At 44.2% G+C, this 72,089-nt stretch overlaps 2 protein-coding genes and 1 long non-coding RNA gene across 8 annotated transcripts in view; 2 read left to right on the top strand and 1 right to left on the bottom strand.

Moving 5' to 3' along the window:
* Positions 1–23,079: 23,079 nt before the first annotated feature.
* On the top strand, positions 23,080–26,282 carry LOC147967744 (uncharacterized). The gene has a single exon (XM_087522527.1). It carries the CDS (start codon positions 23,306–23,308, stop codon positions 25,220–25,222), a length of 1,917 nt encoding a protein of 638 aa, XP_087378653.1. The 5' UTR covers positions 23,080–23,305; the 3' UTR covers positions 25,223–26,282.
* Positions 26,283–34,489: 8,207 nt separating this feature from the next.
* Positions 34,490–53,064, bottom strand: LOC147967743 (uncharacterized). 6 transcript variants are annotated; one of them, XM_087525373.1, is made up of 14 exons: positions 52,705–53,064; positions 48,385–48,601; positions 48,091–48,258; positions 47,460–47,558; positions 42,672–43,016; positions 42,396–42,587; positions 42,057–42,183; positions 39,878–39,964; positions 39,227–39,798; positions 39,051–39,134; positions 38,278–38,308; positions 38,071–38,166; positions 36,731–36,999; positions 34,490–35,096 (listed from the first exon to the last, which is right to left on the bottom strand). In XM_087525373.1, exons 6-14 carry the CDS (start codon positions 42,540–42,542, stop codon positions 34,743–34,745), a joined length of 1,767 nt encoding a protein of 588 aa, XP_087381499.1. In that variant the 5' UTR covers positions 42,543–42,587; positions 42,672–43,016; positions 47,460–47,558; positions 48,091–48,258; positions 48,385–48,601; positions 52,705–53,064; the 3' UTR covers positions 34,490–34,742. The 6 variants fall into 6 exon arrangements, with proteins under 6 accessions (XP_087381499.1, XP_087381500.1, XP_087381498.1 ...); XM_087525374.1 differs by having other exon boundaries at positions 42,672–43,007; XM_087525372.1 differs by having other exon boundaries at positions 42,396–42,594; positions 48,177–48,258.
* A 17,600-nt stretch (positions 53,065–70,664) lies between these two features.
* Positions 70,665–72,089, top strand: part of LOC147967742 (uncharacterized) — a 2,022-nt gene continuing 597 nt past the window's right edge. Inside the window, exons 1-3 of the long non-coding RNA XR_015603194.1 lie at positions 70,665–71,009; positions 71,091–71,226; positions 71,333–72,089. The exon at positions 71,333–72,089 is cut by the window's right edge and continues 597 nt beyond it. This is a non-coding gene — a long non-coding RNA (uncharacterized LOC147967742). The remainder of the gene's footprint in view (positions 71,010–71,090; positions 71,227–71,332) is intronic.

Here is a 72,089-nt window from a genome sequence, read left to right as displayed (position 1 = left end):
TGGGCGCGCCTGGTGAGGGGGGCGCGCCCTGGTGGGTTGTGCCCACCCAGGTGCCCCTCTCTGGCAGGTCTTGAGTCCAGAAATTCTCTTTTATTGTATAAAAATTCCTCGCAAAGTTTAGTTCCATTCTGAGAACTTTTATTTCTGCACAAAAACAACACCATGGTAGTTCTGCTGAAAACAGCATCAATCCGGGGTTAGTTTCATTCAAATCATGCAAATTAGAGTCCAAAACAAGAGGAAAAACATGAGGAAAAGTAGATACGTTGGAGACGTATCACCCCCTTGCTGCGCGCGCGATCTGAGTCATGCGTTCTGATTGGCCAGAACCCAAACCCCACGGATCGTATGTGTGCACCGTTGGATGCTCCCAGATCGAACGGTAACCCTGAGCCCTTTCGACAGCACATGCAGTACATGGGTAAGCACTGTGTGCATGCGTCATGCTAGCTCACGCTTCCTTCTCCACTAGGTTTTCAAAACAGGCTACCATTTCTCACCACTCCTCTCATCGGTTTCCTGCCTCTTCTGCCATCGTTTTCCCGCTACCAGTGTCGGTGCTCATTGAAGGCTAGCAGCGACACACCGGCCATGTAAAATATCCAACACAGTTTCTAAAAGCACAAATGTGTGTGATAGGAGGGAGTAGGTCCCATAGGGTGACCAGCGTGAAATGCCTTAATGGCAAGGAGGCAATTCTTATCAGCAAGGGTCGGCTTCCCATCCGCTAGCCTAGTCGAATAGAACGCAGAAGTTAAGCATGCTCGGGCTGGAGTAGTCCAAGGATGGGTGACCAGGTGGGAAGTTGCATATCTCAAGCTTCATTTAAATGCCATGACACGGTCATTATAGAGATACATTATATCTCTATACTGACCTATCATGGCAATTATATAAACCTTGGGATCCTTGTTTTGCTAATTTGTAGACTATGTTTTTATGGGTTATTTTTTGCTCTAAAAACTAAAGAATGATTGACTGGACCTGTCATGGCGATTATATAAACCTAATATGTTTTTATGGGTTATTGTTTTCCTCTAAAAAATTAAAGAATGATTAACTTGACTTGTCATGGCGATTATATAAACCTTTTTCAGGTTGCATGCAGGGTATAGGGGGCAGGGTGTTCTTCTTGGGCATGTTTGAGGTTTGTGCATTATGCTTAAGTTCAACCATGGAGTCTTCTAGATTGTACATGTGGCATAATCTGATGGAATGTAGATGATATCCAATGGCCAGTAGTGCTCGGATTTGCCATCTCTGTACCGTCAGATTGGCTTCATCCAACAACCAACTTTCAAAGTTATCCGCACACTATATAGGTGTATAGATGTATAGATATAGATGTATATATATGTGTGTGTGTGTGTCCCATGCTAGAGCAAATAAAGTTTGAGCGCATGCGTGGGACGACCCCCTCCCCCCCCCCCCACCGCCTCGAAGTTGGGAAACTAACATCGTATGTATTGAACCAGGCTTGGAGTCGGGTATGGTGTTCGGTTTTTAATGTAGTTGGTGGCCCATCGAAGTTGTGCATTTGGGATTTAAAAACATCACACACCTACCCATACATATTTTCGGGTCGCGTGCAGTGTATACGGGGTCTTCTGATCGATCGGGTCTCCCTTGTGCGGTTTTTTGTGACGACACTCATATCTATGGGCTCCCCGAGTGTATATATATCATCCCTTTGATCGATAATGAGGGGTATGTGTTGGCATGAATTGATTCCTCCTAGTTCGTGTTAGGGCCGGTCACCGTCACATGTCGCTCAACCAAAGCTCGAGCTCATGCGTTGTCAGGATCCCCTCCCACATGCTCGGATTGCTGGGTTCGGCCTACATCAAACCCTGCGTATCTCGTCCTTAACTACCTTACCTTCATAGTTGTTGTCTGTATCGAGAGGTAGACACGACATCTAAATTGTACATTATTTTATATTGAAAACACACATCACCCCTTCCCAACGTACATCATTTTGGGCCACATGCAAGAGGTGCTGGTTTTGTGATCCCTCTCATGCGATTTTCATGATGGTTCAATCTATTGGCCCAAGCGGTTTATCGACAACAACAACAACTGTCGTTTGACCAAACGATAGATTCATTGGTCCGTCTTATGGTAGGTCATGGCGACATGCATGTATGACCAAAGTATCGATCATTACGTACATCTGCCCCGCCGACACAAAGTGGGAGGTGGTGGGCCAAGCATCATAGCTAGGTACGACATTATGTCATTATATATATATATATCCAAGGGTGCTTTCGGATTTGCGAGGCAGGTGCCACAAAAGTTATGCATTGTGTATTTCAAGTTTTAAACATCCCCAATATTCCTACATATATTTGGCCACTTCCAGGTGGTTCTAGACTTCTAGCCCCTCTCATCGATCTTCGACGACACGCCCAACCGTGGGCCCACGCGGTCAAAGTTGTGCATTGGAAATTTGAACATCACAGACCACCCTTTTCACTCATATATATCTAGTCCACATGCTGGTGTAGTTGTCTTCTGACCCTCTCTAACGTTATTTTTTGCAGCAAAGACTATGATGACGCTCAACAGACACTGGTATAATATCTTAACCGTGTGCAATACAAGTGCGTTGTGAATCACCACGCATGCGCAAGTGCGAGCAAATTAAGATGGAGGTACTGGCTCAACCGTGTGCGATGCAAGTGCGCTGAAATCACCACGACTGCGCAAGCGCGAGCAAAGGGGTGGAGGTACTGGCTCAACCGTGTGCGATGCAAGTGCACTGAAATCACCACGACCACGCAAGTGCGAGCAAAGGGTGGAGGTACTGGCTCAACCGTGTGCGATGCAAGTGCGCTGAAATCACCATGACCGCGCAAGCGCGAGCAAAGGGTGGAGGTACTGGCTTAACCGTGTACGATGCAAGTGTGCTGTAAAACCACCACCTGTGCAAGTTAAAGGCGGGTAAGTTTATTTGGAAATTAGGACGAACCGTGTGTGGTAGACCAGCTAGCTAGAAATATAAAAACATACTACTGCCTTGAGCGTTGCAAAAATCGGCGGTTCCGCGCCACTTTTCCTTATTATCATACATGCATATTGTTATTAGACCGTGCGCGATCTTGGGCACTCCCACCCCGCATCAATTCCTTTACCCAAATTTTAGTAGCCGCCGTACTTCAACCATCGCTCACACTCCTCCAGTACCGACCTTAGAGTAAAATTGCAGTAGCCGAGGCATTTCAACCATCGCCCTCCGTCGTCCACCACCATCTCCACCCACCATTACTAAAATTTTCAGTAGCCGCGACGTATCCTCAAACACCAACCCCCCCCCCGGTCCATAGTCCCCCACCCGCCCCCTCCCCCCTCAAACCCTAGCTCGCGATCGCCACCGGCGCCGCCGCCAACCCCTGCCGATCTGCCCGTTCCTCCTAGCTTAGATAATAAAGTTCAGGTTACCCAACGATTCCCATACCGTCGCCCCATTCCCTTGAGTTTTTAGATGAGGTCTGCGGTGTCCCTCCACACCACCACATCCCCTGCTCCACAATGTCGCAACCTAAGCTCGACCACGTATCCCGGGGAGCTCGACGAGTGTTCGGCCAAGAAGAGGTTTATTATGGCCTCTCCGGATGTTGGTGAGGTGGTCGTCGTTCGCCCCGACCTGTCGATCCCAGAGCAACATGTCGTCGTGGAAGCCGGAGAAGACGTTGACTACGTTGCCATGCCGAAGGCTTCATGTCAGCGGGCTAGCGTATTACTGTATCTCGGGAAAGCTGGCTACGACATCAAGCTCGCCCACAATGGCGGCTTCACGTGGGCCATGTCACAGGTTAAGTGGTCCATCCCCAACACCTTTGGTTCAACCTTCGTCGATCTCTTCGACGGCCCTACCGCTGATCTCCTCCGCTGCTACCTCTTTTAGCACTATGTTGGTTTTCCCCGAAGAGGAAGGGATGATGCAGCAAAGTAGCGTAAGTATTTCCCTCAGTTTTTGAGAACCAAGGTATCAATCCAGTAGGAGGCTACGCGCAAGTCCCTCGTACCTGCACAAACAAATAAATCCTCGCAACCACCGCAAATAGGGGTTGTCAATCCCTATAGGGCCACTTACGAGAGTGAGATCTGATAGATACGATAAGATAATATTTTTGGTATTTTTTATGATAAAGATGCAAAGTAAAATAAAGGCAACATAAATAGCAAAGTAAATAACTAAGTAGTAGGAGATTGATGTCATAAAGATAGACCTGGGCGCCATAGGTTTCACTAGTGGCTTCTCTCGAGAGCATAAGTATTCTATGGTGGGTGAACAAATTACTGTTGAGCAATTGATAGAATTGAGCATAGTTATGAGAATATCTAGGTATGATCATGTATATAGGCATCACATCCGAGACAAGTAGACCGACTCCTGCCTGCATCTACTACTATTACTCCACTCATCGACCGCTATCCAGCATGCATCTAGAGTATTAAGTTAAAACAAAGTAACGCCTTAAGCAAGATGACATGATGTAGAGGGATAGACTCATGCAATATGAAGAAAACCCCATCTTGTTATCCTCAATGGCAACAATACAATACGTGCCTTGCTGCCCTTTATGTCACCGGGAAAGGACACCGCAAGATTGAACCCAAAGCTAAGCACTTCTCCCATTGCAAGAAAGATCAATCTAGTAGGCCAAACCAAACTGATAATTCGAAGAGACTTGCAAAGATAACCAATCATACATAAAAGAATTAAGAGAAGATTCAAATATTATTCATAGATAGACTTGATCATAAACCCACAATTCATCGGTCTCAACAAACACACCGCAAAAAGAAGATTACATCGAATAGATCTCCACAAGAGAGGGGGAGAACATTGTATTGAGATCCAAAAAGAGAGAAAAAGCCATCTAGCTACTAACTATGGACCCGTAGGTCCGAAGTAAACTACTCACACTTCATCGGAGAGGCTATGGTGTTGATGTAGAAGCCCTCTGTGATCGATGCCCCCTCCGGCGGAGCTCCGGAACAGGCCCCAAGATGGGATCTCGTGGATACAGAAATTTACGGTGGTTGAATTAGGGTTTTGGCTCCGTATCTAATCGTTTGGGGGTACGTGGGTATATATAGGAGGAAGAAGTACGTCGGTGGAGCAACAGGGGGCCCACGAGGGTGGAGCGCGCGCCTGGGGGGGCAGGCGCGCCCCCCTACCTCGTGGCCTCCTGTTGATTGGCTTAACGTAGGGTCCAAGTCTCCTGAGTTGTATTCGGTGAGAAAATCACGTTCCCGAAGGTTTCATTCCGTTTGGACTCTATTTGATATTCCTTTTCTTCGAAACCCTAAAACAGGCAAAAAAACAGCAATTCTGGGCTGGGCCTCCGATTAATAGGTTAATCCAAAAAATAATATAAAAGTTGATAATAAAGCCCAATAATGTCCAAAATAGTAGATAATATAGCATGGAGCAATCAAAAATTATAGATACATTGGAGACGTATCAAGCATCCCCAAGCTTAATTCCTGCTCGTCCTCGAGTAGGTAAATGGTAAAAACAGAATTTCTGATGCAGAGTGCTACTTGGCATAATTTTAATGTAATTCTTCTTAATTGTGGTATGAATATTCAGATCCGAAAGATTCAAGACAAAAGTTCATATTGACATAGAAAATATAATACTTCAAGCATACTAACAAAGCAATTATGTCTTCTCAAAATAACATGGCTAAAGAAAGTTATCCCTACAAAATTATATAGTCTGGCTATGCTCTATCTTCACCGCACAAAATATTTAAATCATGCACAACCCTGATGACAAGCCAAGCAATTGTTTCATACTTTTGACATTCTCAAAACTTTTTCAATCTTCATGCGATACATGAGCGTGAGCCATGGATATAGCACTATAGGTGGAATAGAGTGGTGGTTGTGGAGAAGACAAAAAGGGGAAGATAGTCTCACATCAACTAGGCGTATCAACGGGCTATGGAGATGCCCATCAATATATATCAATGTGAGTGAGTAGGGATTGCCATGCAACAGATGCACTAGAGCTATAAGTATATGAAAGCTCAAAAAGAACTAATTGGGTGTGCATCCAACTTGCTTGCTCATGAAGACCTAGGGCAATTTTGAGGAAGCCCATCATTGGAATATACAAGCCAAATTCTATAATGAAAACTTCCCACTAGTATATGAAAGTGACAACATGAGAGACTCTCTACTATGAAGATCATGGTGCTACTTTGAAGCACAAGCGTGGTAAAAGGATAGTAACACTGTCCCTTCTCTCCTTTTCTCTCATTTTTTTATTTGGGCCTTTTCTCTTTTTTTATGGCCTCTTTTCTTTCTTTCTTTTTTTATTTTTCGTCCGGAGTCTCATCCCGACTTGTGGGGGAATCATAGTCTCCATCATCCTTTCCTCACTTGGTACAATGCTCTAATAATGATGATCATCACACTTTTATTTTTCTTACAACTCAATAATTACAACTCGATACTTAGAACAAGATATGACTCTATATGAATGCCTCCGGTGGTGTACCGGGATATGCAATGATGCATGAGTGACAAGTATGAAAGAATTATGAACAGTGGCTTTGCCACAAATACTATGTCAACTACATGATCATGCTAAGCAATATGACAATGATGGAGTGTGTCATAAACGGAACGGTGGAAAGTTGCATGGAAATATATCTCGGAATGGCTATGGAAATGCCATAATAGGTAGGTATGGTGGCTGTTTTGAGGAAGGTATATGGTGGGTGTATGATACCGGCGAAAGGTGCGCGGTATTAGAGAGGCTAGCAAAGGTGGAAGGGTGAGAGTGCGTATAATCCATGGACTCAATATTAGTCATAAAGAACTCATATACTTATTGCAAAAATCTATAAGTTATCGAAGCAAATTATTACGCGCATGCTCCTAGGGGGATAGATTGGTAGGAAAAGACCATCGCTCGTCCCCGACCGCCACTCATAAGGAAGACAAACAATAAATAAATCATGCTCCGACTTCATCACATAACGGTTCATGATCCGTGCATGCTACGGGAATCACAAGCTTCAACACAAGTATTTATCAAATTCACAACTACTCAACTAGAATGACTTTAATATCACCATCTCCATGTCTCAAAACAATTATCAAGTATCAAAACTTATCATAGTATTCAACACACTCATAAGAGAATTTTTATTATTAATCTTGCATACCAAGCATATTAGGATTTTAAGAAAATTACCATGCTATTTAAGACTCTCAAAATAATCTAAGTGAAGCATGAGAGATCAATAGTTTCTATAAAACAAATCCACCACCGTGCTCTAAAAGATATAAGTGAAGCACTAGAGCAAAATTATATAACTCAAAAGATATAAGCGAAGCACATAGAGTATTCTAACAAATTTCAAATCATGTATGGCTCTCTCAAAAGGTGTGTACAGAAAGGATGATCGTGGTAAACTAACAAATAAAGACTCAAATAATACAAGACGCTCCAAGCAAAACACATATCATGTGGTAAATAAAAATATAGCTCCAAGTAAAGTTACCGATAGAAGTAGACGAAAGAGGGGATGCCTTCCGGGGCATCCCCAAGCTTTGGCTTTTAGGTTCCTTAGATTATCTTGGGGGTGCCATGGGCATCCCCAAGCTTAGGCTCTTGCCACTCCTTGTTCCATAATCCATCAAATATTTACCCAAAACTTGAAAACTTCACAACACAAAACTTAAAGTAGAAAATCTCGTGAGCTCCTTTAGCGAAATAAAACAAAAGACCACTTCAAGGTACTGTAATGAACTAATTCTTTATTTATATGGGTGTTATACCTACTGTATTCCAACTTCCCTATGGTTCATAAACTATTTTACTAGCCATAGATTCATCAAAATAAGCAAACAACACACGCAAAACAGAATCTGTCAAAAACAGAACAGTCTGTAGTAATCTGTAGCTAGCGCAAGATCGGAAACCCCAAAAATTCTAAAATAAATTTCTGGACGTGAGGAATTTATCTATTAATCATCTTCAAAAAGAATTAACTAAATATCACTTTCAAAATAAAAATGACAGCAGTTCTCGTGAGCGCTAAAGTTTCTGTTTTTTACAGCAAGTTCAACAAGACTTTCCCCAAGTCTTCCCAACGGTTCTACTTGGCACAAACACTAATTAAACACAAAAAACACAACCAAAACAGAGGCTAAATAATTTATTTATTAAATAACAGCAAAGAAAAATATTGGGTTGTCTCCCAACAAGCGCTGTTCTTCAAAGCCTTATAGCTAGGCATTGATAATTTTAATGATGCTCACACGAAAGACACGAATTGAAGCACAAAGAGAGCATGATAAAACACGTGACAAACACATATAAGTCTAACATACTTCCTATGCATAGGCATCTTATAGGCAAACACATTATCAAGGCAAGCAAAAACTAGCATATGCAAGGAAGCGGAAAGAAACAATAGCAATCTCAACATAACGAGAGGTAATTTAGTAACATGAAAATTTCTACCACCATATTTTCCTCTCTCATAATAATTGCATGTGGGATCATAAGCAAATTCAACAAAATAGCTATCACATAAAATATTTTCAACACGATCCACATGCATGCAAAGTTGACACTCTTCCAAAATAGTGGGATTAACATTAACTAAAGCCATGACCTCTTTAAACCCACTTTCATCAAAAACTTCATAAGATTGAGCATTATCCAAAAATGTGGGATCTAAAGTTGACACTCTTCCAAACCCACTTTCAATATTGCAAACATTATTATCAATCTCATATTCATCATGGGGCTTCAATAAATTTTCAAGATCAAAAGAAGAATCACCCCAATCATGATCATTGCTGCAAGGACACCGCAAGATTGAACCCAAAGCTAAGCACTTCTCCCATTGCAAGAAAGATCAATCTAGTAGGCCAAACCAAACTGATAATTTGAAGAGACTTGCAAAGATAACCAATCATACATAAAAGAATTAAGAGAAGATTCAAATATTATTCATAGATAGACTTGATCATAAACCCACAATTCATCAGTCTCAACAAACACACCGCAAAAAGAAGATTACATTGAATAGATCTCCACAAGAGAGGGGGAGAACATTGTATTGAGATCCAAAAAGAGAGAAAAAGCCATCTAGCTACTAACTATGGACCCGTAGGTCCGAAGTAAACTACTCACACTTCATCGGAGAGGCTATGGTGTTGATGTAGAAGCCCTCCGTGATCGATGCCCCCTCCGGCGGAGCTCCGGAACAGGCCCCAAGATGGGATCTCGTGGATACAGAAAGTTACGGTGGTGGAACTAGGGTTTTTCCTCCGTATCTGATCGTTTGGGGGTACGTGGGTATATATAGGAGGAAGAAGTACGTCGGTGGAGCAACAGGGGGCCCACGAGGGTGGAGGGCGCGCCTGGGAGGGCAGGCGCGCCCCCCTACCTCGTGGCCTCCTGTTGATTGGTTTGACGTAGGGTCCAAGTCTCCTGAGTTGTATTCGGTGAGAAAATCACGTTCTCGAAGGTTTCATTCCGTTTGGACTCCGTTTGATATTCCTTTTCTTCGAAACCCTAAAACAGGCAAAAAACAGCAATTCTGGGTTGGGCCTCTGGTTAATAGGTTAGTCCCAAAAATAATATAAAAGTGGATAATAAAGCCCAATAATGTCCAAAACAGTGGTAATATAGCATGGAGCAATCAAAAATTATAGATACGTTGGAGACGTATCATCCGCCAAGCGGTCAAGGATTTGCGATCTTTATACGCCATCGAGCCCATTTTGTCATTTATGAATTACACGTTCTACGGCGGCGGCTTGGGATCCTCAATTGCCAAGTCAGATCTCATCGACCACAACCATGACCACGAGGAGGGCACCCACAAAGGTTCTTCCAAGGTGAAATAGCCCATCTGTGACATCAAAGAGCGCACCATGGGTATGTGCTCTTCCAACTAGAAGGATCCCGTCCATGAAATGTGAGGCAACATTCTATCAGCAAATCTTACCTTTTCTAGCTTGCCAACCCGTACCCTTTGTTGTAGTAGCATTTGTCGTGCGGTGCTTTAACTGTGCCGTGTTTAATTATTTCAGTTATGCAAAAATGTATTGTTGAATAGGGCTATGTGATGTTTAAGTATGAACTGTCCACTTCAGTTTCACGAATGGCTATATTTGGTTGTTTATAGTGAGTAGATGCCTTGTTTATCTGTATTTGGTTGTTAGGTTGGTTGGAGTGAGCATTTTTCCAGTTATCAAGCAGATGCCTTTTTATATGTATTTGGTTCTTAGTTTGGTTGCAGTGAGCATTTGTCCAGTTAGCAAGCAGATGCCTTGTTTATCTGTATTTTGTTGTGATACGTCTCCAACGTATCTATAATTTTTGATTGCTCCATGCTATTATATTATCTATTTTGGATGTCAATGGGCTTTATTTTACACTTTTATATCATTTTTGGGACTAACCTACTAACGGAGGCCCAGCCCAAATTGTTGTTTTTGCCTATTTTAGGGTTTCGCCGAAAAGGAATATCCAATGGAGTCCAAACGGAATGAAACCTTCGGGAACGTGATTTTCTCAACAGACGTGATCCAGGAGACTTGGAGTGGGCATCAAGAAACAAAGGAGGAAGCCACAAGGCAGGGGGGCGCGCCTACCCCCCCTGGGCGCACCCTCCACCCTCGTGGGCCCTCCGTTGCTCCACCGACGTACTTCTGCCTCCTATATATATCCACGTACCCCCCAAACATCCAAGAGCACCACGAAAACCTAAGGGGGCATTGATCACGGAGGGCCTCTACATCAACTCCATGGCCTCTCCGGTGATGTGTGAGTAGTTTACTTCAGACCTTCGGGTCCATAGTTATTAGCTAGATAGCTTCTTCTCTCTCTTTGCATCTCAATACAAAGTTCTCCTCGATCTTCTTGGAGATCTATTCGATGTAATCTTCTTTTGCGGTGTGTTTTGTCAAGATCCGATGAATTGTGGGTTTATGATCCAGTTTATCTATGGACAATATTTGATTCTCCTATGAATTCTTTTATGTATGATTGGTTTATCTTTGCAAGTCTCTTCGAATTATCAGTTTGGTTTGGCCTACTAGCTTGATCTTTCTTGCAATGGGAGAAGTGCTTATCTTTGGGTTCAATCTTGCGGTGCTCGATCCCAGTGACAGAAACGGAACCGACACGTATTGTATTGTTGCCATCGAGGATAAAAAGATGGGGTTTATATCATATTGCATGAGTTTATCTCTCTACATCATGTCATCTTCCTTAAAGCATTACTCTATTCTTATGAACTTAATACTCTAGATGCATGCTGGATAGCGGTCGATGTGTGGAGTAATAGTAGTAGATGCAGAATCGTTTCGGTCTACTTGTCTCGGACATGATGCCTATATACATGATCATACCTAGATATTCTCATAACTATGGTCAATTCTATCAATTGCTCGACAGTAATTCGTTTACCCACCGTAATACTTATGCTCTTGAGAGAAGCCACTAGTGAAACCTATGGCCCCCGGGTCTATCTTTCAGCATATTAATCTTCCAACACTTAGTTATTTCCTTTGCCTTTTATTTTACTTTGCGTCTTTATTTCTCTTTATCATAAAAATACCAAAAATATTATCTTATCCTATCTATCAGATCTCACTCTCGTAAGTGACCGTGAAGGGCTTGACAACCCCTTTCTCGCATTGGTTGTGAGGTTCTTATTTGTTTGTGTAGGTGCATGGGACTTGAGCGTGATCTCCTACTAGATTGATACATTGGTTCTCAAAAACTGAGGGAAATACTTATACTACTTTGCTGCATCACCCTTTCCTCTTCAAGGGAAAACCAACGTAGTGCTCAAGAGGTAGCAAGAAGGATTTCTGGCGCCGTTGCCGGGGAGATTCGCGCCAAGTCAAGTCAAGATTTGACTCCGAACAACGAGTCATTTCTGGTCCCGTTACCAAATCAAAACATACCAAGTACCCATCACAAACTCTTATCCCTCGCATTACATTATTTTCCATTTGCCTCTCGTTTTCCTCTCCCCCACTTCATCCTTGCCGTTTTATTCGCCCTCTCTTTTCTGTTCGCCTCCCTCTTTCTTTTGCTCCTTGCATTTTCTGTCGTTATGCCTGAAATTGGGGAAATTATTGTCGATATGTACAATAATAATAACATGTAAAATTCTGATGCTCCTGCTGAAGAACCCCCTATCTTACATACAAAAAAATTTCGAATCGGTAGTGGTAATATTATTGGAAAAAGAGTTATCCAAGATTTCTTTACTTGTGTCGGTGCTTTACCTTCTGTGGGTAGTTCTATTCTTCATAAAACTAGTAGTCTTGCGGACGCTATCGCCATGCTTGTAGTTGAACTTGAAAGGCAATTTATGCACATGCATCATTGCATACAAAGGATTTTCCTAGAATTTTCTAATATTGAGCATTCTTCTGTTAAGCGTGCCGCTACTATCTTTTTGGCTCATGAGTTCAGATTTATAATAAAAGAGGCCAAAGAAATCTTTGTGCACTATAGGGTGGACGCTGGTCGTCCTCCCATAGAGGCAATCCTCTTTGATCAAGAGGAAATAATGCGTTTTCAATCTTTAGACTATGTTGCTTTTAATGAAAACCTTAGAAAAAAGGTCCCTACCAATGTTCTAGTTGATAGAATTTCCGAACTTAATAATGATTTTGTTATTCGAAATAAAGAGCTAGGATATTCTCTCGAGTATAGGGTCACGAAGTTTTGTCAAAAGAATGCTTATAATGATGAATTTGTTGTGCAATATGAAGGGCCAAAGGAGGAACCTATACCTCCCAAAATTGATCTTGGGGACTTCTGTCCCATTAAATTTAGCCCTTTTGATTACTTTTGCTTGCCTCAAAGAAAACTTGTTGCTGAACATAGAGAATATGAAATGAGTTTTCGTGATCTATCCTGTTATTATGGCAATACCTAGATCTATCCTTGCTTTTATGCCTAGCTAGGGGCGTTAAAGGATAGCGCTTGTTGGGAGGCAACCCAATTTTAATTTTATTCCTTGCTTTTTGCTCCTGTTTAGTAATAAATAATTTATCTAGACTCTGTTTTGGTTGTGTTTTTTTGTTTAATTAGTGTCTGTTACAAGTAGAACCGTTGGGAAGACTTGGGGAAAGTCTTTTTGATCTTGCTGTAAAAAATAGAAACTTTAGCGCTCACAAGAATCGCTGCCATTTTTATTTCGAAGGTGCTATTTAGTTAATTCTTCTTGCAGTTGATTAATAGATAAATTCCTCACGTCCAGAAATTTATTTTAGAATTTTGGGGTTCCATAAGTTGCGTTAGCTACAGATTACTACAGACTGTTCTGTTTTTGACAGATTCTGTTTTTTTCTTGTGTTGTTTGCTTATTTTGATGAATCTATGGACAGTAAAAGAGTTTATAAACCATAGAGAAGTTGGAATACAGTAGGTTTAACACCAATATAAATAAAGAATGATTTCATTACAGTACCTTGAAGTGGTGTTTTGTTTTCTTTCGCTAACGGAGCTCACGAGATTTTCTATTTTGAGTTTTGTGTTGTGAAGTTTTCAAGTTTTGGGTAAAGATTTGATGGATTATGGAACAAAGAGTGGCAAGAGCCTAAGCTTGGGGATGCCCATGGCACCCCAAGGTAAAATTCAAGGACACCAAAAAGCCTAAGCTTGGGGATGCCCCGGAAGGCATCCCCTCTTTCGTCTTCGTCTATCGGTAACTTTACTTAGGGCTATATTTTTATTCACCACACGATATGTGTTTTGCTTGGAGCGTCTTGTATGATTTGAGTCTTTGCTTTTTAGTTTACCACAATAATCCTTGCTGTGCACACCTTTTGAGAGAGACTCACATGATTTGAAATTTATTAGAATACTCTATGTGCTTCACTTATATCTTTTGAGCTATATAGTTTTTGCTCTAGTGCTTCACTTATATCTTTTAGAGCACGGTGGTGGATTTGTTTTATAGAAACTATTGTTCTCTCATGCTTCACTTATATTGTTTTGAGATTCCTTAGGAACAACATGGAAATTTGCTATAATATAAAAACTTTAATAGAAGTGCATTGAATACTATGAGAAGTTTGATACTTGATAATTGTTTTGAGATATGGAGATGGTGATATTAGAGTCATGCTAATTGAGTAGTTGCGAATTTGAGAAATGCTTGTGTTGAAGTTTGTGATTCCCGTAGCATGCACATATGGTGAACCGTTATGTGATGAAGTCGGAGCATCATTTATCTATTTATTGTCTTCGTTATTAGTGGCGGTCGGGGACGAGTGATGGTCTTTTCCTACCAATCTATCGCCCTAGGAGCATGCGCGTAATACTTTGTTTTGATAACTAATAGATTTTTGCAACAAGTATGTGAGTTATTTATGACTAATGTTGAGTCCATGGATTATACGCACTCTCACCCTTCCACCTTTTCTAGCCTCTCTAGTATCGCGCAACTTTCGCCGGTACCATAAACCCACCATATACCTTCCTCAAAACAGCCACCATACATACCTATTATGGCATTTCCATAGCCATTCCGAGATATATTGCCATGCAATTTTCCACCGTTCCGTTATTATGACACGCTTCATCATTGTCATATTGCTTGCATGATCATGTAGTTGACATCGTATTCGTGGCAAAGCCACCGTTCATAATTCTTCATACATGTCACTCATGCATCATTGCACATCCTGGTACACCGCCGGAGGCATTCACATAGAGTCATATTTTGTTATAAGTATTGAGTTGTAATTTTTGAGTTGTAAGTAAAAGAAGTGTGATGATCATCATCATTAGAGCATTGTCCCAGGTGAGGAAAGGATGATGGAGACTATGATTCCCCCACAAGTCGGGATGAGACTCCGGACGAAAAATAAAAAAAGAGAAAAGAGGCCAAAAAGAAAAAAAAAGTACAAATAAAAAAATGATAGAAAAAGAGAGAAGGGACAATGCTACTATCCTTTTTCCACGCTTGTGTTTCAAAGTAGCACCATGTTCCTCATATAGAGAGTCTCTCATGATATCACTTTCATATACTAGTGGGAATTTTTCATTATGGAACTTGGCTTGTATATTCCAATGATGGGCTTCCTCAAAATGCCCTAGGTCTTTGTGAGCAAGCAAGTTGGATGCACACCCACTTAGTTTCTTTTGTTGAGCTTTCATATACTTATAGCTCTAGTGCATCCGTTGCATGGCAATCCCTACTCACTCACATTGATATCTATTGATGGGCATCTCCATAGCCCGTTCATATGCCTAGTTGATGTGAGACTATCTTCTCCTTTTTGTCTTCTCCACAACCACCATTCTATTCCACCATAGTGCTATATCCATGGCTCACGCTCATATATTGCGTGAAGATTGAAAAGGTTTGAGAACATCAAAAGTATGAAACAATTGCTTGGCTTGTCATCGGGGTTGTGCATGATTTAAATATTTTGTGTGGTGAAGATAGAGCATAGCCAGACTATGATTTTGTAGGGATAACTTTCTTTGGCCATGTTATTTTGAGAAGACATAATTGCTTAGTCAGTATGCTTGAAGTATTATTATTTTTATGTCAATATTAAACTTTTATCTTGAATCTTTCGGATCTGAACATTCATGCCACAATAAAGAAAAATTACATTGAGAAATATGTTAGAAAGCATTCCACATCAAAATTTCTTCTTTTATCATTTAACTACTCGAGGACGAGCAGGAATTAAGCTTGGGGATGCTTGATACGTCTCCAACGTATCTATAATTTTTTATTGCTACATGCTATTATATTATATATTTTGGATGTCAATGGGCTTTATTTTACACTTTTATATCATTTTTGGGACAAACCTACTAACCGAAGGCCCAGCCCAAATTGCTGTTTTTTGCCTATTTTAGGGTTTCGACGAAAAGGAATATCAAACGGAGTCCAAACGGAATGAAACCTTCGGGAACGTGATTTTCTCAACAAACGTGATCCAGGAGACTTGGAGTGGGCGTCAAGAAACGACGGAGGAAGGCACGAGGCAGGGGGCGCGCCTACCCCCCTGGGCACGCCCTCCATCCTTGTGGGCCCTCCGTTGCTCCACCGATGTACTTCTTCCTCCTATATATATCCACGTACCCCCTAAACATCCAAGAGCACCACGAAAACCTAATTCCACCGCCGCAACCTTCTGTACCCGAGAGATCCCATCTTGGGGCCTTTTCCGGAGCTCCATCGGAGGGGCATTGATCACGGAGGGCCTGTACATCAACTCCATGGCCTCTCCGGTGATGTGTGAGTAGTTTACTTCAGACCTTCGGGTCCATGGTTATTAGCTAGATGGCTTCTTCTCTCTCTTTGGATCTCAATACAAAGTTCTCCTCGATCTTCTTGGAGATCTATTCCATGTAATCTTCTTTTGCGGTGTGTTTGTCGAGATCTGATGAATTGTGGGTTTATGATCCAGTTTATCTATGAACAATATTTGATTCTCCTCTAAATTCTTTTATGTATGATTGGTTTATCTTTGCAAGTCTCTTCGAGTTATCAGTTTGGTTTGGCCTACTAGATTGATCTTTCTTGCAATGGGAGAAGTGCTTAGCTTTGGGTTCAATCTTGCGGTGCTCGATCCCAGTGGCAGAAAGGGAACCAACACGTATTGTATTGTTGCCATCGAGGATAAAAAGATGGGGTTTATATCATATTGCATGAGTTTATCCCTCTACATCATGTCATCTTCCTTAAAGCATTACTCTGTTCTTATGAACTTAATACTCTAGATGCATGCTGGATAGAGGTCGATGTGTGGAGTAATAGTAGTAGATGCAGAATCGTTTCGGTCTACTTGTCTCGGACGTGATGCCTATATACATGATCATACCTAGATATTCTCATAACTATTCTCAATTCTATCAATTGCTCGAAATTAATTCGTTTACCCACTGTAATACTTATGCTCTTGAGGGAAGCCACTAGTGAAACCTATGGCCCCCGGGTCTATCTTTCATCATATTAATCTTCCAACACTTAGTTATTTCCTTTGTCATTTATTTTACTTTGCATCTTTATTTCTCTTTATCATAAAAATACCAAAAATATTATCATATTATATCTATCAGATCTCACTCTCGTAAGTGACCGTGAAGGTCTTGACAACCCCTTTATCGCGTTGGTTGTGAGGTTCTTATTTGTTTGTGTAGGTGCGTGTGTGGGACTTGAGTGTGATCTCCTACTGGATTGATACCTTGGTTCTCAAAAACTGAGGGAAATACATACGCTACTTTACTGCATCACCCTTTCCTCTTCAAGGGAAAACCAATGCAGTGCTCGAGAGGTAGCAGGTTGTTAGGTTGTTTTTTTAGCATTTGTCCAGTTATCAAGCAGATGCCTTGTTTATATGTATTTTGTTGTTAGGTTGCTTTTTTAGTATTTGTCTAGTTATCAAGCAGAAGCCTTGTTTATCTTTATCTGCTTGTTAGGTTGGTTGAAGTGAGCATTTGTCTAGTTTTCAAGCATATGCCTTGTTTACCTGTATTTGCTTGTTAGGTTGGTTGCAGTGAGACTCTGTCCAGTTTTCAATGGCTGTATTTGGTTGTTATACTGGTCATTTATGCCTTGTTTATTTCAGTCATTCACAATGTGTTGTTCACTATGTGCAAGTCGAAACTGTGCCACTCGACTACATCAATACCAGTTTGAACGGCTATATTTAGTTCCAGTTATTCCTGGTGTAGTTAACATGTGCCCTTTATTTCAGTTTTACACATTTATCTAGTGTGATGTTTAAGCATTACCTACGTTCTATTCATTTTCAACAATACCAGTTTGAATTGCAATATTTGATGGTTGTTAAGCCTACTGTCGGTAACATTGTCTTTAATTTTATATCTACTTTAACAGCATGCTGAAACCAACACATTCAAGCTATCATTTGGAGATGATGTTGTTTACCTTTTCTATATTTGTTTGATGTTAAGGTTGTTGTACTTATCATGCCTTTTCACTACTTATGCAGGACAACAACGGGAGTGGCCACCATTTTCCGCCAAGGTTAGCTTCATCCCTCGGCTTGTACTCCCACCGTCGTTCCATAATGTAGTGCATATAGATCCAGGCCTGGACACTTGTTAGCTTCTAATATTGACTTGTTGCTTGTAGGTACATATGCCCTTGGCAAGGATCCACGCGTCCACCCTTTTTGCGTATGGGGCAATGAGATATTCATGAACAAGCATCAAGTGAGAAAACTGATAAGGATTATTAGCAAAAAAGATACGAATGGTGGCAAGCAAATTATTTGTTTATACTCTATCCAACACAACAGTGAGCTGTAGGATGGTAACTACAAACTCTGCAGCCTTCTATTTTTACTGCCCATAATGAGTTGTTAGACAACAATGTCTGAATCTTTTTCATTCCTAGTGGTTCCCGAAGCAGTTCACTCAAGATTACCTCGCAAAGTACATGATTGGTGGACACGCAATGAAGGGTAAAGTATTTCATCCAGACAACAATGAGCATCGAGAAGTTGTAATGAAGACAGTGAAGGATGGACGGGCAGCCATCACAAGGGGTTGGCCTAAAGTCGTGCGTGCATTACGCATGGAGGAGGGCACAATATGGGCATTCCGCTTCACCTTCTCCAGCAACCAGAATGTCTTTCACCTCTCTCCTTACAGTCTTTAGTACAACTGTGGTTCATCATTCTTTACTTGGTGCTTCTGTAGTTCTTCAGTATGTGTATCTGTGCATCGAATTATGCATTCGTGGTTGAACCTATATTTGTAATAAACATGGTTGAATATGAAATAAGTGATTGGCTACTTTCAAATTCAAAACATGTGACTTTTAAATTAGGGATTACACTGCACATGGTTTGCGAAAGCAAAACGTCTGCGATAGACATGGGGATCAGAAATGTTTCTAGGATCCACTGCGTGTGCGATCAATCTCCACTGCACACACGACATCCTCTTGAAAATTGTTTGTGTTAGGCCACCTTGCGCAAACGTTTACCACTAAAAACTATGTGTGATGGACAACCTTTGCCACACAGTTTCTTCTACGCATCGTGTGTGATGCATTCAATAACGCAAACGATAAAATTGTTAATATCGTGTGCAATGGGAACGCTATCACAAATGATTTAACAGGAAAAATTGTGTGTGATGTATCTGTGAATGGAAATGTTTTCCTTGGAGCGACTGTGTGGGATGTACATACGAATAGAAACGTTTAGCGGGGACTGACTGTGTGGGATGTACTTGCGACCGGAAACAATTTCGCATGTATAATTGTGTTTTTAGCTCTACTGTATGTATTTCTGTATTTGAGCGCTCGCCGGTCACACACGACCTCATTTTACCAACTATGTGTGCCAGGAGGGCATATCCCCAATGGTTTCTGTGTCATGTGGGAAGGACCCCCCTATCGCCGTCACTCACTAGGCGACGGTTCCAAATGCCGTCGCGGAAAGGGGTTTAAAACTGTTTGTATAGCACCGACGCGTACTAGTGTGTATGTTGTGATTCCCTTAGTGGTGTCATATGAACATCGACTACATGGCAGTTCACCATATTTGGGCCTAAGGGAATGCATTGTGGAGTAGTTATTAGATGATTGGTTGCTAGAGTGACAGAAGTTTAAACCCTAGTTTATGTGCTACTTCGTAAGGGACCGATTTAGATCCAAAAGTTTAATGTTATGGTTAGTTTTTATCTTAATACTTTTCTCGTAGTTGCGGATGCTTGCGAGGGGGTTAATCATAAGTAGGAGGTTTGTTCAAGTAAGAGCAACACCTAAGCACCGGTCCACCCACATATCAAATTATGAAAGTAGCGAACACGAATCGTTCCAACATGATGAAAGTGATATGGTGAAATTCCCCTGTACCTTCAAGAACACTTTGCTTATCATAAAAGACCGTTTTGGCGTGTCCTTTGTCATAGAAGGATTGGACTACCTTGCTGCACTTTATTTACCGTTCCCATTACTTGATCCTTACAAATTATCTAGCTATCAAACTACCTGTTACCGACTATTTCAGTGCTTGCAGAAATTACCTTGCTGGAAACCTATTGTCTTTTCCTTTTGCTCGTTGGGTTTGACACTCTTACTTATCGAAAGGACTGCGATTGATCCCCTATACTTGTGGGTCATCAATGAACGACATCCAGTACAAATATCCATCACTGATCCAATGCCTATGCTTTGCTCATATTGATCTTTGCTAAGTTACTATTATTGTTGTTGTTGTTACAATCACTATAAAATTGCTACTGTTATCACTGGTGTCAAACTATCATACTACTGTGCTACTAAACACTTTGCTGCAGATATTTAGTTCTTCAGGTGTGGTTGAATTGACAACTCAACTGTTAAATCTCATAAATTTTCTTTGGCTCCCCTTGTGTCGAATCAATAAACTTGGGTGAAATACTACCCTCAAAGACTGTCGCGATTCCCCATACTTGTGGTTCATCAAGATATTTTTCTGGTGCCGTTGCTGGGGAGCATGGATCTACTTATTGAGTCACTTGGGAATTAAATCTGTTGATCACTATGAAGAATCTGAAAGACGCTATGACTAAGATTGTACCCTCTAAGACGAGGGGAGGTAAGGAACTGCCATCTAGGTCCGTACTTGATTCACCTTATGTTTTAAGTAGGTTTGCGACACCACCACCTACTATTCATTCTGATATGTCGCAAGTAATCAATGATACTACTTCTGTTATAAATGAAACTTGTGATGATGCTAGTACTTTGCTTGATGAACCTGTGTCACTAGGTGAATTTCATGATGAACAAATTGCTAAAGCTAAAGAATTTGAGAATGTTGAAACTATTGAAAGTTATGATTCACCTATTATGCCTAGCTCTCATACTAGACTTGAAATTCCTAAGATACCCGAGGGTTATCTTATGGATGGGGAGATAGCTAGATAATTTCTTGCTTGTAATGATAGAGATGATCTTAAGAAATTACTAAGTAAGCTGAAAGAAAAAGCTATGATAGAGAGAATGAAATATGATCCTAAGTTTGCTAATTCTCTTATCTTTGTTACTGATAAGGATTATGAACTCTCGATTGATCCTGAAATTATTACTTTGGTAGAATCTGATCATTTTCGCGGTTAAGAATCTGAAACTGTCATGGCAAATCTTACTAAATTGAATGATATTGCCACCCTATTTGCTCATGAGGGAAAAAAAATTCTATTACTATATTCTTAAGTTATTTCCTTTCTTATTAAAGCGTGATGCTAAAGAATGGTTTAATACTCTTTCTCCTGATTGTGTGCATAGTCCCCAGGATAGGATTTATTATTTCTCTGAAAAATATTTTCCTGCTCATAAGAAACAAGCTGCTTTATAGGAAATATATAACTTTGTGCAATTTGACGAAGAGAATCTCCCTCAAGCTTGGGGGGGCTTCTCTAATTACTTAATGCTTTGCCTGATCATCCTCTTAAGAAAAATAAAATACTTGATATTTTTTATAATGGACTAATTGATGCTTCTAGGGACTACCTAGATAGTTGTGATGGTTGTGTTTTCAGGAAACAAACTATTGAACAAGCACATGAAGTATTAAATAATATACTGAGGAATGCCAATGATTGGGAACTTCCTGAACCACCACCTAGACCAACTCCAAAGAAGAGAGGCATTCTATTCCTCAGTCCGGAATATATGAAAGAGGCAAACAAATCTATGAAAGTGAAAAGGGCATTAAATCTAAAGATGTTAAGAATTTACCACCTATCAAAGAAATACCTGGACTTGACATCCGGACACAGGTAGTGGAGGTAAATTCTCTTTGTAGATTGGATGAAGGTTCCATATAATAAATCTCCTAGTCAATGCTTGAACGACTTTGATAGCTTTGTTGTGAAGCAAGAAAAATGTAATAGATATGTAAGCAATCAACTGAAACATACTCCTATCATGATTGAACGCTTGGGTGGTTTGATATTTAGAATTGCTAATGATGTAAAATTCCTATGTAAACATGCATCCATGGTTCACACTCAATTAGGAAAAGTTTCTAAATCACAAAATGATTTTCTTAATGAGATGAATAATAAATGAATGATCATGCTATTAGAGTAGTTACTAGAGGTGGTAAGATGACTCAGGAGGTGTGATTGTTCTTGTTGCTAGATTAACTTTGAGGGGGGTGTGAGGGAGGAGGCTTAATTAAAACAAAATCTCTAGCCCCACACTAAACTTCGCCAATACGCGTGATGATCAAACACCTTCATGCACTCTCGTGTTTGTGACGATTCACTATTATTGACTATGATGTAGTCCAAAGAATTGTTAGTAGATTGTTGACAACCAGAGTCAATCGATTGTCAGCACTTTGTAAACGCATCAAAGGAATTTGTCCTGGCTTGTTAGAACTGACCGGGCGACATATGGAGACGCATCGAAGGAATCCGTCCTGCCGAGAGGTTGGCTGCATGGGGAATATTTCTTCTCTGCAGGACGGCTGCCTCCTTCAACATTGTCTAAGACCGAGGTGGTTGATGTCACCCCAGAGGCAGACCGCCAACTGGAGCCCGGCTTTGCCAAGCCATCATGGGGGAAGCTTTCGTTGTACCTGTTTCGAGTCCAGCGGTGGAAGACGACGTGTAGCTCAGAGGAGCCGAGGTGCAGGAAATATTTCTTCTCTGCAGGTCCGCTGCCTTCTTCAACATTATCTAAGACCGACGTGGTTGATGTCACCTTGGAGGCAGACCGCCAACTGGAGCCTGGCTGTGCAAGATATCATGGGGAAAGCTTCTGTTGAACCTATTTTGAGTCCAGCAACAAAAGACGACGTGCAGCTCGGAGGAGCCGAGGTGCAGCGAAGCTTAAAGACCAGTTCAGGGGCTACTAATAGTGTACCCGGCCGAGGGGTCTCTCACTTGTCAGTTCCCGACCTGGTGGGCCGGGCCGAGGCCCCCTAGGTCGGTTTCATCCTGGGCCACTTTAGGCGGCCCAGTGGAGAATTACACAAAAACTCTGGAGGATTTGGCGTACAAGACAAGAAATGAGCCGTGAAAGACTCTACCCCGAGTATGCTATACAAGGCGAGGAGCGGGCTCGCAGATAGCACATTACAATCACCATGGTGTCAAGCTGTGAATTTAGCTCCGACGTAGGAGCATCTGGCAAAGGTTCCATTCAAATTATTGAGCTCGGCTCCCCCGCTCCCCTTGCTCCCTCCCCCCGCCGGCGGCCACTCCGGCCCCGGCGTCCTCTCTCTCTCTCGCCAGCGGCCGCTCGGGCCCTGGTGCTACCTGCTTCTGTTCGTGTCGTCCGCGCGGGTTTTCGCCATGGCTTCCAGCTCTGTCAGCCCGGCTTTTGTTTCCTCTAGGCTGCAGCCCATAGTCTCCGGCCTAGGGTTGTCCGGTTTGTTGGGATCTGAGGGGTTCTCGACAGGAGCTGGAGGTGCGCCGGCCGGGGCCGACCAGGGGGCGGCCGCGGGTTCTGCTGCGCCGTGGCGCAGGTTGGGGCCGTCGCGCAAGGCGCTGTGGCGCAAAAGGAGGGCGCTTCGGCAGCAGGCGGCGTTGGGTGGTGCTCGGTCGCGCTCCTCGCGGTCACCGGCGTCGTCGCCGGAAAGGAGGGAGATCCTGGCGGACCTTTTCGGCCTCTGCTTCAACTGCTTCCGCGAGGGCCACCGTCGGGAAGACTGCTGGTTTCCTCTGCTCTGCATCAGGTGTGGCTTGGAGGGTCACATCTCGACGGCGTGCAAGCGGCCTAGGAGCCCTAGGTCAGAGGAGGATCTCCGGCGGGAGGCGGTGGTCAAGGTAGTGCGTGCTATGCAACCGTCGACGCAGGCCGGACCAGCGAGTAGGCTGACACCGGCGACTAGGCAGATCGCTCCCTTGGAGAGGTCCTCGCCAGTCCCGGTTGTCACTGCACCTGTGGGGTCTGGGCAGGCGTCGGCTGCAGCGGCTGCTACTGGCAATATCTGCGTTCTCCACCGTACACCGGAGATGGAGGACCTCGAGCAGCGCCTGAGGCTGGCAGTGGTGGCCTATGTGGGCGGCACCAGGCCAGCGGTGTCTTGCCAGGAAGCTGCTGAAGCTTTGTCAGAGGAGCTGCGCATCCCACGCCACCGTTTTTCGGTTCACAAGTTCCACCCCGAGGATTTTCTGGTGGTGTTCGCGGCGCCGGAGTTGCGCAACAGGGCGTTGGCAGCGGGCACTATCAAGCACGGTTTCTTCAAGCTTTTTGTTAAAACATGGCTCAAACAAGCTCAAGCTGTTTCGAGGGTGATGCACTCGCAAGTTGATCTCATGATCGAGGGGATCCCATCTCACGCATGGACGTCCGAGACGGCGGCGGAACTCCTGGGTTCGTCGTGCCTGGTGGAGAGCTTGGCGCCGGAGACCGAGAACAGGGAGGATTTGTCTCTCTTCAAGCTTCGTGCCTGGTGCGTTGATCCGGACGAGGTGCCAGTGGACAGGCGGCTTTGGGTGCCAGAGCCGGAGGTGAACGGAGGACCGGCGGCGAGGACGCCCACGTCTCGGGCGCTGCTGGAGTACAAGACGCTTATTCACATCGGAAGGATTCGTGACCATGAGGGTCCGGAGCGCTGGTTGAGGCCGCCAAGTTCTGATGGAAGTGGCCAGAGCGGGATGCCGAAGGACTCCGGGGACTTCCCTGGACGGGGCGAGTGGCGTGTCTTGCCGTGGACGAGAGGTGTTCTTGATCAACACGGAGGTGTGCCGGGCAGCGAGGCGTCGGGCGGTCCCTACATGCATGCCTTGATGGTGCGTATCGGGCCGTCGGACTGGAGGATTCCACCTATGGATCAGGGCACGGTGGCGAAGACGTGCACGCCGGTGGTCACCGCGGTGGCAACCGGGGCTGGAGAGAGCAGACAGATGGCTGTCGAGGCCGTGTTGGTGCCTCCTGTGGCGCATGCTGCCACAGAAGATACGGACAGGGACGGTGGGTCCACTCCCCCGACCGCTGCGGTGATGTTGAGGATTGCGCAGGTGGCGCCAAGCGGACTGTCGGTGGTGGCTTTTGACCATGGAAGGACCGCGGATCACGGGCCAGCCAATATCGAGCCGCAGTTGCTGATCCAGACAGAGGCGGCTGACAAAGTGGATAAAGTAGGGGAGGAGGCGAGCCAGCCACGGGTTGGCAGCGAGGCCCCGGGGGATCCCAAGGCAGCAGCGATTGCGCTGGAGTCCGTTAGCCTGGTTGATGCATTGGGGGTTGCGATTTCGGCCAATTAGGGCACGCCTGAGGGATTGGCGGTGGACCGGCCTGTTGGGGCTGCGCCGGACCAGGACGGCGCAAGGGCCGAGGATTCCCCTGCGGTGCCCGACAAAGTTGCAGATGGATGGGCCCCGGTGGATGATTTGCTGCAGCTAACGACAGAGACGGGAGAGGTGGGTCTGCATGCAGATGCGCCTGTGGTGGGTCCCGAGCTACAGGAGTTGCAACCCGCCATTTCATGCACGAATGTGACTACATACAGTGCATGCAGGAAGGAGATTTTGGCGCGGTGGACTATGTGGATGTGTCGCAGCGCCATGCTGGGCATCTCTCGGCCAAGGAGATTGCCGTGCTTGGAAACATCAAAACTTTTTGCGCCGGGCTTCTTAAGAAACTTGTGCCGCCACTCCTTATTGCTTGTTCCGTTAATCCCTCCCACAAGGGGATTGGAGAGGATTGGAGGGAATTGAGGTGGATTTTGACTTGTGGGGGATTTAATCCCTCTCAATCCCCTCCAAACCCCTTCAAATCTGAAGGAACCGAACAAGGCCTTAAGGAGTTTGAAGGACTAAGAGGGGTAAGGACTGGACAAGACCCGTTCACACCGCGACGCACGACTCGGTTTGTTTGCTCCGGTGGATCCAGGAAGACTAAGGCTTCGGCTGCCGAAGCGGTGCTGCTCAAGACGTTGGGTTTCGACTGTGATGATTTGGCCATTTCATAGGAAGCGCTAAGTCAGCTGCGTATGGTTTTCGACTCGCCGCTCCAGGAGCCACAGTTGAGGGCCATCACGGCCATCTTTGGGAATGCAATACCGCTCAATCTAGCAGGGGAGGCAGGGATGGACGAGCCTATTATGGCGCAGTAGGTGCGAGGGCTTCGGTGGTGTTGGAGCCATCCTTGCCCGATGTCTTTCAACGCCTTGGAGTTGGCGTGTTGGAATGTCAGAGGCCTTAACAACCCGGCCAAGAGGAAGGCACTAAGAGGCTTTGTGGACTCTGTTCGTGCGGCGGTTGTATGTATATTAGAAACTAAGCTAGAGGAAGTGAACATTTATGTAATATTGCAATGCATGGGACCGAACTATGATGGTTTTACTTACTTACCGGCGTCAGAGACGAGAGGTGGCATTTTTGTGGCTTGGGACACCACAAGGGTGTTTGTGACGAACTTTGTCAACGACTCACATTGCATCACGGGTTTTATCTCGCCTAAGGAGGGGACACCTTGGTGGTTAACCGTAGTATATGGGCCGCAGGAGGATGAGCAAAAAATAAATTTCTTGAATGAGCTTTCGGAGAGAAGATCACTATGCCCGGGTCCATGGCTAGTGATTGGTGACTTCAATCTTATCCTTTAGGCGGCAGACAAAAACAACTCGAACTTAGATCGGAGAATGATGGGGAAGTTCAAGCATTTTGTGGACAACAATGCGCTCAAGGAGCTCTTTTTGCATGGGCGCAAGTTCACCTGGAGTAACGAAAGGGAGACGCCCATGCTAACTAAGATTGATCGTGCATTCGTTTCTGTTGACTGGGAACTTGATCACCCGGAATGTTTGCTGCAAGCTTTGTCCACCAAGTACTCAGACCACTGCGCTTTGCATCTCACACTCCATGAGCCTATGCATTATAAAAGGAGGTTCCGTTTTGAGAAGTTTTGGGTCAAAATGGACATATTTTTGGACGTCGTGAAGGAGGCTTGGACTTGTGACCCTGGCATCACGGACCCTTTCATGCGGCTAGATATCATGCTGCGCAACACGGCTAGAGCTCTTGCCGCATGGGGTCAAAGGGAGATTGGAAATATCAAGTTGCAGATTGCCATAGCGAATATCGTTATCATGCGGTTCGACTGCTCTCAGGAAAACCGTAGGCTTGCGGAGGAGGAAAGATGGCTTAGAAGAACGCTGAAGCAACTTGTGCTAGGGCTGGCATCCCTAGAGAGGACCATCGCTAGACAAAGGTCGAGAATAACATGGCTTCAAGAAGGGGATGCTAACACGCAATTGTTTCATTTGGTGGCTAATGGGAGGCGAATGAAGAACTACATACCTTCTTTGAGCATGGAGGGGCGCACTATCACTAATCAGAAAGGCAAGGAGGAAGCCTTTTACAATGCTTACAAGAATTTGTTGGGCAAGGACATAGCTCGAGAGTCCACGCTCGATTTGGAGGGTCTTGGAGTTTCTCATGTTGACCTCTTGGAGCAGGACCGTATGTTTACAGAGGAGGAGGTTTGAGCAGTCATCAAGGACTTACCCTCGGACAAGGCACCGGGACCGGACGGGTTCATTGGCTTGTTCTTTCAAAAAGCTTGGGAGGTTATCAAGGCAGATCTCATTGCTGCAATTCATAAGCTTTTCCTTGGGAATGGTAGGGGTTTTGGGCGGCTAAACCAAGCTTTGATCACTCTCCTGCCGAAGTCTCCAGATGCGTGTTCGGTCTCTGATTTCCGGCCGATTAGCCTTGTGCACAGCATGCCCAAGATTGCATCTAAGCTTCTTACCGCGAGACTTAGACCGCGCATGGGGAACTTGTCCAGGTGAACCAGTCAGCATTCATCAAGGGGAGATGTTTGCATGATAATTTCCTTATAGTGAGGCAAATGGCACGTTCTATGCATAGAAGGAAAGCAAAAGGAGTGTTGCTCAAGCTCGACATCACTAAAGCCTTTGACTCCTTGGCGTGGCCGTTCTTGTTTGAAGTGTTAAGAGCCAAAGGTTTTTCGGAGCGGTGGATTTCTTGGGTCGCAACTCTCCTTACTATTGTAACACCCTCGATGCGACTATAGCTCCCACGTGTCGAGGCATGACTTAGAGACATAATCGCATTGAAGGCATATGTCGCAAGTTAGGCAATCTTCACAAACATCCCATGTAATATAAATAATAAAGGGGATATAACATAGTTGGCTTATACTCGCCACGTCAGTCAAGTACATTAATAACATTACATCATCCAAACACTCATGGCCCGACTACGGCGCCAAAATAAAAGAGAACCCAACATGCGACACGGTCCCAATCACCCCCAACTGGGCACCACTACTGATCATCGGGAAAGGAAACATAGTATCGTTGAGAGTCTTCGTCGAACTCCCACTTGAGCTCATACGCGTCTCCTGGAGCGGAATCATCAGGCCCTGCATCTGGTGTAATAGTAATCTGTGAGCCACAGGGACAGCAATCTCGCACCCTCGCGATCAAGACTATTTAAGCTAATAGGTAAGGCAAGGGTAAAATATGAGTGGAGCTGCAGCAAGCGACTAGCAAGTATGGTGGCTAACTTATTCGCAAAAGAGAGCGAGAAGAGGAGGCAAAGCACGAGCGAAAAACTAGAGAGCAACCTGCGCAAACATTACTCCAACACCGTGTCCACTTCCCGGACTCCGCCGAGAAGAGGCCATCACGGTAACACACTCAGTTGATTCATTTTAATTAAGTTAAGGTTCAAGTTATCTACAACCGGACATTAACAAATTCCCATCTGCCCATAACTGCGGGCACGGCTTTCGAAAGTTCAATCCCTACAGGGGAGTCCCAACTTAGCCCATGACAAGCTCTCACGGTCAACGAAGGAATAGACCTCCTCCCAAGACGTTCCGATCAGACTCGGTATCTCGGTAATTCAAGACAACTCCGACAATGGTAAAACAAGTCCAGCAACACCGCCCGCTGTGCCGACAAATCCCGATAGGAGCTGCACATATCTCGTTCTCAGGGCACACCGGATAAGCTAAGCGAACGGGAGCCAACGTAACCCAAGTTGCCAAGGGACGGCCCCGCACGGTGCTCTAGGTTGGACCAACACTCAGAGGAGCACTGGCCCGGGGGGGGTTAAAATAGGATGACCCTTGAGTCCGCGAAACCCAAGGGAAAAGGCTAGGTGGCAAATGGTAAAACCAAGGTTGGGCATTGCTGGAGGAGTTTTATTCAAGGCGGACTGTCAAGGGGTTCCCATTATAACCCAACCGCGTAAGGAACGCAAAATCCGGGAACATAACACCGATATGATGGAAACTAGGGCGGCAAGAGTGGAACAAAACACTAGGCGAGAGGCCGAGCCTTCCACCCTTTACCAAGTAAATAGATGCATTAAGATAACAAAGTAATATAATGATATCCCAACAAGTAAATAAATGATCCAACAAGGAACGGCCTCCAATCTTCACCTGCAACTAGCAACGCTATAAGAGGGGCTGAGCAAAGCGGTAACATAGCCAATCAACGGTTTGCTAGGACATGGTGGGTTAGAGGTTTGACATGGCAATTTGGGAGGCTTGCAAGCAAGTGGTAGGCATCGTAGCAATGGCATAGCAAAAGAGCGAGCAAACTAGCATAGCAAAGATAGTAGTGATTTCGAGGGTATGATCATCTTGCCTGCACAGTTGTCAGAGTTGACTGGATCCTCAAAAGCAGACTCAACGGGCTCCTCGTTAGCGAACTCGTCTCCTGGCTCTACCCAAACAAGACAAACAAGCAACAAGGATACAATCAACCACGTGCAAGACCAAGCAACACGATGCAAAGATGATATGCTATGCGGGATGCGATGCGGGATGCAAAATGCAAGATATGACAGGAAATGCATGAACCTGGCCTCAACTTGGAATTCCAAGGGTGCCACTGGAAAGATGAGATGAAATCGCTTGAAAACGATATAAAGAATGCCGGAATCGGAGTTACGGTTTGGAAATGGCAAGCGATTCAAATATGACACCGGTCTGCGATTTACAGCAAGTAGGCATCTAAATGCAACGAAATGAACATGCTACAGCACCCAAACATGACATCAAAATACATGGCAGGGAAGCATCTTTCATGGCAGGGAAGCATTCAAGATGCTTAACAAAAGTCTAGCACTGAGTTATGGCCAATTCATCCATTAACAGATTCAAACAAGCATGGCAAAAACGCAAATGGTAAAACAGATCTCAGACTTAGTGAAATTAACACTTGTCTGGAATTTCAGATCATATAGCCCTCTTCGGAGCAATAAAACAACATGCTACAGGACCTGAACATGACAAAGAAAGACATGGCATGGAGCTACTCAACAAGCTTAACAAAAGTCCCTTAGTGACCTTGAGCCAAAATGGATCACAAAATATACTAACAAGCACACGAACATAGCAAAAACATAATCAGTTTTCAGACTTAGTGAAAACTGGGACATGCTGAAACATAACTCACGAAGGCCTGTTTACGACCTCGATGCACTCACTACGGTGCAAGTCATGGCAAGGCAAGCATACACCCATCAAGAAGGCATAAAATGCAAGTTAGACATGGCAAGAACAATGGCATAGCATGCACGGATCAACTACAATAACATCGGCAAAATCGCAAACAAGTTGGCGATCTGCCCAGATTCGCAACGAAGCAAAAGTAGAGCTCGATTGACTCAAGCTAGGGTGCTCCATAATTGCAAACAAAGACATGGATGGATAGAGCACTACAAGATTAACAAAACTCCCTTACTGATCATCCTCAAAAGAGGCATGGATCACTAGGAAACAACAAGAACATATGGCATCATGAGATAAACAATCCCAGGACTTAGTGAAAACACTAAGTCCCTGAAAACAGAATTAGCAAGTACACCACTTTGCAAGCTTGCACAAGTCACTACACACATCCTAAAAATACATGGGTTGCACCTCTGGAAAGATGACAAAACCCTTAACAAAACATATGTAGAACTCACAGGCATATCATGCACACAAATATCATGGCAAAAATGACAAATGTCTAAGATGAACTAGCAGATCTGACAATTAACTCACGAAGCCCTCTTCTAACAGCATTTCGGGCATCAAGATGAACTCAAATGAAAATAATGCAATGGAATGAAATGATGTACTCTCTGAGACGAACATTTTGATATGCTATATGCCCAAAACGGAGCTATGGATGCGGAGATATAGCATGATGAACATTGCACAAAAATTAGGGTTCGGAGAGAAAAGTCAACCCTCATGGATTTTGGATCCAGAACTGCACGCTTCCCGAGGCGGTCGCCGGAGAACACTGTTCACCGCCGGAGTTCGTCGGGGAAGAGGCGGAGGTCGCCGGAGAGGGGCCGGGTCGCCGGATCCGGGGCCGGCGAGGTGGAGGCGCGCCGGGGCGCGGTCGCCGGCGTGGTTGGCGCGGGCGGCGCCGGCGAGGAGTGCGGCGGGGCGGTGACGGCAGGCGGCGGCCGGAGCGGAGGGGCTGCCGGAGCGGGGCGGCTCGGGCGCGGGCAGCGGATGAGGGAGCCGGGCGGCGGGGTCGGGCGAGTGGTGCGCGGGGGCCGCGGTCGGGCCGCGCGGGCCTCGGCGGCGGCGGGCGACGGGCAAATGGCGCGGCGACACGTGGCGGCGGCGGGGTAAGTCGGACACGTCCGGCCCGAATCGGACGTGTCCGGCGGCGAGAGGAGGAAGATGACTAGGGTTTTGGGGAGGGGATCCGAGATTTTCGAGGAGGACCTATTTATAGGCATAGAGGGAGCTAGGAGAGTCCAAATGAGGTGCGGTTTTCGGCCACGCGATCATGATCGAACGCTCTAGATGATGGAGCAGAGTTAGGTGGGTTTTGGGCCAAACTGGAGGGGTGTTGGGCTGCAACACACATGAGGCCTTTTCGGTCCCTCGGTTAACCGTTGGAGTATCAAACGAAGTCCAAATGGTACGAAACTTGACAGGCGGTCTACCGATAGTAAACCAAGGCCGCTTGGCAAGTCTCGGTCCAATCCGGAAATGTTTAATCCCCACACACGAAAGAAAGCTAGAAATGACCACCGGAGGAGAAAGAAGCGTCGGAATGCAAAACGGACAACGGGGAAAATGCTCGAACGCATGAGACAAACACGTATGCAGATGCAATGCACATGAAGACATGATATGAGATGCATGACAACGACAACAACACACGGAGACAAAACCCGAACCCGAGGAAATAAATATAACTTAGCGCCGGAAACGGCAAGAGTTGGAGTACAAATAGGGAAAGTTACATCCGGGGTGTTACAACTATAGCTAGCTCCAGAGTGCTCGTTAATGGTTGTGCAGGCGACAAGTTTATGCATGCTAAAGGACTGAGGCAAGGGGACTCGATCTCACCTTTACTCTTTGTTATTGCCATTATCAAGGCACATGAGGCTGGAGTGATGAGTGCCATCGATGGATGTAGCCCAGTGCAGCGACTGTCCCTGTATGCTGACGATGTGGTTCTTTTCATCAAACCCACACGGCCGGATCTCCTATTTGTCAAAGAAACACTTACCGTCTTCGGAATAGCATCTGGGCTTAAAGTGAATTTTGCCAAATCTGCGGCTATCATGATTAGGGCGGAGCCTGAGGACGAGGAGATTGTGAAGTCGGCGTTGCCCTGGAAGATTGCCACCTTCCCATGCAAATATCTAGGATTGCAGCTAAGCATTTGGCAGCTGAAAAGATCGGAGTGGCAGCCGATGGTGGACGCTGCCCTTCACATCTTGCCGGGATGGCAAAGGGGTTTGGTGACTAGACCCGGCAGGCTGGTTCTTGTCAACCAAGTCATGAGAGCGCGGGCTACTCACCACCTCATGATTGTGGAGGCACCAAAATGGGCTCTTGAAAGAGTGGACAAAGGCTGTCGGGCTTTCTTTTGGGTCGGGACTGAGGAAGTTAAGGGAGGCAAATGTGTAGTATCGTGGGCAAGAGTGTGTAGGCCAAAGCACATGGGAGGACTTGGCGTCATTGATCTACACAAGCATGGCATTGCCCTCTGATTGAGATGGGAATGGCTTAGACGCACGGATGCCTCCAGGCCGTGGCAAGGGCTCAGCTTGACCGCGGACAAACCGGTTGTTCGAGCTTTTGAAAGCTTGGTAAAATGGAAGGTTGGAGCGGGAGACAAAATTTTGTTTTGGAAAGATAGGTGGCTTCATGGCGCAACCATCGCGGAAATCGCTCCTCTGGTCGCGATGTCAGTTCGTACGCAAGTTGCTAACAGGAGACTTGTTCGCGATGCTTTGTGTATGCACTCTTGGATGAATGATGGGGTGGGTAACTTGTGCACGGAAGGCTTAACCCACTTTATAGGCCTTTGGGAGATCTTAGAGGAGGTGCAACTGGATGCTCGGACCGAGGACAACCCCATTTGGGCTTGGAATGCGCCAGGAACGTACTCTGCATCATCTGCCTATAAGATGCTTTGTGAGGGAGGAGTTAGATTTCACTCCTTTGGAGCCATTTGGAAGTGTTGGGCACCTCTGGCGTGCAAAATTTTCATGTGGCTGGCTATGCAATATCGTTTATGGACATCGGACAGAAGGGCTAGACACGGTCTGCAAGATCAAACATCAAAATGCTTCCTATGTGACCAAAAGGAGAACACTGTAGATCACATTCTGCAGCAATGTGTATTCTCGAGGCAAGTGTGGTTCAGTTGCATTGCTAGGATGAGGTTGACGATGGAGATTTGCCCAACCAATGACTCAAGGTTGGTGCAATGATGGTCGGATGTCAGAAAGCGAATTCATAAGCAATCTCGGAAAGGTTTTAACACTTTGTAATGCTTATCTGCTCGACGTTATGGAAGCATAGGAACACGAAGGTGTTTGGATCGGGCCAGATCAAGAACGAGCATGACACGGTGGACATGATCTTCGACGATCTGAGGACTTGGGCCACTTGGGCCACGGCAAGAGCGTTTGGAGATCAACGTATGTCAGAGTAGTAGAGTAGCGTGTGAGTGGAGTGGAGGCTCGGTAAGGTCGTACCCTCAGAAACAAAAATTAGCTCCGACACAAGGCGGGCGATCCTTCGTGATCACCATGGCATGTTATTCGCTGGAGCTTGTCATTTTTTCCCGTTGGTGGCTGATTCGGAGCATGTGCGGTGAACCTCAAGGATTATACTGGAGACTGATAATTAATGGGTTGTAAGGAGCTTAAACGACTCATGTGCCGCCAATTGAAGAGATTAAGGGACCGACGCGTCATTTAGCAACTGTGGGACACAGTAATAAACTTTGCAAAACTTAGTTGCAAATTCCTCCACGGTGCAACTCAGACATTCTACTATGAACAAGATGCTCTAGAAAATTAAAAAATAAATAAGAAAACCTTTATATACATGCAAGGACACAAGACAAATTTCTTTATCTATTTATTTAGAGAATAATAATTTTCTTTATCTTAGATAAGTTTATTACCCATAAAAAAAGCCACCAAGATGCCAGGCACAAACATTTAGAACTAACAAAGTACTATAAATACCCGGAACAATGTTTTCACCTCAAAAAAATAAGGGGCACAAACTATAAAAGGTAGCTCTCGTGTTGATATGTAGTGCAGAATTAAAGTCTGTTACAAGAACGTAAAGATGAATGTGATCACAAATGTTAAGAGATTGAGAATATTACATAACATGGCAACTGTTTTAACAACATTTGAATGTGTCAGTTTCGCCCCAACTCCAGTGTAACGTGTCTCTAGCAGAATGATAACGCTCGACCACCACTAAATAGTTGGTGTCAGCCTACATCACAGTACACGCATCAGCTCTCAGAATCTATACATTGGCCGAGTAGAGATACTTCAGGCTATTGCAAGCTATTCTGCCATATCCTTCCGATCCCCAGTTTAGGCCATAGGAGTTTTGGAAAATATAGTATGGAAGGCCATCTTCTGTGGCACCGTAGCCTAGGATTACGACACAGTGTGAACAGGCTTGTCCTGCTGGATTTGTCTCATAGGCAGCACCCTTTTGAATCTCATAGACATCATCTTTTCCAAGTCTGTGATAATCTGTTGTAATTTTGAAGTTTCCAATAAGAGCTATTCCATTGTTCAGCTTGTTACGAGCAGCATCAACATTAGCAACGTTCAGCGCCTCAAACTCTTTGATACGGTATCTATGATAATGCTGTAAAATAGAATTACCATTAAAATAAAATAAAGCTATGCATCAAAGACTATTATAAGACCATCTACAGCGCTTGCGCGCGCGCAGGGGGGGGGGGGGTGGGGATGTATAATTTGATGATGGCCAATGTTTCTTTTTCTTTTTACATCAATCCATCAGTTATGAATGCTAAGTAGGTAAAAAAGGAACTTCTATAATCAATACAGATGGCCAAGACTAAGATGATCAATTGACATACCAAAACCAAATTTTGGTATTTATTATAGCATTTCATCAGCTACTTTTAGATATTTGCAGGCCTGTATGGAAAACTGAGCATGCATGTAGGCCTACATGTCTGGATATATGCAAAACCGCTTTCACTAACCTAAGTAAAAAAATAACAAAAAGATGTAAATTCACATATTTATCCAAGGAAAATGATACTAGTACCCGATCACCCCCTTATTTCCCCCGCTATATTCTCGGCAATAAAGATCATAAAACCCTCACGCTTTGGATGTTGACAAAGGGAACATCAGAATTCACAGGACGCTACAGCTGGAATCAGAAACACATGTCCTGATATGCATGTCAAAGCAATTCAGATTGCTAACTAAGCAACCACACAGGCAAGGTGCCATCAAATACCTAGTGTGTAGGTGTGAACTGACAAAAACCATGCAGGCAAATGCATTCCAGGTGTCCTATGTTCAGGCTGATATCTAGTTCTTTGAAAAGAAAAAAGAAAAAGCTTTTGTGAAAGAATGCCAATTGAAACTTGGATGTGATTGAGCCGAAAAGAAATGCAGAAATCTTGAGAGATAAGCTCTCAGGCATAAAACCAAATACATGAGGATTAACATAGATGAAAGCAAGGATACATGAGGATTATAAAACCAAATATCTATGGCATTCACTCACACAAACATTCAACTTTCAGCCTAAATTAGCATAACACGTGCCGAACTACAAATTGCAGTTGACAAACATTCAACTTTCAGCTAAAAAAATACCAACTTTGATAACATCCAAGTTCCAATTCCACCAACCACAATTCTCAATCCAATTTAATTTGATGTTTCAACACCTAACAAATAAACAGACTTTTCCACTTGATTAATCACAGAACGGATCAAAAGTCAGATCTGGAAGCCCAAGACAGTAACTCCCACAGCCGGCTACCGGGAACCGTCGAGGTCCACCAGGCACGAGGAAAAAGGCTGAGGATCTGCGGGGCATCGGACATGTCAGGAGGTACAAAGGACGAGCGCGGTGGACTGCTGATCTGTGTCCAACCTCCTACCGGTTTTGGGTGGGTAGCTGAGCCTGGAAGAGCCCCGGGGAAGCTCAGGAAGAGGACAGTGGCCGTATGGGAGGAAGCGGGACATGTGAAGACACAGCCGCCGCCGCCGCACGGGAGCATGGAGGTTAAGTTTCTACACATAGTGGCTGGAGTGGGTTTTTTCGGTGCCTTTTTTTCTTCTTTTAGCCTAAAACCTGTATATGGTCTTGTTTAGGGGTCTTGCTGAGGATGCTCCTACTAATCGCTTTGACTTATCATAGTAGCTTTCAAATTTTGTTCCTAAATACCAAGTCACGAGATGTTTAAAAGAATACTGAGTGCACAAAGTAACATAACTGACAAATCATACCTCAAATGATTGATTTGCATTTTTGTATGCTTCTTCAGTTAATACACCGTCTGCTTTCATTCTCTCTAAAATTACATCCAACATCTTAGAACCTTTTCCTGGATACTTTTCAAGAAATGCGACGACTACATCTTCAAGATGGTCTGGTGAGAGTTTAAGAATGAACTCGTCTGGCTGATAACTTTTTCCTCCAACATTACTGACAAAACTGTGCATTCTCTTGTAAAGAGATTCGGTGCAAGACACACTTGACACATATCCACATTTCCCTGTAAATTATTCTCAAAGTTTAGCTCTGATAATCAAAGAATCATTCTCAAATAGCTCTGATAATCAAAGAATCATTCTCAAATTTCGATTCTAATAATCAAATAATGAAAGACTGCAATACGTGTGGGACGTGTCCCACGCTGCCATGTGAGGGGGGCAGGGCCCCACTAACACATGCATGCAGCAAAATGAAACAAATTAGATGGGTTTGTTTTGTCGGTAATTGCAGTTTAATGTCACTTATCAGATTATAGTGACTTAGTTTCGATGGGTTTTTTCGTCGATAAATAAGCAGTAGGGGAAAAGAGGTCTGAAATAAAAAGAGAATACGATTGCCAGTTTAATGTCACTTACTAGATTATAGTCACTTAGTACCAGGTTCATGAATGTCATTATCTACTCATGTAAAACTTGCATTATACTACTTATGTGATATAATATCATCTTTTACTTAGTAACATCTGGAAATTCCCTTCACTGTAGCACATGCTGATATATTTCGACAACTTTTTTTCATCGGAAATTGCCAGATTAATGTCACTTACTAGGTACTGGATGTCATTATCCACTCATGTAAAACTTGCATTATACAACTTTTGTGGCATAATATCATCTTTTACTCGTTGTTAACATTTGAAAACTCAGTTCCCTAGCTCTGCATAACATTGAATGCTTAAAACACTTGTAATATATTTCTTGGTAACTACATACTATTAATGTGGCAACCACGTCATATAAATCTAACAACCGGTGCTGACGGAAAAAAATAGTCAAAACAAGACAACATGGGATCTTGTTTTGAGTCCCACGTCCACGTCGAGACGAACTTGCCGGTGAAGCTCGAATTCTCTAGTGAAGACAGATAGCTTAACCGGATTATGGTTTGTGAGATAAAATCATTTCACAAATTCATATTTAGCAATTAATGTGGTGATGTCATCATGAGGTGGGAGATCTTTGCATGCATGCATGCATGTGCTCTCTGTAAGGAAGAAATCGCATTAGAAACAGCGGCTGTGTAAGGATAAGATTTTCCCAAGAATAGAAGTAAAAGAACAGTCTACACAGACCTCTCCCCTGCTTCCTGAGGGCTGGCGCAATGTTCCTGCCATTCCATTTTCTCCACCTCCAGCTCAAATCAGAGTGACCTTTTGCTTTCTTGAAGACTGTCATAAGGAACAGATTTCATTAATATTCAAGATAAGCTCACACATGGTCATTTCCTAAAGGATATTCATGCAATTTAAAGGCAATGTAGTTCAAATGAGGATACTTACTGTATTCAGTTGCTTCATGTCCTTGCACATCCTGAAAATAGGTCCAATTTAAATGATTAGTTTAGCACGTAATTCATATATCCATGTAAATCAGAAATATACTACATATAGAAGTTTATCTTTACTCATTTAAGATACTATAATTAAAAATAAATAAAATTTCTTTTGCCCTTACAGAGACTGCATTAGTTAATGCATTGAATAAACTATACCGTATAGTTAGCTAGTCAAGAGATAGCAGAAAAGTTCGAGGCATGGAGCCTAGTTCAGAAACAACCACAGAGCCATTCTTCGTCTTATAGAATCTAGCACAAGGGCATGGTCGTTAATTTGGACTTCTAGTGCAAAAAGTTGTTGGTTTGGACATGCTACCCTTGGAATGCCTCTATACAAAATTTAGCAGCTGTGGACCGCCATCCACAGCGTCCAAGAGTAAGGGGAACTAGAATGCGAGTACTACCTCAAATAATTTAGCCAATACATGAAAAGTTTCTAGTGGCTGACCACAACTCAAGCTAACTCAGTCATTGGGAAAGTGGGTGTGACAAAAGAAAGTATATTAGCATGATTATCTACATAAGTGTATCACACTAGCCATTAATTCCCACACCAAATAAAGTTGGGCTTTTTTTTGTCCAGATAGCTCGACTAATCAAATTTAAGGTACTCCCTCCAATCCAAATTAATTGACGCTCACTTAGTACAACTTCATATTAAGGTACTGTGCTGTAGTGAAATAAAAAAGCAGCAGATAATTAAAACTTACAAAGTACCTCTGAAAGTCGGCTCATCGTCTCATTATATAATGTCCTTATGTTACTCACTTCTTTTTCAAGACTATCAACCGATTGCCTCGTCTGAAAAGGATGTTAGTTGTCAGATACATTTCTGTCAACTATTGTAATATTCACATAACCAACCAGCAACATATAACTAGATAGCAGCATACCTCTGGGCTTTCATTCATAATGTTTTGCTCAATACGGAGAAATCTTGAAGCATTAATTCTCCTCCGAAGCAAAAGTCTCCTCACATTCTTGCATAGAGAGCAAACACCAACAACTCCTTCGTCGACCCAAGAGGAAATTTTTGAGTAAAGACCGATGGTCTCCACTAGAATGCCTAGTGTACGCAGAGAACTAATCTGGATATTGAAATCTTTAGGATTCTCCTTTGCATACACAAGGAGGTCATTGAATATTTCACTTAACTCTATAACCTTACTTTGCAAATCTGTAATTTTTGCTATAGCCATTGCAAACAGCTCACTGTTTCCCTCTAACCGTTTTGCCATCACAGATATCCATGCTACTTCAATTTCAAATCGAGAGCGATAATCATAAAAGTCTTTTACAATTCGAGCTACCACCTTTGATGTTAACTTGTGTCTCAGAAGTAGATCAGATACATCAAGTAACAGTGGATGATCCTTGTTGCAGTGGAGCAACAAACCTTTTTCAAAACAAGTTAAGGACTTATGATTCCTCTTACATGTTTCCTCTAACGATTTAATCAGAGGATCTGCAAAAACAAAGACATTGTGTTAAATATAATTTCCATTTGTAATTTATCACTTAAGTGTAGAGCTTGTAGATTTTACCATATTCCTTAATGAATGAAACAGTTTCGCATCTGCAATGAGCATTTCCTTTCTGGTCCTCCTCTAGTCCAACTACAGCTTCTTTTTCTACATTAAATGAATGAAATGCATGTTACAACAAATAGCACTGGCAACAATCATAACTGATTAAAACAAGCCATTCAACGAGTAATTTGCTAGGAGCAAGTCTTCCAGAAACCAAACGTAGGAGATGGTAAAATATGTTCCACACAGAGCAATATCATCAAATGCACAAGATCACAACTGGAACCAATAGAGTGATACCAACCCACAAATTACAATCAACAACAAATTTGGTTGGGAGACCCTTTCTCGCTTGGCACCAAACCGAATGGATTAGATATGTGGCAAACCAAGCGAAAATACGCTAATTATCTCCTGAGAGCAACAAAATTATCACAAACAATAAAGAACTAGGAGAACAAAATACGCTAATTATACTGCATTTTACATTCTTACATGGAAAGTAAAGCACCAGAATGGAAATCTTTACAAACAATATCAAGCAAAACCAAATAGTGACAAAAAAATTACTTGGAAATCTTGCAGAACATCAAGCAATAGCAATACAAACAATAGCATTTACATTATGAACAGAAAAAGGAAAAAACATTGTTTGGCACACAGAAACCGTAATAATTTGTGGTCACCAATAGCTTGCAAAATTATGTGACAACAGAGGACATTGGGCTATGCAATCCTCCTGATGCCAACTGACCTCCATCTAACTTCCAAGTAGAAGAAAGGAAAGATGTACTTTAGAATCAAGATGAAATTGCACACATATTATGGCAGTTGAAAGAAAGAAACTGCAAGCGGACACAAACTATTACAAAGGCTTCTCAGGCTTGCACAGCAGGACCGCATTTATGAAGAGACACAATGGTAGACCGGTATACAAACTCTCATGAGAAATCCAATAGAACTAAAAAAACTCTGTACAAAGAATTCTTTCGATATTGAAGAAGTTTACTTAACATTATCATTTTGTTAAGGAACACTAACACATATATGGCGAAAGAACATTGCATCATACATAACCTATCGAGGGCTCACATGTAGTGCTGAGCTAGTGTCACTAGTTACCAAAATTACTGACCAAGCACAGCACATATTATTCTCACCATCTAATGCTCATATGCACTCTCAGTTGCATCCATAAAGTATATGACAAGCATGTTGCACTGGTTACCAGATTGACCATACAAATTACAGCACCACCAACACTAGCTTATGACTAGAAGATGCTTCTGTGGAGAAGGGCGGTGATATAAAAGTTTGCTCCAAGGCATGCTTATTAAAGTACAAGATAGAGCACCATCAGACCTGACCAGATTTTGAGTATTTTACTATGCATGTGTGAAACCACAAAGTATACTGTGCTGGGGGCCCTGACGATCCATTTAAGTTGCACAGTGGGAACAAAACTAATTGAGTACATAGCATCAAAAAAAATTACTGATACTTCATGTACTATAGTGCAGACAGATGCAACACCGAAACAAAAGAAGAGCAAGAACAACTTATGCAATAAAAGGTATGAAATTGAAGAAATATTTACACAGAACAGCTATAAACACAGGAGCATAAATAAGCAACACCTTCAAGTACAAATAAAAAAAAGAGGAACAGCGTAGCACACTATGCTCAAGGAGCAGTAGAATTGCATTTGAAGGGGGCTCAGATTCGCCTTTACTCAGTCATATAACCTACCCCCATCATCTCTTATCAGCAAATCAACCCGTTTATGTTGTGGAGCTGCCCTGGTTATCACTCATAAAAATGACCGCCCAAGGACAGAGCCACCAAAAATATGGTGAATCTGCTGGAGTTGCTCTTAGTACAGGACCGAAACGGCCCCAAGAGACGAGGGAGGGTCCAACTTAATACGCACAGCTTACTCGATTGCTAGAGAGCGTGCTTATATCAGCAATGGTCAATCATCGTCGCCGCGAATCAGAATTCTATTTCAAAAGACGTAGCAAACAAAATGCCTTCCTAGATCATGTTTTGTCAACAGACAAACTTGTGGTAGTAACCAAATGGTAGCAAATTCAGATAATTCAGGTCGTCGCTGTTATAAGCTTGATAATTCAGATAGTGCAAGACAATATGTTGACAAATTTTAACAGAGGACTAATCATTGATGTTAATGTACCTTGCAAGATAAGATCACAGCAGTTTCCAAAGGTCAGCACAATCGAATCAAGTTGTCCTTGTATTGTTTGCACAGAATTCAACCCAAGCAACTCCTTGAATGTTTTGTCCACTTGTGTTCTTAGTTCCTAATAAAGTCAAAAGTCACAAAAGCATAAGCCTCGGAGCAGCACAAAGAACTAGCCACCATGTAACCTACAAAACTAATATGTACAAAGAACATGACCAGCCTCTTTCAACTTTGTACACTTGCAAAGCATCACCATCTAGAACAGAGTCTTGACAATAAGCAAAATCTGAAATATACAAGTACTAAGAGATGAGCAAAATGGTGGCTTACATCAGGTATTATTCTTTTCCTGTTAACATTTGAGATACGGAATTGCCTTGGCTCTAAGATGACACGAACATTCGACAACCAATACACCCGTGGCTGCAAGGCAGCTGGCCTGCGTCCAAGGCGCCCAGCAAATCCGAACTGGCTCATGATGATTCTGTGCCTCGTCCCCCTCTGAACAACTCAGCGTGATATCTACAACCTTACAGGAAATCAGGGGAACGGCAGAGGGAAGGGGAACAGATCTGAAGAAGTTTGTGCTTGAGAAAGAAAGCATACCGGCTGACGGGGAAGGCAAGGAGTGTGGAAGCTCTGTGGAGCTCGCCGGCCGCCGAGGGAAGCAGCGGCACGAGCAGCTCGCCGAGGGGGCAGCGGGACGAGCGGCTCGCCTGGGGAGGCAGCGGGGCGAGCGGCTCGCCTAGGGAGGCAGCGGGACGAGCAGCCTGCCGAGGGGGGCAGGACGGGGCGGCTCGTCGGTCGGCCCCGGCGAGGCCGCGCGCTGCGTCGGCTGCCCCCGCCGCGCGCCGCGTTAGGGTTTAGCCGCCTCTCCTCCCGACCCGCGGCCCGGCAGTCACGGATTGGTTCGCGTGGACAGGGGAAGTGGTTCCAGTTTCTCTAGCAAAACTACTTTGCATTATTCAATTTATATTTATTAGTAAAGGAATGGATTCTACGAGTCCATCCTCCTTGTGATTTTTTTCCCCGTCTCAATAACAACGGTGGCATAAACCAAAATCTTTCGTCAAAATTCACCTATGCTGCTGTTTCTTGTGTAGGAGAACTTAACAAATGGGGTTTTCAGTTTGCAGGATTCAATAAATAAATGTTGTTATAAAGGGAAACGGTAGCAAGACACTATGATTTTGTAAATTTGGGCGTCTGGTTGTAAGCACGGTCAAATTAAAATCAAATTTCAAATTGCATAAAAGGCTTTATTGTGATGCTAGTGCGCCACTAAGGACATTGGTCTCGTGCTTCACACATGGCAACCTTTTTTTCAAGAGTACGCCAATGGCATACCGTAGTTTTATAGAAGGCAGAAGTTTATGTACAAGATCCCGGACGAGATGCGAACAAGTCGTCCGGGGGGGGGGGGGGGGGGGGGGGGGGGACACACCACTCCTACACCCAAGAACACTTAGACTACTCTCTCGTAAAAGGATCTAGAGCTCCGACACCGCCGAGACCGGCCTTCTTCCAATCTTCAATCTCCTCTTGAATGTCATCTCTGAGTTGCAATGGAGATATCCGTCTTGATCTATTGTTGAAGACTCGCGCATTGCGTTGCTTCCATAGCGCCCACGCAATGAGAATAACGATTGAGTCCACGCTTCTCTTGCTCCTCCCAGTGAATCGTCTCCTTTGGTCCAGCCACCAATTTAGGAACGTGGCGTTTGTGTCTGATGTGTGTATGGTGATGTTCCATGCGCTGAAACAGGAGTGCCACCCCTCACGAGCGTAGACACACTGTGCGAGAATATGATCTGCATTATCCTCCTCTTGAAGGCAAGTGTAGCAAGGGGATGGGGCATCTTGAAGGCCATGCCGGGCGCGGCGGTCGGATGTCCACAACCGGTACTGACAAGCCAACCACATGAAGATCTTGCACTTGAGTGGTGCCCAGCTGCGCCAGATGCAGCCGGCCGTCGGGGAACGGATGTAGCCAATGCAAAGTCTCTTGTACGTGGAGCTGGCTGTGTATTTGCGTGATGCATCGCAGGGCCATTCGAAGCGATCTGGCACGTCACACATGGCAACTCGAATGACTCCTTTGGTTCAAAGGGAAAGTGGAGGAAAATCGTAGGAATAGGGATTTTTCCTGTGGTGATATTATTTATGTTTTTGGTTCCAAGGAATGAGGCAAGGAAAAATGAAGGAAATAAGGAAATTTTCCTTTGAACCCAGTTTCAGGCTTCATTAGGTTTGGAGGATTTTCGTAGTAAAAAATATAGGAATGAGGATTCCAGAGGAAAGTTTCCTATAGACGCATTCAGTTTATAGGAAACGAGTACATGAATTCCTTAGGAATGCTATTCATTTTTTGTATTTTTTGAGGAAACTATACATCCACCCAAAAGCTCATGTTTTGCATTGGAACGAGGCAATGCAATTTGTTACAAATGGCAAGTGCCATCCTATCACATTCCTATACTACTTCTAATTCCGACATTTTGGTTTTCTCCAAACTAAATGAGCCCTCAAAAGAAAATATAGTAATCCTGACATCCACTCAAACCTCCTTTTCAAATTCATATGCACAAAGACTTTAATTTGACCATTTTAATTTGAATTCATGTGCTTTTACAATTCCTGTGAACCAAACAACCAAGTTGAAGTGTGTTTATCACCCTCTGTTTTGCATGTGCATTCCTATCATATTTTTGTGTTTTTTTATTCTTGAGTTCTTAGAATCCTACAAACCAACAAAGCCCTAAAAAGGAAGACCCAGTGGATTATAAACTTTCTGCATTCTTCATTTGAAATTGGTGTTCGAATTATATACGATTGAATCAATCTTATAGACTCTTTCCTATGATTGAATCCTACATAAAGTTCTCCATCCGCCCAAAACTCATGAAAACATATAAACAATATCATTTTTATGTGATGCAAACAAACAACCATAAATTTATGCAGTGTTTGAATAGGTGTGATGACCCCATTTTCTCTATTCCTACACTTTTAGAATCCTACAAACCAATGAGGCACAATTCCTACGTTTTCCCCTTCCCCACGTTTTTAGGGTGTGCTTGATTGGGCATACTAAGCTTGCCACACTTTGCCACGCCACAACTTAGGCAATTTTGACTGAGTTAGCCCTTGTTTGGTTTGTAGCCACACTTGTGGCAAGATTCTTTTCATACAAAAAATTAGACCCTCATTTGTCATTGACTCAAAAAAGTGTGGCAAGATTATACCACTACGATTCAGCTTTGCTACTGAAGCAAATCCACAGGTGATTCGAATCCAATTAAAGTTGAACAAATGGGACCAAAATGTGACACCAATTTTCATCATCTAACATTAGGCATGTATGGCAAAAAAGTTGTGTGGTAAATAATAACAAACTTAGCATATGAACCAAACGTGCCCTTAAATCCAACAAACAAACCAGCGCCTGCCCAGAATTCATCCACCCGCATTTGGGACATCCGTTTTTAACACTACTGGTAGCTGTTTTTTTACTTAATATATGTTAACCGGATGGACTTGGAATTTCATGTCATGCTAGATGCATGATGTGTGAATGTTGAAAGAAAGTCAGGTTTGCCATGGCCTTATGAATTACTATAAATTAAGCATATAGTATTGTCTAGGGGTGTGCCTAAATCAGTGGGTGCACCCCAAGTTAGAGCATCTACAGCCGGACTTGCCAAATTTGGCACCCTATACGCTCGCGGGCGCGCCCTAGCGTGTCCACGAACAGTGACCAGTTAGTCCCCAAATCGACGCGTCCACAGACGCGTATCTCATATCCGGGCCCCTATACCCACACAAGATCATGCAACATACTACGTAGATCACCAAACGGCCAAAATCGGCACGAACTGGACATATAATCGATTGCAAACGGGCATAATTAGCATTAAACATCACCAAAAGATGATCAAACGGGCATAATTCACACAGTTCAACCATCCGGCAAATTCTAACTAGATAGTAGGAGCTAGATTATATAAACGGAGAGAGGATCGAGCTTCACCACTTACTCGCCGACCCTTTGCCATTTCGGTCGCCGGCGCTGTTGTAGGCGTCCGCGGCAGGAGGTGGGTCATCGTCGGAGCCGTCATTGTCGTTGCCGTCGTCAGAGGAGGAAGAGAAGATGACGATGTAGTCCTTCAAGCGCCGGACAATGCGGTCATGCTTCCGCTTTAGCTTCGCCACCCTCGTCGCCTCCACCGCTGCCCTCGCCGCCTCCCGCTCGGACTGCTCAATGCTGAGTCGGAGCACCTTGGCGTTAATCCTCCAAAGCCGCCAGGCGTCCGTCTCCATCGTTGTAAGTAACCGACGGCACACCTACTGGAGGAGAGCTCATCCTCATCGGGCACCGCCGACATCATGCGACAGTAGCGGGAGGACCGACAGCCGCGTCCGACGCGGCCCCATCTCCCTTGCCCTTTGCCTCTTGCGGCGGGCGGCGCATGCCTCCGATTTTGGAGTGTGCATCCGCGGCGTCGGCGGAGCGGGTACTAGAACCCGCCGCTCGTGAGGAGCAGCAGCCGGAGGTGGAGAAGGCCGGCGAACGGGGCGACACCGAGTGAGATGTCATCGCGGATCCGTGCATGGGGCAGGAAGGACCGGCACTGGCGCTGCAGCCATGGGCGACAGGCGGCATCGCACCTGAATCGGAGTTGCGCCGTGTCCACCTGCGAGTGCTCCAGCGCAATGCGGAGGGCCGGCTCATCCTCGTCTCTGGCACCACTGCGAAGGAAGGCATCCCAGTTGTCGTCGCCGGAGCCGCCGGAGTGGCTGCCGGTGCTGGACATGGCCGCCGGCACTCAGGAGTTGACGGATTGGACCAAAGTGGAGCGAAGTGAAGTGAGGCTAGGGTTTGGTTCTAGATGAGGATTTTGTGGGATCGGGGTGGGCCGAGCGGACGTGGCGGATGCGCCCGGGCGCGCCCGGGCCGCCTCATATCTGCCCTACATTTGGGCTAGATATGAGGGATGCCGGTCAGCCCGGGCGTTTTGAGGGCGATCTGAGGCATCCGGTTAGGTTGTTTTTTTTATGACCGGTCAGTGATCGGTCCGCGCCCGAGCGTTTGAGATGGGTTTGAGGCGTCCGGGTGTAGATGCTCTTATACCTAGAGTCGGGTGGCATACGTAGTGGCACTTTCAGGTTATTTCCATTAAACCCAAGGGTAGACAAAAACCAAGGCATGGATGCGGGGCATCTACTACTAGCGAATGCACTGAGTGGAGACCGGTCAAAGGTTTGCCAGCTCCAACAAAATGAACCAAGGCATTCTCAAATAATAATAAAATATAGGGTTCAAGTGTTTGGGAGAACTCTATTAGTGAATCTTCTAATTAATGTTTGCTTATTTCCAGCAGATAGAGTACGAACCTGGTAGAATAATTAATGGCTGATCAAACGACTTGAGAAGAGTAGAAATATCATATGCCCAGGATCGTCATCTCGTTTGTTTCCTCCACAATTTGATACCTGCAAAGCATGCATCATGGGAATGAGGCGCTATGAGCTACGATTATATAGTAAAAAAAAGCAAGATTACATGATTTAGTGGAATCATTATGAGTCTGGATGACAGGCACGCCAGGATATTGCGGTTTTCTTTTCGTATACAGAAGATAAAGCCTCGATTGAATAAACTAATTGCCATGTGGTTAAAATCTTGTACCATGTTTATGGAACTTTTTTAGAGAATGCAAATCACATGTAGCATAAGAAGAAGAGAGTGGTATGGCAAAAAATCTGGAGCAAACAAATATATATTTTTATTGAAAAGTTGAGTCTGGTCGGGAAAAAAATATGTATATATATGTTTGTGGATCAGAATTTGATCTCAATGATGCATGTTCCTCTAAATCCCACCTAAACTGTAAGGTATGTCGTCGGTGCAAAATATTTTCTACTACTAATCAAAACTAGATAGGCTTGGCGAGCCAACGTAAAAACTCAGCCATTCTTATGGAGATGAAACCCAAAAGATTTATGGGTTTCACCTCTAGCCTACCTCAATTTGTTTGGGATTGAAGGCTTTGTTGTTGTTGTTGTTGTTGTTGTTGTTGTTAATTAAAGCTAGTTAGATATCCCGCACACCTGATGAAGCACATTAGAAGCACGCATCACGCATGTTCACCTTCTGCCCTCCAAGACAAACCTAGAGCTAGCTGCTTAGGACCTGTTGTAAGAAAAAGAAAATAGACAGATTGATCTGGTCAGTAGGGTCATATTGGATTGGTGGAGACGGGTACACAAGAAGAGATCGACAGAGTAATAAAAAGATGAATAAGTCCAGGAGGCTTACAGGTGACGGCATTGATGCATCCACCGATGCATTGGATGCACGTACGCAATTAAACTTCACATCGTGCATGCAGATCAACCCACGATCCAAGCCCTCGTCTCTTCTTGCGCTTGGCCCCTCCGGCGAGATGTGATATACGGGCGATCGAGCGAGTGCACGTACGTGTGATGATTCGACGATGTATTGTATCGCAAGCGGCGGGCGGGCGGTCGCCCATCTGCGAACGGAGAACATGGTTAGGGTTGCAAGGATACGCGAAAGAGGAACCGAAAAATTTGATAATAATAACAATACTACTAAAGGAGAGAGAATAAATTGATTTGGCTCGTTGTTTTCCTCAAAGCCCAAGGCAAATAAAAAATAAAAAAATAGCGGGACCCGCCCGTAATTACGATGGACTCCTTGTCGTAATTACAACGAATTCCTGTATTTGCTTTTCCGTCTACCTACCTTTTTATTGTCTCTTTGATTCACAGAAATATGAAAAGCACACAAAAAAATTGTATCGAAATTGGGAGCTTTGTTATAATAACGAGCATCCGGTTACAATCTGCCCGAAGGCTACTAACAAGAAAACTTGGGCTCGTCTCAAGCTAGCAATCAGTTACATCAAGAGTGCAAGCATGACTCGCACACCAATTATGAAAACTACGGGAGTTTAGAAGGAACAGTGTTTATAGCACAAGAAAAACAAAGGAATTCTACCAAGACTTCTGAATGGATGGAATTTTCCTCCAAATCCAAAACAAAGGATCTCTACCCAAGAATTCCTATGAACAAAAATCATTAGGACTCCAATCATGTGAACCAAACAACCGTCATAGGAACAATTTCGGAGGATCCAAATCCTGTGAAATTCCTTTGAATCGAAGGGGCCCTTCAAATGCTACGAGCTAAGAGCATCTCCAGTCGCGTCCCCCAACAGGCCCTCCAGGGCGACTTTTTTTATGCCGGCGCCGAAAAAACACCCCAGTCGCGCCCCCCAAGACGCTGAAATCCGTCGGCTCGGCCCGTTTTTTGGCCTGACGATCCCAGGCTGAACCCAGCACACTGGGAAGCGCTCAGGGGCTCCGGCGGAAGGGAAAAACACGACTGGGCCACATTGTCAGGAGAAAAGTCAAGACAATCATCCAGATTCACCCTCCACCCCCGCGCGCTCGGCCGCCACCCTGCCGATCTTGGCGCGCTCACCGCCCACCATCGCTAGATAGGCCATTCCCCGTCGGAGAAGGTTTCGCCGCGGCAACCTCTCCACCACCTTCCTGGGCGAGTTTTCCGGCGCTCCGGCAGCGCAGGGCGGGATACCGGCGGCTCCGCACCCACCATACCCGCCAGGTGTTCGGCGATTTGCCTGCTCGGCGATGGACTCGGATGACGAGGAGGCACTCGCGGTGCTGCTGGAGGAGGAAGCCGACGTCCAGGACGAGGATCATCTCATGGTCCTCGTTGCCCTGGCCGGCCTGCTCGCGAGCAATGAAAAGCCGCGGCGAGGTGGCTCGGCGCCGGGGCGGCTGAAAGCAAAGAACCGGCATCGTCTGGAAGGCTATTGCATACTATACTCCGACTACTTCGCCGACGCTCCACTTCACGGCGACAAAGTATTTCGGCGCTGTTATCGGATGAGCTGAAAGCTTTTCCTCAGGATTGTGAATTCCATCCGGGAGTTTGACAGCTACTTCAAGTGCAAGAAGGATTGCACTGGCAACCTTGGATTCACCTCAATCCAGAAGTGCACGATAGCTATGAGGATGCTTGCATACGGAGCTCCCGGTGATTCACTCGACGACTATGGACGCATGGCCGAGTCCACGACCATTGAGTGTTTGTATAAGTTCGGCAATGGTAGCAGTGTTTGGACCGCAATACTTGCGATCACCCAATGCTGAAGACATTGCTCGGATCCTAGCATAGAATGCATCAAGAGGATTTCCCTGGGATGCTTGGAAGCATCGACTGCATACATTGGAAATGAAAGAACTGTCCATTTGCTTGGCAGGGAATGTACAAAGCCGCCAAAGGCGGTTGCAGTGTGCTACTTGAGGCAGTGGCCACACATGACCTCTAGATTTGGCACTCCTTATTTGGTATGCCAGAAACTCACAACGACGTCAACGTACTGCAGTGCTCCGCTGTCTTTGTCAAGTTTGTTGAAGGTCATTCCTCCGACGAACTTCGAGGTCAATGGGCGACACTACAACAACGGATACTACCTAGCGGATGGCATCTATCCGAGATGGTCCACATTTGTGAAGACTATCTCAAACTCTATGGCAGGAGACAAGTACTCTCACTTTGCGATGGTTCAAGAGGTTTGCAAGAAGGATGTCGAGCGGGCATTTGATGTGCTCCAATCTTGATTTGCTGTTGTTCGATACTCCGCTCAAACCTGGTCAAAAGATCAAATGTGGAAGATCATGACTTGTTGTGTCATCTTGCACAACATGATCATTGAGAGCGAGCAGGAAGAGCCAGTGTTTGACACTGAACCATATTATAGGCATGGTCCTCTCGCGCAAGTTGATCACCAGCTACCGACAACCTGGACTACCTTTCTCAATATGCGTCAGGAGATCCGAGACCCACAGGTGCATCAACAACTGCAGTAGGATCTGGTGGAGCACCTATGGAGGCTCAAGGGCAACGCCTAGCTCGACGCGTGATGAAATATGAGTTTTTATTTGTTGAACTATATAATTTGTATTAAACTATTTGTTGAACTATTTTGATTTCTATTGAATTTCTGTGATGAACTATGTGATAAAAAAATAACTTCTGATGAATTAGGCCGAACCACGGCGAATATGAGTCGATTTGCGCCGATAATGGGCCGATTTTTCGTCGAAAGTGGGCTGAAAAGCAGGCACAATAGCGCCAAAAATGAGTCGATATTGGCGCATGGGAACCGAGTCGCCCCAGAGCCAATTTTCACGCGGCGATTTTTAAGCCCCCTGGGAGGCCATCGGCTAGAGATGCTCTAAGGAGGCACTATAAGTTTTTCAGGGATCGAGGCAACCCATGTTTCAGAACTACGTCAAGCAAAACTTGTACCGAAAACCTGGTACATCCCTTAAAGCCAACTCTAGCTTCTATATAAAAAAAATTAGAAGAGCACTTTAAAAAAGACTAGTCTCTTTATATCTAGAGCTTGGGGAGGGAGTGTAGAGTGCACTCTATCACCGTCTTTTTCCCTGAGTGCGAGCCATCCCTCCCAACGCCGGCCCCATGTGAACCTCTTGCGCATGTTTTTACGCCCTCCCGCGGCTATATAAGCCGTCGCCCACTTCCCCTGCCATGCTGCTGAGTCCCGTGGGGAGGGAAGCAATGTATCCCGTTGATTTTAACCTTGCGACGAAGAAGGCGTTGGTGTCACGCTCCATCCCCCCACCCACCCTGTCAACAAGCGGGAGACCGCCGTTGCAATTGCCAACACAGAGGAGGAGGAGGAGGAGGAGGAGGAGTCCCACTTTGAGATGGAGAACGCCTCCTCGGAAGATGACGCCGTCACCAAGGCAGACGAGGAGCGCCCACTCTAGGCGTGCTCGAGGCATCCGCCGCTGACACCTGAGATGACTTTGCGTTTCCTGGCTACTCTATATAGCCATTAAATAAAAATTTGTAAAGAGACTAAAACTGTTTGCAAGGCTCGATCTCTCTTTTTAGAGAACCCGTTAGAATTGCTCTCAAATATACACATGCATACAAGTATTTGTGGTGGAGGGAGCTGGGAAATTGCTTGCATCTGCACTGCCGGCCTGCCCCTTGGTTCTGAAAATTAAGAAAAACTCACACACACATACACCTCAGTCTCTGTGTGTCTCAACCTCTAAATTCGATCGATTCCTATGGCTGTAAGAAAAGAAAAAAAGCTATCCGGACAGGAACAAGCATGGTACGGTAAGACATAGCCACTGGTCACTCATTCACTCTACATTTCTTTAGAGAGGGAGTAGCTGATGTATCCGCGCGCCGGTCTCTCTCTCTCTCTCTCTCTCTCTCTCTTGTGCTGGAGGACGTTGTGTACATAGTACTAGAGATGGCGCTGGTAGCAATCGATCGAATCGAGGATAGATCGATGTGTTGTTGTGGATCGGCTAATTAACACTGGCAGCAGGGGTAGAATTAGGATCCGCTGACTAATTCCCAGTCGGCCGACGGAGCTGAGCTAGCTAGGGCTAGGCTCGCGAGCGGGATCTGGACTCTCGATCTGCAGCTCGCAAGTCTACTCTACAAACCAAGGAACCATGGGATGGATCCACGGGCGCGCGAGCGCACTCAGCCAGAAATTAAAGGTCTGATGGAGGGAGAAGCATGTATACGTACCAGTTCGGGCGGCCGGCCGTGCCTCGTCCTGATCTATCCGTCTGGCCGACGGCATACCGGTCGGTTGATTATCTGAGCTGAACAAGGGGCCGGAGATCCACCCAGAGAGGCTCTGTCTCGCGCCAAGTCCTTCATCCTCTGTCTGTCCAGATCTCCCCCTCATCCCTATGGGCCACGGCCTCCCTCAAACTGACCAGGGGAGTGGGAGACCGGCCGGCCGGGGGAGGAAGAAGAAGCCTCCCTCGAACTGACCAGGGGAGTGGGAGGCCGGCCGGGGGAGGAAGAAGAAGATGTGGTAGAGTACTAACCAGAGGAGAGAGGCTGAGAGGGGGACGACTGAGGGCTTGTTTGGCTGGATAGCATCTGGCCCACATGGAGAGGGAGGCAGGGCACGCAATAATTTCTGTGTTGGACGTGACAGGTTTCCCCTTCTCGCTTAATTTGGCAGGTGGATGCATGAATGCGTCATAAAAGGCTCTACGTATTTACTACCCCTGCACTGCTCTGCTCTGCTCTGTCCAGGTAGGGAGTATGGTACAGGTAATTCTACGTACTGCACCGCACGCATGTGATGTGATGTTCTTTTCTAGAGTATTTCGGTAAGATAAGAAATTGGTTGCGTCCAGTCTCGGAGACTCTACCCGATCCGATGCAAGGCAGTTCTAGCACCAACCCTTGTTCACGTTTTTCCCTTTTCAGACTTTCAACCCGTGCATGGAGTTGAATTTGAATTATTCTGGTTCATCATCAACCTGACCTGCAAACCGGACAATGTATTCATCCGCGGGTAGGGAGAGACCAGTCCACGGATACGAATGTGAAAGCCGGCCATCCAATGTTATTCATTATATGCCTGTCAGTGAAGGGCAATTACAAATTCAAATATATCTGATCCATAACGTGTGCCAGATCACATCATCCATCGACCATACCAAAAAAAACACAAATATACTTAGTTTCTACATATACGATCACAAAAGAATATCAGTCCAACAGTCCGTGATTTTTTGTCCTGCCGGACTGTCAATCCGAGCCTTCATGCTCAATCTACCGTCGCCGACGTGTAGGACGCCTCCGCCTCCATATCCACCGCCTCGATTCGGCCCTGCTTTCTTGCCATCAATATTGTTGCCACTATCGCTCATCCCACGTCGCCCGCGTCCAAACTGACCCAATCGATGGCCACTGCTTTTTTTGCGAAGAATCATAGGGCTTTATTCCTATGTGATAGAGTTATAATCCTCAGCAACTAAAGCAGTGATACATGGCGGTGGATGCCCTAGCCAACATGCTGTGCTATCCCCACGCCGTCCAAAATTTGCTAAATAGTCCGCAACCCTATTCTGTTCTCGAGTAATCTTTACAGGAATACAAACCCTATCATTTAGATAAAACTTAATCTCCTGAATCAAGTGGCCATAAGCTGATCTATCCAAAGAAGCATCAGAGAGTGCTTTGAGAGCAGTAGCACAATCTGACTGCACCATAATCGTGGTGCTCGAATGCTCAATCGCCAATGTTAGTCCTTCCCGAAATGCCTGTACTTCAGCTTCTAGGGCTTCATTGTAGTGGAATAACTTGCGGTAGGCAGCAAATATCACACCTTCCTTATAGTATTATAAGATCCATCCACTGACAAAACCCAAGGTTAATCACGACAGCGTAGCAGCAACAATCCCCGATCAAGGATCGCAAAAACTCACAATATTGGCGTCGCCCGACCTAGGACTTTTCTCTGGTAACTCTGCATAAGAAATCAATCTCCAAAACTAATCTGCTTACAAGACTCAGGAGTCAGAACGATGCCTTTTATATCCATATCAACCAGCCGTAAGGGCCTAAACTACTAACCAATTCAAAGTCTCAAACTAACACGGCGATCCTGTCCTTTTACATCTCGGAGAGAGAATAAAAAACAAGCTAACTAGCACAACTTGTACGTGGACCCTTGTATTCTACTATTTCTTAATTAGGAACCCAATTAATCATCTGGTCACGCTGATCACACGGGACTAATTTAAAACAAAGGAACGACTTATTTGCTTGCACGTTTGAAACTACTTCACCGGACATGAAATCTTTCCCTATTTTTTTTATTTTTTATTTTTATTTTTATTTTTAATAATATAATATAATAATAATATAATCTCTTCCTAATAATAAAGCACAGATTGACTCCGTGGGTTCACCGTCACAATACGCTTTCTTCTTGTGAATTTACGCTTCCAGTTTAAATTTAAAACATATACGCGAGGTGGTACTAATTCGTCATCGTTTGTTACCGGTTCACGCGGAGTTCATGTACTATTCTATCGCTAATAAAAGTCCCGATCCGATACACCATCCCCCGTACCCGGCTTTGTATTGGGCCTTGACCCACGTTGCCTCCTCAGCATCGCATCACTTACCAATTCCAAAACTCCAATACATAGTCTCGCCTCGCTGAATTCCATGTATTTTCACTGGTTCATATGTAAGGAAGGAACAGATCGAAGGAAAAGGAACGGAACGAAGTGCTGCTGGAGGCGGTGGTGACCAGGGCGCTGGTGGCCGGAGAAGGAGGCACAAAGGAGAGGAGGGGGGCGCAAGGGCGAGAGAGGCCATGCAATGAAAGGAAGGGCCGGTCGGCGGGTGAGGCGGCGTGAGATCGGGTGAGGTGGGGGTGCCCTGGCGGCGGCGGGGTGCCTGAGTCGCGTGGGGATGGAGCAGGGAGAGAGCGAGTGGGGATCGAGCAGACTACTGTGTCGCTAGGATTAGAGGGTGCTGGGCTTGTTCGGCCAGTTTGGCCTTGGAACCCGCTGGCACTTTTTAGCCTGCTGGGAGGCTGGCTCCGCTGCGCCCATTGGGGCTAGCCCACTGTGCATTCCCATTCTTCAAAAAAAAGAAAAATAGGGACGGTGAGAAAAAATCAAATATTTTCTTTTTAAGGTGATTTTTTTGCATGTGGCTATTCTGACATATATCAAAGCTCCACAACTTGAATTGGAGTAATGGAGAATAGAGCATAGATTTAAAAATATTTAGAAACAAAAGGTATTTAAATTGCAAGTATTTTTATGTGTAATTTGCAAATAATGGAATACCTTACTTTAGCTCCCAAATAATATTAGGAGGCTATGTTCATAGGTTATAAAGAGAACCACCATGTGAAATCTCTCGATTTAAATAGATCAAAGATCCATGCAATTTATTAATTCACATCTTATTTGGGTTAGCAATTTTTAATTCAAGTTTAGGGTTTGAACAACCTGATTACAAATTAAAGCATCATGACATGATGCAATGCAAAATAAAACAAAATAAATATTGTCATAATTATTATGGAAAGAAATTAGAGAATTGGTCTTGGGGGGTTACACCAAGCGTAAATATGTGAAGATGTTGCACGACGCTCGGAGTGGGGGTATAAGATATGTGTGTACCTTATACACGAAATGCTTGTGTCTGGACCAAGTCCAAATAATGCAAAAGAAATTGCATTATAAATGTATATAAAAAATCTCACTCCATCTGATAAATAGCGTGAAGCTAGAGGCGTCGTCGGAGGACTTGAATGCGGTAATTGCAGATGCTAGACATTAATAGTGGCATCATAAATGAGTCACTAGAAACATGCGACGATTTTTTCCTTTCGGTGCAACGCACAAACACATTATTGATGCATGCAAAGATTAAAGAAACCTTTTTTATAAAGACTGTACAAAACATAGACGCTCACAAGTCACAAGCACATACATACACTCATTCTATGAGTGCACACACGCATATCATGCCCTTGTGACACCTCCGAGAGACTGAGTTGATGAGTCCTGAGATTGATTAAGTTACCCTATACGATGATTTCATACTAAACCGTGGATACGAGCTTTATGTAACCGGTGGCTTAACCTTGGTTTCCATATTGTTTCAAATTGTGCCCATAAATATTTTTTAAGAATATTGTTTGCTGATGTTGTCGGGTATGTTTATGAGGGATGATTTTTTTTCTCCCGTTGCAACGCACGGGCAAGTTTTGCTAGTAATAATAAAGCACGGATTGATTCCGTGGGTTCACCGTCACAATACACTTTCTTCTCATGTCATAATGCGCTTTTACGATTTGTATAGACAAAATCGTAATATAAATGAGGTGGTACTAATTTGGGGTCTGCACGTCCTTATAGGATTTTCGTATGTAGTGAAAAAACAGTTCATCCTTTTTTCTCTCCGTCTCACAAACCCGATTGGGCCTCTGATTGACTCCGTCATCTATTTTTTTTCGAGTTGGCTTTGCCTAAGAAAATATGTTTCTGTCCAGGACTAACAAAGAAACGTTTTCTCCTGCCGTCCATACGATGCATGTCTCCAAAGTCCAAACACAACTCCTCCTTCCCCCCATCGTATTTTATGCCAACGAATCCTACCCTCCTCTTGAAACAGGCCCGCACAAATCCTTCCTCCCTCGTATGTCCGTCGTCGCCGCCACTGCCGCTAGCACCGACCACCTCACCCCAGGCGTGGGATAGATCTAGGAATCGGGAGGGGATGGACGGAGTATAGCGAACAGGCCGACGGGGATGTGTTCTCTCCTCCCGCTACCAAATCCCGTGGGCGGGGCACCCGACCTCTAGACGACATCGGCGATAATCAAGGACGGATGTGCATCCTAACATCTCAACTGAAGATGCGGCCGATTCGTCTCTCCGTGAAGAGGATTTGCTCCACGACGCCCTCACCGAGCAGCCGATCAGGAAACCAGCCCCGCCTCCCTGCTTCTTCCTCCTGAGATGGCCCGGCTGGGTGCCGACCCGAAGATAGCTCCCCCGCCCAGTCCCTCCATCGGCTCAAGATCCGGTGAAAGTGCGTTATATCGACTAGAGGGGGGTGAATAGGCGATTTTTATGAAATTCTTCATTAAGGAATTTGCCGATGAGGAAATTCCTTAGCGAAGAACTACTAGCAGCGGAATAAGTACTCAAAAGTAAACATAACATAATACAAGCATAGTCATCATGATGCAATGAAGACAGGCACAGAGTACAGGAAGCGTAAGCACAAGATAACACAGGATGAAGACAAACAGATTGAAGAAATTGAACTGAGGAAATTGAGAAAGTCTTCAGTCATAGTCTTCAAGCACAGATATGAACAAGCACACAACACAGTTATGAGGAAATGAAAGAGTTGAGGAAATAGAACCAGTAAGCTTGGTGAAGAAAATGATTTGGTAGACCAGTTCCAACTGTTGTCTCAGTTGTACATCTGATTGGAGCGGCTGAGTATTTAAACTCGAGGACACACAGTCCCGGACACCCAGTCCTGAACACACAGCTCAGGACACCCGGTCCTCACCGTATTCTCCTTGAGCTAAGGTCACACAGACCTCGCCCAATCACTCATGGTAAGTCTTCAGGCGACTTCCAAACCTTCACAAACTTGGTCACTCGGCAATCCACAATTCCTCTTGGATGCTCTAGACCATGACGCCTAACCGTCTGGAAGAAGCACAGTCTTCAAAGGTAACAAGTGTCGGATCCACGCAGGATCAATCTATTCAGTGATGCTCAATCACTTGGGGTTTGTAGGTGTTTGGGTTTGGATTCTTGGTTTTTCCCCACTTGATGATTTTCGCTCAAAGTCCTCGGAGGATGGGTTGCTCTCAAATGACAAGTGACAGTTTCTCTCGGAGCAGCCAACCAACTAGTTTGTAGGGGGCGGCTATTTATAGCCTAGGGAACAGCCCGACATGATAAGACATAAATGCCCTTCAATGATATGACCGTTAGGTGGATATATATTTTGGGACAGCTGGCGCATAGCACAACAACGGTCGGAATTTTGAGTAGCAAAATCCTCAGGGCTATCATGTTCCTCACTGTGTAGGCAATCCGCATTGGCGAATTCCTAACTCCTCAGTCAGAACAAATTCCTCAGAGACCAGAAGAACTTCGTCTCTGTCACTGAAGAAATTCACTGAATTGTATGAGATTTCCAATGGCTTCACTCGAAGGGATTGGTAGGTGTAGGATTTCGAGTTGAGCATCACATGGAAATTTTTCCTTAGTATTTCATCGACCCCCTTTAACAGTACGGTGTTTCCTATGACTCAAGAAAGGGAAAATGAAACTACGAAAACAAAAGTCTTCACGCTTCATGTTCCTCGAATGAATACCAAGTCTTCAAGGTCACACCAATTGCTTCACTTTCAAAGTCTTCAGAAAGTCTTCAGAGATTTAAAGTCTTTAGTCAAAGAACTTCATTTTAGGGGTCGACTTTCTCTGTAAATATCAAACTCCTCATAGACTTATAGACCTGTGTACACTCACAAACGCATTAGTCCCTTAACCTATAAGTCTTCAATACATCAAAATCACTAAGGGGCACTAGATGCACTCACATCTGAGGCCCTCTTCTCCTCGACGCCCCACATAGAGCGCTAAATCCAGCAAAACAGCCCCCCCCCCCCCCGCGTTGCCGCTCCCATCTTCCTCATCTTCCCGAGATTGTCCGGCTGGGCACTGCCCCATCGACCAAGTGTGTGATGTCCACAGAAGTCGGCTCCTCCACCCAAGCCTTCCTCTGCAAGATCGGTGAGGACACCCTTCGTCTAAACCGATCATGATAATCATGCGTAGGTACACACATACATGTTTTCCCCACTGATTTAATTCGAATTCAGTTGTCCGTCTACATCTCCAAATGGAGCAGAGCCGTCCAGCACACAACGTGATTTGCAGATCCAAGGAGGAGGGTGAGGAAGCCGCCGGTGGATAGGATGAACATCGCAGGGTACGAGCATGCTAGCCGCCCGTCTCGACGTTATAGGATCTGATAATCTTCTTTTGGTCTTCTTATGTCCGTAGCGGCACTATGGTGGATTGGAATCATGCCATGAAGCAGAAGAAGAGGAGGTCCGTTTGCCATCAAGCCAACCTTGCACTGCTGCACCACGTCTCGCAACAGTTCCCGGCCCCCGCTGCCTCTTCCGCACACGTCTATCCCCTTGAATCAGCGTACCTGTTTTGTTTTCTTAAGAAAAAGAGTGATTCATATACAACTTGGATCAGAGAAAATTATTTGTCTATGAACTGGAGAAGAGGATCCAGCGATGGATGCTTTCAGATTTGGCTTCGATCCAAACTGGCCGCAGGCTTTCAAGTCTTGGGGCTCGGCTCGGTAGATCGAGGTCGAGAGAGGAGTGACCTAGGATAGCAGTCAGGCGGCGGTGATGTCTAGGTGACATGAGTGCCATGGCAGCTGGGCATTGTCCGCATTGACCTAAAGGCAAGCGACCGCTCAGCTGTTAATTCACCGTTTGTCTCAGCACCATTATACTTTTGTGATTCTCAATTTGTCTCATGATTGATCCATTCATAATTAGTAGTACACTTTATCTCCTGTTTCATGTGTTTTATGGGTGGAAGGGTTTGGATGACCGATGAGCATCTGGATGGAGGATAAATGTTAGCCGCAGGCCTGCTCCCGTGCTTTGCCATTGCTATTGTTTCCCTGCATCGCCGTCTACGTCTCTGACCGTGCGCCAATACATGGAGACCCAGTCCTTCGAGCACACACCAGCCCTGACCCGCGCGTCCCGTCGTTGCCCGGGCTCCCATGCCTTGCAGCCATGGAGGTCATATCCTCAAAGCGCCAGCCCGGCCCCAACCCGCATGGACACTGGTCAAAATATCATCTTAGCTACTGGTCTAATAAAGCAATGATCATTGGCTCTCTCTTGTGAAAATTTCACTTTGATCAGCTAACACACGCACTAGTGCAGAACCGGGCAATAGCACCGGTTCGTAAGGGCCTTTAGTGTCGGTTCGGTAACCGGCACTAAATTGTGGGCACTAAAGGCCCCCCCTTTAGTACCGGTTCAGCACGAACCGGTGCTAAAGGGCAACCACGTGGCACGAGCCAGCTCCGTGGGCGCGTAGGACATTAGTACCGGTTGGTAACACCAACCGGTACTAAATGTTTGGGTGTGTTTTGGTTTTATTTTTTATTTTTACTTTAATTTTGTGTTTTCAATTTAATTTAGTGATTGTTTTACATTATAATGAGTTATTAACTCATTAGGTGAATGTACCGCAGATTAGTTTGACTGGATGGTGGATCCTAGCTAAGTCATCAAGTATATGTCATATCCATATTATATATACTTGATCACCTACTTAAGTGATCGAGGTAATATGGATATGGCATATACTTGATCACTTAGCTAGAATCCATCCAGTTGAAACTAATATGCAGTTTCTTTCATAAATGATATAATAACTCATCATCATCATCATCATATTAATATAAAAACTCTTGCATCATATATATCATCACCAACGGTTTTCATAGCAAAGATATCATCGAGTTCAATATGGTAATGATATTATAAGCGTTCATAACACCACAAAAGCAAATCACTCTGTGAGATTAAGTTCAGGACGAAGAACATGGACATGAGAGGACAAGTACTAAGAGCATGAACTAGCTAATTAATCACTCCTGCTGCTCTCTCTCAGGTAAAATAGCATAGAACATGTATAGCTTTGCTGATTCATCATATTGGAGCATGCAGATGAACCTGTCTCCTAATCGTGGGTTGCGCTTCTGATTGCTGCCCCCTAGTACTTCTCTGTGATCGTTCACAATTTTGCTCCAGTCTTTTACTATTAAGCATTCCTCGCTATTAGAAATCCTGAATGCACTAAAGTGCATTGTAGGATATCTTGGCCGTAAGCTAACAATATTCATGGTACCTTTAGTCTCGATCCAATCAGGCACAACATTCATCGGGAGTCCCTGTTGAAGAACATCGTATAGTAACATACTTAGCAATGAAGTTTAGCTTAAAAAAATGTATGCAAAAGATGCACTGAGGAGAAATAGTAGAAATCTTACCATCTTTCCTAAATATATGTGACCGTAGTTCAGTACGAACACTATTGGTCGCATGTTTTGAGTACTAACATTTCTAAATGCAGGAAAGAAATTTTTCTTGACAACATCAAGATCCTCAAGCCATGAAACATAATGACTTGTCTCCCCGCAGTTTAGTTCAGCCCCGGGACAGTGGACGGTCCTGTCTACCAAGCGCCGGACATGTTTGCTTGATTGGAAGTAAGCTGTCAATATAAATTGAGATCTATTGATTATTCAACTGGTTCAAATAATCTCATATCGAAGACATAAATATGGTTGAGAAACTCACATAATGGTAGAACTGGAGGCGTCTGCACATCGACCCAGATGTCTCTATTACCTTCAATATCATCTTTCGGACGAATATCAAAGGTGATAACCATATTAGGCTCAAATGCATAAGCCTTGCATAGTGCTTGCCAAGTTTTGCATTCAAAATAGGTGTATGTGTCTGCATTGTATAATTTGACGTTGAAGGTATAACCATGCTTGGTCTTCAAGTAAACCCTTTTTACCTCCATAGTTTCGTTAGGACTGAAACCTATCTTATCCAAGACAAAAATTCTTGCATGGCAGGGGATACGCTAGTAGAATAGTGAAAAATTAAAATTAAAAGCTGAAGCAAATGAAGCATAAGTCATGCTTAATTACGAAAAAAGACTTGTCGTTGTGGCTTACTGTATCCACTTCAAAGTTCTCATCCAGCTTGATGCTGAAGCGTCTATCATCAACTAGAATTTTTTTGCCGCACAGGCCGCGCTGGTCTTCGCAGTATTCGCACATAATGAAATTGTGTTCGTCGTCAGACGACATTCCTATGTTCATAGGTGAAACATTAAACACTTATTAGTTCTATTAATTCAACTAATTCTGTTAATTCAACTAGTTCAACTAATTAATTGAACTAATTCAACTAAGCACTTACAAAAAATATACCTAATTAATTGAACTAATTCAACTAACTAGTTCAACTAATTCACCTAAACTAGTTCTATTAATTTTCTTACTAAAAATAAGGTAGCTAGTTCTATATAATAAAATTCTAATTAGATAATGAAATCTCATATAACTAAATTAAATATATATCTAACATATAATTTATATCTAATTCATCTAACATTAGACATTAATATCTAACATATATTCATATATAGGTGAAATATTAAACACTTACTAGTTCTATTAATTCAACTAAATATACTAGTTCTATTAATTCAACTAAGCATTTACTAAAAATAAACTAGTTCTATTAATTTCTTACTAAAATAAAGTAGGTAGTTCTATATAGTAATATTTTGATTAGATCATCAAATCTCATATACCTAAATTTTCTTACTAAAAATAAACTTGTTCTATTAATTTTCATACTAAAAATAAACTAGTTATATTAATTCAACTACTTCAAATCTCATATATATACCTAATTAATATCTAGCTAATTCATCTAAAATTGATAGTAATATTTAACATCTTTTCCATATAATTCATCTAGCTAACATTAACATTCTAACATTATTATCTACGTAATTTATCTAACATTAATCTAAACAACAGAAAATAGAAAATAAGTAAAAACAATGTGTGTGTGTGTGTACGAGCAAGGCGGCGCGCGGCGTACGAGCGGCGGCGGGCGATGCGACGGGGACGGGCGGCGGGCGAGGCGGCGGCGACGGGCGGCGTGGGCGACGGCGGTGACGGCGACGACATACGGGTGGCGGGGGCGACGGCGGTGACGGCGACGACGGGCGGCGGGGGCGACGGCGGTGACGGCGGGTGGCGGGGGCGACGGCGGTGACGGCGACTACGGGCGGCGGGGCGGCGAGGGCGGCGGGGGCGGCGCGCGATGGGCGACGGGCGCGGCGAAGAATTTGGATCGAGAAGAAGTGGGTCGATGAAACTGAATTTTTCGTAAGTGCCATATATATATAGGAGGGGCCTTTAGTACCGGTTCGTGCCACGAACCGGTACTAAAGGCCAATTTTCGCCAGGCCAAGGGGCGGGAAATGGCCCCTTTAGTACCGGTTCGTGCCACGAACCGGTACTAAAGGCCCAATCATTAGTACCGGTTGGAGCCACCAACCGGTACTAATGACTGTGCGCAGCCACCGGCGGTGCACAATCTTTAGTCCCACCTCGCCGAGCGAAGGGCAGCCGCACTGGTTTATAAACCCAGCCGCGGCTGCTCCTTCGAACTTCTCTATATAGCAGGCTTCTGGGCCTAACTAGGGCGCGCTGCCTTGTGAGTCTGCTGACCCTTCTGGGCCTGCATTTGCACACCCTAGGTCTGGCAGGCCCACTGGGCAGCGCCCCAACAATTTTTTTATATAGTTTTTTCTTTTCTGCATTATTTATTTTCTTCTATTTATTTTTGAGTAATTTTTATATAGTTTTTTTTCTTTTCTGCATTATTTATTTTTTCTATTTATTTTTGAGTAATTTTTTATATAGTTTTTTTCTTTTCTGCATTATTTATTTTTTCTATTTATTTTTGAGTAATTTTTTATATAGTTTTTTCTTTTCTGCATTATTTATTTTGTTCTATTTATTTTTGAGTAATTTTTTATATAGTTTTTTCTTTTCTGCATTATTTATTTTCTTCTATTTATTTTCTTCTATTGCAAGTTTCAACATTTTCAGAATTCATTTTGTAGTGATTTTCAATTTCACGGCCATTTAGCTCTCTAAACAATTAGGTAAATGACTGAAAAACAACAAATGATGTCAGAACATGTTGGAAATTGATGATGTCGCTTTGAATGCTGCATACTGAACGCAAAAGAAGTCCGGAGTTCAAATAAGTTTAAAAAACATTGAATTGCCCGTGTAACAGATGAGTTCTCGTCCGAAACCCTGATACTCCGAAAGAGTTTGTCCAGTTTATACACGAAGTGCGTCCAGTTTTTACCGTGACCCTCTCTACTCTTTCGCACATGCTATGCGGGTGAAATGATGATACCATGCCAAGTTTGAACATTTTCAGAGTTCATTTTGTAGTGATTTTCAATCTCACGGCCATTTAGCTTTCTAAACAATTAGGTAAATGACTGAAAAATAACAAATGATGTCAGAACATGTTGGAAATTGATGATGTCGCTTTGAATGCTGCATACTGAACGCAAAAGAAGTCCGGAGTTCAAATAAGTTTAAAAAACATTGAATTGCCCGTGTAACAGATGAGTTCTCGTCCGAAACCCTGATACTCCGAAAGAGTTTGTCCAGTTTATACACGAAGTGCGTCCAGTTTTTACCGTGACCCTCTCTACACTTTCGCACATGCTATGCGGGTGAAATGATGATACCATGCCAAGTTCCAACATTTTCATAATTCATTTTGTAGTGATTTTCAATTTCACGGTCATTTAGCTCTCTAAATAATTAGGTAAATGACCGAAAACAGCAAATGATGTCAGAACATGTTGGAAATTGATGACGTTGCTTTGAATGCCGCATACTGAACACAAAGAAGTCCGGAGTTCAAATAAGTTTAAAAAACATTGAAGTGCCCGTGTAACAGATGAGTTCTCGTCCGAAACCCTAATACTCCGAAAGAGTTTGTCCAGTTTGTACACGAAGTGCATCTAGTTTTTGCCGTGACCCTCTCTACTCTTTCGCACATGCTATGCGGGTGAAATGATGATACCATGCTAAATTTCAACATTTTCATATTTCATTTTATAGTGATTTTCAATTTCACGGTCATTTAGCTCTCTAAACAATTAGGTAAATGACTGAAAAACAACAAATGATGTCAGAACATGTTGGAAATTGATGACGTCGCTTTGAATGCTGCATACGGAACACAAGAAGTACGGAGTTCAAATAAGTTATTAAAAATAAAAAAGAGGTGCAATGCTGGTTAATTTGCTTCAAGCCTTTTGGAATAGTGTAGACTGCACTGCACATAGCTCAGTGCAATCTATGCTATTTCGAAAGGCTTGAAGCTAATCAACGTGCAGGTGAGCATTGCGCCTCTTCGTCATTGTCTCTGCACTCACGGCTTATAAACCGCTCATACCGCCTCTCTCTTGGCGAGGTGGGACTAAAAATCACCTTACTAAGAAACTCTAGTACCGGTTCATGCCATGAACCGGTACTAAAGGTCTTCGTGGGGGCCCCAGCCTGACCACAGCCGCACTGGCCTCATTAGTATCGGTTTGTGGCAAGAACCGGTACTAAAGGTTTCCCACGAACCGGTACTAATGATTCCCGCCCGCCTAGCCGTTGGAACCGGCACTAATGGTCACATTAGTGCCGGCTCAAATTCAAACCGGCACTAATGTGCTTCACATTTGACCCTTTTTCTACTAGTGACGAGTCAAACGTAAATGCTAGAAGTCTATCATAATATTATCTCTGAACTCATATGCCTTCCATGTATAGTATGCCGATGATATATGTCAATGATAGCAACAGTGAACTTGTACAATTTTTAATGTGCATTTTATTTAGATTCATGACCTCTCAACATAATTGTAACATGTATTTTGATGATGCTCAGCTCCATTTGTCGGCAAACTTCAAATCAATGATGGGGAATACAATTTTCTGTGATAGTTGGGACTAATCCGTTTTCTTCTGATGTGCAATTCAAGTTGATGTCACAGTTCAGTAACTCGCATTGAAGTAGTGTTCATTTGTTAAGGAGATGAAATATTAGCTCTTACACTAGCTCATGTACACATTAAAAACATTAAGTGGTAAATAGCTTACATACACCAGTAAGTTATGCATTGTACCTTCAGATTCTGAGATAAAGAGAATCTCTAGCTATATATCTATGTCTTTACACGCGAAGCACAAAATCATGGGTGGGCGAAGCACCAGGATGTTTGTCAATGACTATGCCATCGGGAAGAAGCCCACCTCTGTTGACTCGCCGGTCCTAACGTAGAGAAGCAAGACGCACCACCTTGCTAAGGCTGCCCGCCTCACACCAATGTGTGCAAATGTACCCTCCTAGGCAGAATTGGGATGCCCGCTTCACTCCGATGCGTGCTCGAGTGGTCCCTAAGCCAATCGTTGGGTGGAGGAGGAGTATGAGGCTGAGGGCGACATCGGCGCCTGGTCGGTGCCTTGAGACCTTCTCAAATGCATTTGGCATCCTGTAGGCCACGTCCTCACCGAGGCTGCTACACCTTGCCACCGTGTTGGGCCTTCATGGTGACGGTGGACAGCCGGACTTCCTGGTGGAGTTGAGGCGGATCCGATATTAGGCAATGAGCCCACATTGCATGTGGATGTACATGATGTAGGACATGAAACTGAACACACTGAGGAAGTAAAACACATATAGTTCCTGTCTTTTTCCTTTTCACTGCTTTGACAACATTATTTTTTGAGAACCGACAACATTTTAACATGGTATCACCCGTTGCAACGCACGGGCAATTTTCCTAGTACTACCAATATTAGTACACTTTGGAGGGGTTCTGAAGTTTGGCTTCACCGTGTCCTTCCTCGGCTCCATCAGTGAAACCTCAAAGCGGAAATACCCAAGCCGTAACACAGTCGGAAGATTATAATGTGAAGCCTCTGGTATACTTGCGTCAAAACAAATGGTTGTGCTTGTCTTCTGTTCAACACTTGGAGTCGCCCCAAGTAAACCTACAACATTGGTGCACACATCATTCCTCCCCCTATTTAATCAAATCTGTCCTCGGCTTTAAAGCAACCTTTGCGATCTTCTGTTGTAGAGAAACATTAACATCTACATTGATGGCATTGGCAAACATCGGTCTCAACACATTCCGTTTTCCATTATCCCAAAATGAATAAGTGTTAGACATCCCATCATGTGTGGCTCCATGATCATATTGCCATGATATTCCTAACAATATATGGCACACATCCATTGGCAAAACATCACAAATCACCATATCAGTATAATCTCCAACAGAAAAATTCACACGGACCTTATGAGTAACCTTCAACTTCCCTGTATGATACATCCACTCAACATGGTGTGGCTGAGGGTGCTTCCATGTAGGTAACCCCAAAGCTTCCACCAATCCTTTGCTGACCGCGTTGGTGTAGCTTCCTCCATCTATAATCAACTTACAATTGGTGTTACTGACTTTGCACTGAGTCAGAAAAATATTCCAACGCTGTCCCTTATTCTCAATGCAATCCTCTTGCACTCGTTGCACCATTAGTGAAGGATATGACACAATATTATTTATGGAACATGACCTTGCACAAGCTCGAAATATGAAACTCATCCTATGCCTTTTTGAGCAATTGTCGAGGCTGAAGATCAATTGAACTCTTCTGTTTTGGAAGGGCCAAGGATGACCAAGAAGAATACAAGAACCTGTTCAGTTGTGAACTGGGATCTCTGCCCTTTAGCTATCTTGGCATTCCAATCCATCATAGGAAATTGACTAATAAAGAATGAGAATGTATCGAGGATCGATTCGAGAAGAAACTTAGCTGCTGGAAGGGTAAGCTTATGTCATATGGAGAACGACTAGTATTAATTAATTCAGTACTAACGAGCATGCCGATGTTCCTCCTGTCTTTTTTGAAATACCCAAAGGGGTACGCAAGAGATTAGACTTTTATCGATCTCGATTCTTCTGGCAATCGGACGAGGTTAAGACAAAATATCGTCTGGCAAGATGGAATATTATTTGTCGACCAAAGGACCAGGGGGGTCTTGGGATTGAAAACCTCGAGGTGAAAAATAAATGCTTGTTGAGTAAATAGCTATATCGATTATCGCTGCATTCCGAAGGAATGTGGGCCCAGATTCTTCGCAACAAGTATTTACACTCTAAAACTCTAGCCCAGGTTACCGTAAGACCTAATGATTCACCATTTTGGAAGGGACTCATGAGAGTGAAAGATACTTTCTTCCATAGGGTGAAGTTTAGTGTTGGGGACGGCTCAACAATAAGGTTTTGGGAGGATACATGGTTAGGTGATACACCGCTAGCTCTCAAGTATCCTTCTCTGTATCATATTGCTCAACGCAAGGAAGAGTATGTGGCAACGGTGATGCAGACGGTACCCTTGAATATCTAGTTCAGGCGATCTCTAGTTGGGGAACACTAGACTTGTTGGCTACACTTAGTCAGGAGGCTAATGGAGGTGCACCTTTCCGATGAGGAGGATTCTTTTAGATGGAAGCTCATGAATACTGGCTTGTTCACGGTCAAGTCCATGTACTTAGATCTCATCAACTCTGGCCCAATCCCGCGACCGCTTCATATTTGACGAGTTAAAGTGCCCTTACGAATTAAGATATTTATGTAGTTTGTTCACAAACAAGTGATCCTAACCAAAGATAACTTATTGAGGCGAAGATGGGCAGGTAGCTCGAGGTGTTGTTTTTGTGATCAGGATGAAACAATACAACACCTATTTCTTGATTGTCCTCTTGCGAAGTTACTTTGGCAGTCGGTGCATGTAGCCTTTAATATTTCACCTCCTAATAGCATAGAAGCGTTGTTTGGGACGTGGCTTGATGGAGTGAATGTTCATATCACGTGTAATATTTGGATCAAAATATGCGCACTTATTTGGGCTGTATGGAACGGTAGGAATGATATGATTTTTAACAGAAAACCTATGACTAATTTCTTGCAGGTCATATTCCGGGCTACAACATGGATCCGTACGTGGTCATTACTCACTCCTACGGCCTCCAGGGAGCAGATGGCTACTGGGTGCAACCGATGGGAGATGGCAACACGGGTTTTTTCAACCGGTTTGGATGGCGATCACTGCGTAGGATATGTCCTTAGTGGATCCTTGTCCAGCCAGATGCGGCTTTGAGACTTGTACATTTTATTTTTTCCTTTGCTCCTTTTGTGAGCAGTACTTTGCAGTTCATACTTTGTTACTGTTGTTTTTTTTAATAAAATGACCGCATGCATCTCTCCAATGCAAAAGCCGGGGGATGACCTCCTTTTCCAACAAAAAAACTGACAATGCCACAACGCCAGGCTGCGGATTTGGCCAGGGTTCCCGTAGGACAATTACCTGTCGCTTCGGTGCCTCAGCATATATCTCATGCGTGCATCAGAGATTTACCCTTAATAATTTCATCAATTCCCAAGGAAATCTGGTTGAAAGTGTTGTAGTAGGTGAGACTAGTCACAATGGGTAGTAACATGCCCATGTTACTACTCTATGTTACTACCTCTATAGTGAAGAGTAACATATGTGTGGTAACATACAACACTTCATTTATTAGATTATAGACTCATCTTACCTTGATACGTGTGATGTTACTCATACTAGTAGTAACTAGCTATGTTATCACATGTCTTTTTTTTCATTTATTGCTTGCCACATCATCTATTTTATCTATATATGTGTGATGTTATTAGCTATGTTATTCCCACTGTGGGTAGTCTTGAGAAGGAACGAACATGACACTTCTTGAGTTAGCCCTGGAGAAGAGCTTCACGTGGCAGTTGGACTTCTATAGAACCCATTGACTTGTTGGCTACATGTTTGTCAGGTTAATTTAGTAGTATTAGTTAGAGAAGCATGTCAACGATATTATTTTGTTGGCTCAACTTTGATCGATTTTATATCTCCACACGAGACCAGTCTCAGTTGCAGTTGGTCGGTTCCATGCCACCACATGCACACGCTATCATGCAATCACCGGTGCCGAATCCGTTTTCACATTGCAGGGTCAGCTCCAGCTCCTTGCAGCCGAGCACTCTCCGGCGACACGGGACAACGACAACAAAGTATGCTGACAGTTTTGCTCAATTCCGATCAATTAACATGTCGCCGGAGAGCCTGCTGATTAAGGACAGTATAACCGCATCTAATTCCTGCCCTCACGGCGATTTGGGTTTTCGGCCGTCGGTTTTCGCGATTTGAAAGTTCCTGGCCGTCAGATTTAATATAAGAAGCGACCTGTTTCGCAGTGTGGCTAATCTGGCCCAGCTGTCCTGTGGGCAGCTGCTCAAAGGGCCGGAACGGACATCTCTGGTGCATTGGGCCTTTGGGAGCCAGCGGCCCATTCGAAGGAGGGAGGCCTACGAGCCACCGCGTCAGGTCCGTCCACTCCCGAACCCGAATCCAGTCCCCATCGAGACCGCATCCACTCGCCCAATCCCGATCGAAGTTGAGGGGAACGACCGGAGGAGAGGATCAGAGGAGCAGCCGGTGCGGCTGGTTCCATCAACTGAAGACGGGGCGAGGGATGGGATCGAATCCATCTGGTCGATCCCTGCGTCCAGGCAATCCAATCCGGGTCGAGGCAATCCAATCCAGCTCGTGAAGCTTGGGACGAGAGAGATAATGGCAGACTCCTCGCCTACTTGAAACTGCTCTGCCCTCCTTCAAGCTTGCAATCATGGCCCTCCTTAGGAGAAAGGTTGACAGAGTAATTCAGGGCTTTAATGGCAGTTGATGCGCAGCACTCGCCCGGAGCTGATTGTTGCAAGGTCAGTTACCATGGCGCCCCTTGTTCTTCTACTCTATGTCCATATATTCCCCCATTCCTACCTCACGTCACGACCTCGCAGCTGCGGAGGACCACCACCATGACCATTCGCTGGATTCAGCTCTCCACCTCGCTCTCTTGGTCGTCCAGAAAAAACCAAGAGCGCTGGTGACGGCACTGGCGACTATGGGCAATGCCCACTTCTGAAGTTTTTGTCAGTTAGTACCCTCTGTAGTGGCATAAAACAGCGATAGCAACTGCAAATCTTCTTTATCCAATTTAGACTCGTACTGATGATGCTTTTCTATCTCGTGTTTTGTGCAGCTGCCCTCAACCATAGGATTTGAGATTGGTTGTCAATTTCTGATGGTTGATTTCATCTAAGTTGCCGCTTTTCCTTACTACAGATTTTTGGCTGCCTTCTACATCCGCTCTCCCACCAAATTACTAATGGTGTTAAGACTTTTTTTTCTTACTGCTATTTTTTTGTGCTACCAAATTGATGCAGGTGCTATCAAAAAGGATTGTCGCTGATGTTAGTGGTAGGTTGTGTTGGGGAGTTCCTAATTCCTAGCTCATGATTTGCAATGGCTATCAGCCATATTGTACGTGAATTCTCGTATGTCATCTTATTATCTTAATATCCATGTATATATGCCTATGATTTGTAAATTTCATGTGCTTGTGTCCATCCATTTTAGCGACATAGATGGCTCATTGTTTATTCAGGTTCGTACATTGCAGAACCAACAAGTGTTATACAACATGAGACAGTATTCTAATAAAATAACATTGCCTATACAGGTTGAGTGAGTTTTTGGTGCCTGCATCTACAAGTGCTTAATTTATAGTCCTGGGTGTGGAGATATGTTATTGAAAATTCCTCTGCAAAATTAGCTAATTTTCATCCCTGATTTTGCATCTACCTAATTGTTTCATATCAGTTCAGTGGTGTCCTATCTGAATTATGAACGCACTGGGCACTTGGAAAATATTTGTAGTTACTAGCTAGACATATCTTTCATTGATATTTTCTTTTTGGTCATGGACAGCTAGAAAATACAACATTTAGTAGCTACAC

The sequence above is a fragment of the Triticum urartu genome, chromosome 5A, assembly GCF_056163025.1.
Source record: "Triticum urartu cultivar PI428250 chromosome 5A, HENAU_Tu73, whole genome shotgun sequence".
Taxonomy (NCBI): domain Eukaryota; kingdom Viridiplantae; phylum Streptophyta; class Magnoliopsida; order Poales; family Poaceae; genus Triticum; species Triticum urartu.
This window is presented reverse-complemented; position numbering and strand designations above follow the sequence as displayed.

Coding starts and splice junctions, on each gene's coding strand:
- LOC147967743 (XM_087525373.1), bottom strand. CDS start 42,542: ATGAGCCAGTTCGGATTTGCTGGGCGCCTTGGACGCAGGCCAGCTGCC. Junction 39,135..39,226: donor TTATGAATGAAAGCCCAGAG/GTATGCTGCTAT, acceptor CATCCTTTTCAG/ACGAGGCAATCGGTTGATAG. Junction 35,097..36,730: donor ATGCAAATCAATCATTTGAG/GTATGATTTGTC, acceptor TCTATTTTACAG/CATTATCATAGATACCGTAT.
- LOC147967744 (XM_087522527.1), top strand. CDS start 23,306: ATGGCTTCCAGCTCTGTCAGCCCGGCTTTTGTTTCCTCTAGGCTGCAG.